The 72,089-nt window shown below is 41.3% G+C and overlaps 4 protein-coding genes across 6 annotated transcripts; 2 read left to right on the top strand and 2 right to left on the bottom strand.

Annotated features, from left to right (window-relative positions):
* Positions 1-36,954: 36,954 nt before the first annotated feature.
* LOC122045826 (60S ribosomal protein L26-1-like) lies at positions 36,955-37,691 on the bottom strand. The gene has a single exon (XM_042606200.1). The coding sequence runs from the start codon at positions 37,625-37,627 to the stop codon at positions 37,172-37,174; it is 456 nt and encodes a 151-aa protein (XP_042462134.1). The 5' UTR covers positions 37,628-37,691; the 3' UTR covers positions 36,955-37,171.
* Positions 37,692-37,969: 278 nt separating this feature from the next.
* LOC122045825 (protein SUPPRESSOR OF K(+) TRANSPORT GROWTH DEFECT 1-like) lies at positions 37,970-43,709 on the top strand. Of its 3 annotated transcripts, XM_042606197.1 has the most exons (8): positions 37,980-38,744; positions 40,188-40,293; positions 41,765-41,963; positions 42,622-42,690; positions 42,788-42,862; positions 42,954-43,052; positions 43,128-43,283; positions 43,372-43,709. In XM_042606197.1, exons 1-8 carry the CDS (start codon positions 38,273-38,275, stop codon positions 43,495-43,497), a joined length of 1,302 nt encoding a protein of 433 aa, XP_042462131.1. In that variant the 5' UTR covers positions 37,980-38,272; the 3' UTR covers positions 43,498-43,709. The 3 variants fall into 3 exon arrangements, with proteins under 3 accessions (XP_042462132.1, XP_042462133.1, XP_042462131.1); XM_042606198.1 differs by lacking the exons at positions 42,622-42,690; positions 42,788-42,862; positions 42,954-43,052; positions 43,128-43,283; positions 43,372-43,709 and adding an exon at positions 41,292-41,353 and having other exon boundaries at positions 37,970-38,744; positions 41,765-41,842; XM_042606199.1 differs by lacking the exons at positions 41,765-41,963; positions 42,622-42,690; positions 42,788-42,862; ... (1 more) ...; positions 43,128-43,283; positions 43,372-43,709 and adding an exon at positions 40,612-41,258 and having other exon boundaries at positions 37,971-38,744.
* A 14,158-nt stretch (positions 43,710-57,867) lies between these two features.
* On the top strand, positions 57,868-58,608 carry LOC122045824. Its single transcript, XM_042606196.1, has 2 exons — positions 57,868-58,056; positions 58,128-58,608. Exons 1-2 carry the CDS (start codon positions 57,955-57,957, stop codon positions 58,218-58,220), a joined length of 195 nt encoding a protein of 64 aa, XP_042462130.1. The 5' UTR covers positions 57,868-57,954; the 3' UTR covers positions 58,221-58,608.
* A 4,605-nt stretch (positions 58,609-63,213) lies between these two features.
* LOC122045823 (DELLA protein RHT-1-like) lies at positions 63,214-65,275 on the bottom strand. The gene has a single exon (XM_042606194.1). The coding sequence runs from the start codon at positions 65,269-65,271 to the stop codon at positions 63,385-63,387; it is 1,887 nt and encodes a 628-aa protein (XP_042462128.1). The 5' UTR covers positions 65,272-65,275; the 3' UTR covers positions 63,214-63,384.
* Between the last annotated feature and the right edge of the window lie 6,814 nt (positions 65,276-72,089).

Below are 72,089 nucleotides of genomic sequence, written 5' to 3'. Positions count from 1 at the left end.
CCCTTGACCTTGAACGGTCTCTTGGTCATTTTACCTTCTAAGCAAGATTCATAAGTTGGAAAAATTTTCAACTCTAATGAACTCAAAAGTCCAAGCCTCTGAATCCTACTTAAGTTAATATGACCAAGCCTTAGATGCCAAAGATATGTTTGGTTCATTTCCGAAGCTTCTTTTCTCTTATTAGAGTTAGAAGATGAGTTATAAATTTCCATGTTTTACTTTGTGGAAGAAATTGGTTTTAAAGTATACAGATTGCCAACTAATGCACCAGAACAGATAATCACTTTATTTCTTTTAATAACTACATCGTTACTGAAAGAAACTGAATATCCATCTAAAAACAGTTTAGAAACTGAAATTAAATTCTTTCTAAAACTGGGTACATAAAGACAATTTCTTAAAACCAAATTCCTATTTCTACTAAAAGATAAGTAGACGTCTCCCACTGCAACAGTTGCCACCTTAGTAGCATTGCCCATGTAGACGGTAATTTCTCCTTCAGATAGTCGTCGGGTTTCCTGAACCCCTGCAAGGAATTGCAGACATGATCATGGCTCCGTATCTACACACCGGTCTTGGTAGATAACACCGCTAAACATGTTTCAACAACTAGAGCATGAGATATACCTTTGTTTTGGTTCCTACGAGGACAATCCGCCTTCCATGCCCGCTTGCAGATGAAGCACTTGCCCTTCGACTTCTTCACTCCGACTTTAAATCCAGTACTCGAGACTTATTCACTTTCTTTGAACTAGCTTGTTTCTTCTTCTTCTTTCCTCTCGGTTTAGAAGTAGAACCATTTTCAGATAGTGAATTTGAGCATTGTGACGAAATAATCCTTCTCCTGCTTGAGTAGTTCCGCTAATGAATATACCCTTTTGTTCATATTGTAATTCATGAATTGCTCAAAACTTCTAGGTAGTGTTTGGAGGATCATATCGATCTGGGTTTCCCCATCAATTTCTCCTCCAAGGATCTGTATCTCGTTCAGATAAGCCATCATCTTTAGGATATGATCCCTTACAGGAGTACCCTCTTGCATGGTGGCTGTCATTATATTTCTCATGGCTTCTTGCCTAGAAACCCTATCCTGATGACCAAAGAGTTCTTTGAGATTGTTCATAATATCATAGGCTGTTGGTAAATCTTGATGCTGATGTTGTAATACATTTGACATTGAAGCCAAAATGTAACACCGCGCCATCTCATCTGCTTTTACCCATTTCCTATGATATTCAATCTCCTCTTGGGTAGATTCACCAGTAGGTGCTTCGGGGCACTGCTCAGTCAGTACAAATTTATAGCTTTCAGCAGTAAGAACAATGTCTAGGTTTCTTTTCCAATCTATGTAATTAGGTCCAGTAAGTCTATTTTGTTGAAGTATGATGGACAGTGGGTTGAAAGTCATCCTAAGAATCACAAATAACTTTTGGTCAGAACTTCTAAATTTAGAATAATATTGATTCCTCAAACAATACTATTTTAAATTAACCAACACCTCAAAACACCGTGAATTTTGTATGCCACGTTAGTGTGGACGTATACAAATTCAACATTTGTAAAAGGAGGGTTTTATCCCATTAATTTTATTATCTTGTCAACCTAACTTTTTGACAAATAAAATTAATAGTTGGTGTCTTTTGGTCACACCAATAATAGCAGTGACTCCGATGGGGAGGATATTATTAGATGTGTCTAAGTGTATACCATTACTTGACACTAAGTCCATTAATAAGATTATGCCCCTTCCGTTGGGGAAGATCACACGCTCTTAATTAACTTTCTATAGTCATCCAAAAATGGAAGTCTGTTCTAGTGATCCACAAACAAGCTCATCCGTTATGGAGGAAGGCACTCAGAGCCAACGCGCAAGCTTGTTTGCATCACTTACAAACCAGTAATGGAGACCATGGGATTTATTTAAAAATCCCTCTCCCACTTAGTTATTTATAAATGAGGAATTTTAACTATGCTAGCCTACTAAGCATGTAAACTAACACATACACACAGCACAATATAAAAGCAATAAATAGAAAATCTAATTTTCAACTATTATGGCTTTTATCTCTAGTTGTCCTCCGTGTGTTGTCATCCCAAGCTGCTGCCATATTTGGCTACCGCCACCGGGTCTGGCTGTCGCATCCATCTTGCTCCTAGTTCCGCTGCGCCTCTGGTCCTTAGAAGGTTCCACGCTTTGCAAGATTCGATCCGCGACATAAATAAAATTTTACATTTTGATCCTATATTCCATAAAAGGAATGTACATATATCTAGATCAAAAATAAAATCCTAATAAAACTAAATACAGCTCCTGCTGTATTTTAATACAATCATGCACACACATATAAATGCACTTGACATGTCCAAGGGTCCAATCACACACATAATAATTAAAAGCCATAATAGTTGAATCCTGCATCCACAAAGTTAGCACATCCTACTATTAACCTGCCTAAATTATGTATGACATGTGCATAATTAAACTAATACCAAATACACAGAGGCAAAACCCTAGCTCTGATACCAATTGTTGGTTGCTACTCGGAAAACCTAGAGGTTCCACTGTACAAAAATTTTGTACAAAGGTCTGAACCTTTTCCTAGCTACCATGTGTTCTTTTAAATTAAATTTTGGATCGCCTGCGGAACTTAACACGTTTGATCCAAAACTTAATCTATTCGTTCTTTTAGGTTTTGACTTGGGTCTCCTGCGGAACCTAACACGTTCGACCCAAATCACCTTAAGTTATTAATTCCATTAAATGTTAATTTTCATAATCGGTTCCAGATCGACGTGGTGAGGCACATGGCCTTCTTGGATATGGGAGCAACCACCACCGACTAGACAAAACCTTTTATAGAAAGCTAATATTTAATTTCCTAAAATAACTTTAGGTTAACCGAAAAGAACAATCAAATCACAAGGAAAAGAAAAAACAAAAGAACACAATATCGAAAAACATATTCGAAATTCTAGAATCGTAAGCCTCTTGTATTTGGTATTATTTCCAAAAATAACTAGTATGATGCGGAAAGAAAAATTACTAGTTATACCTTTTAGAAAGACCTCTTGATCTTCTACCGTATTCCTCTTCTAACCTCGGACGTTGTGTGGGCAACGATCTTCCGAGATGAGAAACCACCAACCACCTTCTTCTCCTCCTAGCTAGGTTCGGCCACAAAGAAAGAAGCTTCACCAAGGAAGAAAATCAAAACACTAACCAAGCTCCAAGAGATGCTCGCTTCCTCTCCTTCTTCTTCTTCTTCTCCAAGTAGTATCCAGCCACCACAAGAGCTCCAAGGAAAAAGAGGGGTTCGGCCACCACAAGAAGAAGAGAGGGAAAGGATGGCCCGCCACACCAAGGAACAAAAGAGGGAGAGAAAATAATAGAGGTTGTGTCTCATGAAGGCACCCTCACCCCTTCTTTTATATTCCTTGGCCTAGGCAAATTAGGAAATTGAATTACAATAAAATTTCCTCAATTTCCTTGACATGATTTAATTGAGAAAAATAAAATAAAATTTCCCCAATTGAAATCTTATGGCCGGCCACATCAATGAAATCAAATTGGACAAGTTTTAATCAACAATTAAAACTTCCTAATTTGTTTCAGGAAATTTTAAAAAATAAAATTTCTCTACAAAATCTCTTCATGGTTGATAAAAGGAAATTTCTATAATTTTAATTTTTTAACATGTGAATAATTTTTAAAGAGAAAATAAAATATCTCACCAATCTACAAATAAGGAAAGAGATCTAATCTCTTTCTTTAATCTTTTGTAGATCTTTTACAAGAGAGATATTTTAATTTTAATTCTCTTTAATAAATTATATCTCCCACATAATAAAAATTAAAATTAAAATCCCTTTTAATTTGCTTGGGTTCAAGCTAGGGTCGGTCACCCATTAACCTAGGCTTGGCCACCCTAGCTTGGTTCCCAAGCTAGCTTGGCCGGCCCCCTATTGGTGGGTATAGAAGGTGGGTATAGGTGGGTATAGTACTCTATAAATAAGAGGCTACGATAGGGACCGAGAGGAGGAATTGGTTTTGGTCTCCCGATAAAACTAAGCATCCCGTGTTCATCCCGAACACACAACTTAATTTTATCAATAATAATTCATTCCACTAGAGAACTATTATTGAACTACCGCACCAATCCCAAATTACATTTTTGGGCTCCTTCTTATTATGAGTGTGTTAGTCTCCCTGTGTTTAAGATATCGAATGTCTACTAATTAAGTGAGTTACTGACAACTCATTTAATTAATATCTTAGTCCAAGAGTAATACCACTCAACCTTATCGTCATTGTTGGTGCAACATCCCTCAGGTCAAGGTTGACCTGGTTGACCAAGCTGAGTCTTGGTTTGAGTTTAGATGTTTGACAATAAGATGTTAATTGAAGAAGAGTCAAGTAGGTCAAGGTTGACCGAATACTTGACTGGGAAGTCCTAACTGGGATGTTAGGCAGAAGGAAAATCCTGGTGAGTGAAGCCAGGTGAAAGACCTAGTGAGTGAAGCTAGGCAGATGGAAAACCCTAGTGAGTGAAGCTAGGTGAAAGTCCTGGTGAGTGAAGCCAGGCAAGGGAAAATCCAGATGGATCAAGGATGATCGGACATCTGGTGTTGGGAAGTCCAAGTAGGTCAAAGGATTGACTGGATACTTGGCACGAGGAAATACAGATAGGTCAAAGGGATTTACCAGACATCTGAATAGAAAAGTCCAAGTAGGTCAAGGGAGTGACCAGATACTTGGCATGACGAGAAAAGTCCAAATGGGTCAAAGGAATTGACCGGACACTTGGTGGGAAGTCCTGGCAGGTCAAGGGAGTGACCAGATGCTAGGCATGATGTACCAACAGGTCAAGGATGACCGGATGTTGGTGTGGGAGTCTTGGAACTTGGTTTTGGGCAAAAACCAAGTGCTGGATCGATCGATTCAGGATCGATCGCTGATCGATCCGTGCTTTCAATCAGAAGCTCGGATCGATCCGTGGATCGATCCGAATGTCCTCGATCGATCGATCGACGGATCGATTGGAATGGCCGGATCGATCCATGGATCGATCCAGCGTTTTCGCCGCGATAAGCGCCGGATCGATCCGTGGATCGATCCAAAGCCTCCCGATCGATTGGGAACATTTGAATCGATCGGGTTCCAACCGCTGGCGTCGATTAGGCGTGCGATGGCTGCGGTAATCTCTTCACCGATTCACTCCAGATCTCTCGCCAACTCCTCCACAGCGCTCTCAAAGATCAGATCGCCAGTTCTTGAAGGATCTTGGAAGCTTTCCAAGTCAAGAGGCGGATCAAAGGCAAGAAGAGAAGCTAGGGTTAGGGTTTTCTGTACTCATTGTAAGCTTTGCGCTTGTATTTTGTTTCCCTTTCCTTTCTTCTTGTACTGAGAGTCTTGTAGGGCTTCTCCGCCCTCGGTAGTTACCGAAAAGGAGTGTTTTCATAGTGGAGGGTGCGTGCGTGGTGTGGATCCTTGGACTAGTCACCTCTTGTGAGGTGGATACCAAGTAAACCAACCTTGTTAGCGTTGTGTGATTTGTTTCTTTGTATTTTCCGCTGCACATCTTAGAAGAAACAAGCAACGCCGAGCAACGCCGAGCAACGAGCACGCGACGAGCTATTCACCCCCCCCCCTCTAGCTACTTTTGGTCCTAACAGTCATGTCGGACTAAGTCCACCTGCAGGGTTTAACATGACAATCCTTATGAGCTCCTCCTGAGGACATTATCAACCTAGTATCTCTAGGACACAGTTTCCTTCTATAATCAACAACACACACTATAAGTGATACCATTTCCCAACTTATCAGGCTTATTGATTCATCGAACTAAATCTCATCCATTGATAAATTAAAGAAATAAATATCAAATATATGTGCTTGTTATTATATTAGGATTAAGAGCACACACTTCCATAATAACCGAGGTCTTTGTTTCTTTATAAAGTCAGTATAAAAGAAACGACCTCAAATGGTCCTACTCAATACACTCTGAGTGTATTAGTGTAATTATACAGTCAAGATAAACTGATACCTAATTACACTACGACCTTCTAATGGTTTGTTCCTTTCCATTTTGATCGCGAGCTACTGTTTATAATTTATAAGGTACTGATAACATTATCTTCTGCATGTGACACCACATACTATGTTATTTACAATATAAATTAATTGAACAACTACAACTAAATGTAGACAATTTAACCAAATGTGATTCTTTATTCATAATGAATGTTTACAAAGCTTAGGCTTTCAGTATACACTCCAACAAGTCAACACTTGAAGACAACCGTACAAATATTGCAAGATCAAAAGTTGTTTGCAAAATTCAGCAAATGCGAGTTCTGGCTAGAGAAAGTGGCATTCTTAGGCCATATTATCTCTAGAGGCAGAGTAGAAGTTGATCCTGCTAAAGTCAAGACAGTCAAAGAATGGTCAGTGCCTAAAACTGCAACTGAGATATGCAGTTTCTTAGGCTTAGCTGGTTACTATCGTAAATTCATCAAGAGTTTCTACCATTACGGTACCCTTGACAGCTCTAGTGAAGAAGAATGCCAAATTTATTTGGGGATCAGATTGTCAAGACAGTTTCGAGAAATTGAAGCAAGCTCTCACTACAACACTAGTTTTAGATACGCCATAAGGGCAAGAAGAGTATGTTGTACATAGATACATAGAAGTTATGTTTGGGCGTAGTTCTTATGCAGCAAGATCAAGTTACCACATATGCATCTAGACAACCAAAGGTGCATGAGAAGAATTATCCGACTCATGACCTTGAGCTAGTTGCAGTCGTTTTTGCTCTAAAAATTTGAAGACATTACTTGTATGGTGAGAAATGCAAAATTTTCACCGACTGCAAAAATCTCAAATACTTCTTCACTCAAAAAGAGCTGAATATAAGGCAAAGAAGATGGCTAGAACTTGTAAAAGATTATGACTGTGATATTAGCTACCATCCCGAGAAAGCTATTGTAGTTGCCGATGTGTTGAGTAGAAAAATAGCAGTCATAGCCCAACTGTCAATGTAGAAAGCTCTTCAGATAGAAATTCAGAGGTTCAATCTTGGGATGTATGCAAGAGGTGAGACTCCTAATCTATCCACTCTAACAATGCAGTCTACTTTGAGAGACATAATTCAAACCGGACAAGCTACTGATGTGTAGTTATAGAAATGGAAATAGAGAGATAAAACTAAGGGTTGGATGTTATATACAATCGAGGACGACATTGTTAAATATCGAGGTTGACTTTGGATTCCTAGTGTGGATTCTCTTAGAGTTGAAATCATGACAGAAACCCATAATACTCCTTATTGTATTCATCCGGGGAGTACAAAGATGTACAATGAATTGCAATTACTTTATTGGTGACCATGTATGAAATGAGGCATCCTACGTTTTGTATCTGAATATATAATTTGTCAGTAAGTCAAAGCAGAACACCAGAGGCCAACAAGGATGCTTAGGCCACTTCCTATTCCTGAGTGGAAATGGAAAAAATTGCAATGGATTTTGTTGTAGGCTTATTGAAGACAGTAAAGGGCTTCAATACAATTTGGGTGATAGTAGATTATTTTTCTAAGTCAACATATTTTCTACTAGTGAAGACAACTTTCTCCATAACTCAGTATGCAGAGCTGCATATTCGAGAAATAGTCAGATTGCATGAGATTCTATTTTCTATTGTGTCTGACAAAGACACAAGATTTACATCGTCATTCTGGAAGAGTCTACATTCTACTATGGGGACTAAACTAATTTTTAGCATGACATTTCATCCCTAGACAGATGGGCAGTCAGAGAGGGTGATACAGATTTTGGAAGATTTACTCCGAACATGTGTGATCGACTTTCAAGGAAGTTGGGAGCCGAAGCTACCTCTAGTGGAGTTTACCTATTGTTGGACCTTTGTGTCGGGCTAGAGGGGGAGGGGGGTGAATAAATTTTCTTGATTTTTACCTACAAATTGTTAGTGGAAGTAAGAAACATAGAAATGAAATAATGAGATATGAGAAAGCAATGTTAACTCCTCAATTTACTTGGTCTCCACCTCCTTGAGGTGACTAATCCAAGGCACACACGCACACAATCAAGCTTCACTATTATCTTCTCCTTCTTGAATCAAGAACGAAGGTGGAGAAACCTTTACACGATGATCTCTTCTTCTTATAAGATGGAAGATGAGGTTAGGAAGAGATTGAGAGTTTTTGGAAGTTTGAAGATCACTTGGAGAGCTTAACAGTATTTTTGCATCAGATGATTATTTCTCTCAAAGCCTTAGGCCTTTTATATTCCAAGCCGAAAACCCCGATTACCAGTCGACTGATGAAAGTATCAGTCAACTAGTGGCAAGTAATGACTACTGTGCTGCTCAAAATCTATGGGGATTCTGTGCATCATCAGCCCAACGGCTGTATACCAATCAACTGATACTTGTGTGAATCAACTGGTAGCGGGCCACAACATTTTGTTTATTTTGATATCGGGTATTAGTCGACCGATAGAAGTATCAGTCGACTGGTACCTCTTAATATGTCAATACAGCCCTTTAAACATGATCTCTCATACTTGAACCAAATCCTTAGCCTGGACTTATACCTTTAAGCATCTTCTATCAGCCTCGCGCCCTTAGGATGCTTCTGAGCCCACGGCTCCTCATCCTTACGCTTGCCTTCAAGTGCTTCCTTTGGCTTTGTCATGCTACATATCCTTATCAATAGAGGATTTCCTAGGGTAAGTACTAGTAGGCTCATCGAATTTAACATTAGATGATTTCTCAATCGTTTGAGTCCTTTTGTTGTATACTATATAATTTCTACTAGTAGCTGAGTATCCAACTAGGATTCGCTCATCCGACTTAGACTTAATTTTTCCTAAGTCATCTTTGGTATTTAAAATATAGACCTTACAACCAAAGACTTTGACATAGTGAATTGTAGGAATTGTGTCATTCCATAATTTAAAAGATATTTTCCTAAAAACTTATGAATCAAAATACGATTTTGAATATAGCAAGCAGTATTAACTAGGGATGGCAATGGGTCGGGTTCAAACCCGACCCCACATTAAACCTGTCCCGTTTGGGCCAGGACTAAACCCGATCAAACGAGTTACGGAGCAGGTTAGGACCCGATCAACGGGTCTAGGGACGGGTCCTGGGATTGATCAAAGCCGCCCCGGACCCACCCCATATATTAATAATTATTATTTATATTTTATATTATGTAAAATATATAATAATTATAATATCTTAAATGTCCTAATTTTTCACTTGTTTCAGCCTTTCCCATTCCCACAGTCTCCTCACCTCTCGGTCTTGGAGTCTCTTGGTCATTTCCTACTCCTCTCACACACACAAATATACATCTTTGCCAAGGAAATAAGGGACTCGACATACTAAAGTCGAGTGTTTGCAGCTGGTAGGGGAAGATCTTGCGATGAAACTAGAGTTGGAACTTTGAGGGGCAATTTTAGGGATCTATTTTGGAAATTTTCGGGGCAAAACACAGAAGTAAGTGTTTCACTTTCTTGTTTCTGGTGTTTTAATATATTGTTTTTCAAGAACAAGAGACAAATTTAATTAAAGGGTTGAGTTTTTTAAATGTTTCTCGTGTACTTACTTTTTTTCATTCTTTAATCATCTGTTTAGGGAGTTTTTTTATAATTCTTTGTTTATTTGTTTGTAGATGGAGTATGGTGAAGCATCTATAAATCTTCAAGAAAATAATAATGTATTAGAAATCACTTCTGAGAATGATGATGGTGGTGATGATTTGAGAGTTGATGGTACTTCTAAATGTAGTGGCAAAAGGAAGTATACTTCAGAGGCTTGGAACCACTTTGAGAGAGTGATGGTTGAAAATATTCAATTCGCAGAGCGTATCTATTGCAAAGCCCATCTCAAAGCTCCAGCAAGCCATGGAACTACACATTTGTTAAAACATTATGAGAAGACTTGTAAAAAACGTCCCAGAAAAATAGATATCCGGTAAAGTCTCATGGCAAGTAAGAAAACTTGTGGAAGTCAGGACTTGACTACCCATATTTTCAGCCAAGAGGATTCAAGGTATAAGTTTGCTGTGATGGTCATTTTGCATGATTATGCACTTGGTATTGTTGATCATGAGGGGTTTCGAGATTTTATTGCTAGCCTCCAACCTTGTTTTAAGAAGATCTCAAGAAATACCCTGAAAAGTGATATTTTAAAGATTTACAATGAAGAGAAGTCTAAGTGCTACAAATTGTTGGGCAAGATTAAGTGTCGAATTGCAATCACAACTGACATGTGGACATCAAACAATACTCAAAAAGGTTTCATGGTTCTTTATTGATGATTCATAAACACTACAAAGTGTTATCTTGAGGTAATTATATTTAAGAATATATATGTGTGTGTGTGTGTTTATATATATATGAAACAAGAAAATAATTTATGGTATTTAATTTTTATGCAGGTTTATATATATTCCGGCGTCACATACAGCTGAGATTCTAGCTGATAAACTTGTTGAGTGTTTTTTGGATTGGAATATTGATCGCAAAGTGTCAATAATCACAGTTGATAATTGCACGACCAATGATGCCATGCTTCTTCTTCTCTCAGAGAAGCTCCAAAGGAAAGATTTGACACTAAATGGAAAGGTACTTCATATGCGTTGTTGTGCTCATATCTTGAACTTGATTGTCAAAGATGGATTGGAAATTATAAGTGATGAAATTGAGAAAATACACGATAGTATCATATTTTGGACTGCTTCACCTTCAAGAGTAAAAAAGTTTAAAGAAATTGTGCGTTAATTGCAAATTGATTGTATTAAAAAATTATCTCTCGATTTCAAAACTCGATGGAATTCTACTTTTTTGATGTTAGAAACTGTAGTAATTTATCGAGATGTGTTTCCACGACTTTAATGTCGAGAGAGATAGTACAAGAATGTTTCAACTGATGAAGATTGGGAGCATGCAATTGAAATTTGTGATAAGTTGAAAATATTTTATGAGGTGACTAAGATGTTCTCTAGTACACTTTACCTCACGTCTAATTTTCATTTTCCAAATATACGTGATATCAAATTACAATTAGATGAGTGGGTGAATAGTCCAAAGATCATGATCCAATGTATGACAGAAAAGATGTTAGGACAGTATGAAAAATATTGGGATTCTTGCCATATTATGATGGGGGTTGCTGTTGTTCTAGATCCTAGGTACAAAATGAAACTGGTTGAATTTTACTTTTCACATATCTATGGTGAAAGATCACAATTTAAGGTAGATGAGATTCGTCAAAATTATTATGATTTATTATTGGATTACCAATCAAGGACTGAAACTAGGGAAAATAGCCTGAGTGCAAGAAGTTCAGTGGTTGTGGGAAATATATCATCATCTTGTGTTTCTGGTCGTGTGAGTGGCACTTTACATAAGTATGACCAATTTGTGGCTACTTCAGATCCTATTACTTTGATTTCCAAAACTTCAGAGTTGGATACATATTTAAGAGAAAGTGTTTTACCAAGCGCTGAAAATTTTGACATCCTAAGTTGGTAGAAGACAAATGGAGTTAAATATCCTAACTTACGAAAAATGGCAAGAGATATTTTAGCCATCCCAGTTTCAATAGTTGCATCTGAGTCTGCTTTTAGTGATAGTGGAAGATTGGTCAGTCCTCATCGTCGTAGGCTTCATCCAGATACTTTGGAGGCATTGATGTGTGCTCGTCGTTGGTTGTGGAATGATATGAAAAGTACTGTTTTTTATTATATTTTATAATATTATGTATAACAAAATTTATACAATTTTTTATTTATTCTTATAGGTACTTCAACTGCTAGTAATTTTATCAAATTGTCCAACAATGCTTGACGAGGAAGAAGAAGAAGACCATGAGGAACATATTGCTGACCATTAAGACATTGTCCAATAGATTTTTATTGTTTTCGGTTGCAACTTTAGGATTGTAATGAATATTTTTGTTTGTTTGTTTTGGTTTCTAACTTATTTTTAATTGTTCTTCCTTTAAATCTGTATTATTATTTTTTTGTGTGATGTATGATGGGTTGGCGGGTCCAACGGGTTAGACCTGCCAGGTTTTGGGGGTGGGTCGGGGTGGGGTGGGTTTAAAAATTAGGCGGGGCTGATCAATGTTGTAGCTACTCACCCCCTCCCCCCCCTCTAGCTACATTTTGGTCCTAACAAGTGGTATCAGAGCGAGACCGCTCTTCACCGGAATCATCGCCGGAAGGGGCAAAGAGCTAGAGGGTGAAGAAGTTGGAGCAAAATTCTTCAAGTCAAAGATTTCTTCGAGCTCAACTTCAACATGGAATTCCAAGACGGACTTGGATTCGACACAAGGGTGTCTCCACCATATGTATCTACAAGCTTCGATTCTTGGAGATCAAGAATCGAAAATTTCTTGATGATGGAGATAGAGCAATGGTTTGCTCTAATGGAAGGCTTCGAGGCTCCAAGAAATTCAAAGGACAAAATCCTCAAGAAGAGCAAATGGAGTCAAGAACAAATTCAAAGGTGTGAAGCGAATAACAAGGTAACCAAATTATTGGTTAATTTATTGCCAAGCATCATTCTTTGCAAAATTGGAGAATTTGAAGATGCAAAGGAATTGTGGAGCAAGTTGGCCAAACTTCATGAAAAACCCTCTATTGTACCAAATCAAGATAAATCCAAAGAGGGTGACTCATTGGAGCAAGACCAAGAGAAGGAGGACTCCGAAGTTGAGAGATGCTCAACTTCCGAAGAAGAAGAAGTCCAAGAAGCCTCATCGTCAAAGGAGTACAATGAAAAGGGCAAAGAGGGAGCATACTCTTTGTTCCATGTACAAGATGAAGATGATGAAGCTTCCACCTCTAGGATTGAGGGGGAGCGATCTTCTTTGACACTGGATCAAGAACAAGGAGAAGCTTCCACATCTGGGTCAAGAGAAGAAGAGGATGAAGAAGCTTCCACCTCCACAAGTCAAGTCAAATCTATTGGAGGAGCACCATTATCGGAACAAGAGGAAGCTTCTACCTCTAGATCAAAAGGAGAAGATGTCATTCCTACACATGAAGGTATAAATGTTTCAATTAAAAATAAAAACCATATTATATGTTTTGAGTGTAGGGAACATGGGCACTACAAGAGCAAGTGCCCTAAATTGGCCAAGAAGAAGGGCCAAGTGGCACCAAAGGGCAAGGAAAAGCCCAAGGAGACTGCTCCCGGAATAAAGAAGAGCAAGAAGCACATTGTGTGCTTCTTTTACAACCAAAAGGGACATTATAGAAGTCAATGTCCCAAAGGGAAGAAAGCGGTCAAGGCTCAAGGAGGAAGCACAACTTAAAGGGGAGTCTCCAAGGTAAAACGGAAGGTATTATTTATTGTGCCTACCCTTTTAAGTAATGGTAAAAAGCATGCTAATCCTAATTTTTATCATTTTAATGCTATTTACCATAAAAATAGGGAGCATGATAGCCTTAAAGAAAAGCATATGGCTCTCCATGCTAAGACTACCGCACCTAGGGTTAGGAAGTTAGGTAAAAGTTTAGACAATAACACTAAAGACCATAGTTATAAGCCTAGAAATAAAAATGCTCAAGGATTTAAGGAAAAACCAAAAACTAAGGACTTAATGGTTGAAAATCAAGTCTTGAGGTCAAGACTTGATAAATTAGAAAAGACCCTAAAAAGGATGAAAAATATCCTTAAAGGTCAAAATGAGCATAACCTAGGTTTAGGACAACAAAAGCCATCCAATGGCTATAGAGGTTTGGGATACAAACCAAAGGCTAAGAAGGATGTAATTTCTTACCATAGGGTTCCATATAGCTATGGAACCGAGTCTAGGTCTAAGAGTCAAGTCAAAAGTACAAAGGAAGTTATCCCTAGGAGTATTTTTGCAACTAAGGTGACTAAGACTTCTAAGAAGTCTAACAAAGTCACTAAAAAGGTCACAAGGGAAGAAATCCCTAGGGTTAACCTAGAAAAGGTGACAAAGGCTTCTAAGAAGCCAAACAAAGTCACTAGGAAGGTATCTAGGGAGGTTATCCCTAGCGAATACCTAGAGCATCCAAGGAGCACCAATAGGTTTTGGGTTCCTAGGAGCATTTTCTCTACCCCATAGATGGGTTAGAGAGTGTCAACTCAAATTGAAAGGGTAGTTAACCCAATCATGATAAAGTTGGCACTCTAAGAGCATTTTCAAGATTATTGTTAACCTTTGAAAATGATAAGGATTAATGGCTTACTCTTGGAAAGAGTAAGATGTGCCAAAAATTTGAGTTTTTGGATATAATTTTAATTGACACAAGAAATCAAGTCTAAAGAAATGCCAAGTTGGGATGTTGGCATTCTATTGGGAAATTAAAGGCAAATCTAAGCCTTATTTCGAATTGTTACTCTTTAAAAGAGTAATTTGTGCCAAAAAATTTGAGGTTTTTGCTTGATTTAAATTGGCACAAATTAGGAAAAGCAAAAGAAATGTCAAAATTAGGTTTTGGCATTTCTTGGGATATTTTGGGCAATCTAGGGTTAAATTTTAATTTAGCTAAGGGTTAAGGATACTTAGAGAGATAATTTAGGTATTTCTTTTATGCTAATTTGTCATGTTTTATTTGCCCATCATATGCCATGACATCATATTTACTTTTGCATTCATGTCTTATTATGAAAAACACAAAAATATCATGTCATGTCATACATACATCATATAGTTATAGGAAATTTTCTTTTAAAAATTATTTCTTTTTTATGTATGTCATAACATATCATGCATTAGTTTATTCTTTACAATTAAGGACTAATGCCATTTATTAACAAACATCCTTGGTGGATGTTCATAACCTCAAAATGCCTAGGTAGATATGCATGATCCCTAGATTAGGGCAAAACCAAGACTTACATCTCACAAAGAACTATAAGGTGACTTTTATGTGTTTTTGTACACATTAGATGCAAGTGAGATGTTAGGATGATGAACAAAACTCAAGATGTAATTTAGTATATTTTTTTTGAGTTTTAGGTTCATCAAAACACATAGTTATGTGTTTTCCAATCATTGGGAAAGCTAATGTACAAGTCATGTGCATTGAGCCCAAGTAACATGGTTGGATATTGGTTTTGAAAATCATTTTAAAATGTTTTTGGAAAACCTTGGTGAAGGCTATCTTTTGATAGTAATCATCATTGAATAGTTGAGCACAAACTTGAAGAAAAACACTAAAGTGTTTACAAGTTTTCAAGTTTATGTCAATCTTTGAAAATATAAAGTATTTTATTAGAAAACTATTTTTCCATGATACTATATGCCCTAAATAATGTCTACAACGATTTTTATGATTTTTAGAATTTTGTAAATTTTTCTAGGGGTTTCTGAAATTGACTGAAATGGAATTTCAGCCTTTTCAGAGCTTCAATTGATCACCCGATCGATTGAAGGGTCTCAATCGATCGGGCGATCAATTGAAAGCAAGCTTCTTGCGAACAGAAGCTTCTTGGATCGATCCACCGATCGATCCAGACCTCCTGAATCGATCAGTGGATCAATTCAAGCAGGTTCAATCGATTGGGACCCAACTCCAATCGATTGGGAGTGCTGATTTTGGCTGGTAAAGCCTGATTTCAGCATTTTGGACCATCTTTAGTCTAGGTAACCACTCCTAACCCCTCGAAACACATTTGTATATATTTAGGGGGAGTTTTCATGATAAAAACAAGGATGGATTGGTTAAGGAAGATTAAGTAGAGGTTTAGGTTAAAGTTTGGTTTCATTATTGAATTTATGAACCTCAAAACTTCTATTTTGGGTTTCCTAAAGGTTTAGGGATTCCAAGTCACTGTTGGTGCAATGACAGAAGTTACGTGCATGTCTTTAGGGGAAATTACTCTTTAAGGACATAAAAAATTATTTTCATACACCTTGGAAAGTGGTTTTACCTTCTTTAGTGAAAATGCTCAAGGTTGGGCATTGGAATACAATGGAGAGTGGATATCTTCATTGTTTAGTGGTATATGCTCAAGGATGAGCATTTGATGAAAATAAAGGGTATGAGACCTTTATTTGAATCGTGTTATGAACAACGGTGAGTAACTCTTCAGGGGGAGAATTTCTTTTTGATGTGTGCCAATAGGGGGAGAATGTAGGGTTAAGTTAGACCTTCATTCCCTGAAATAGGGGGAGAATGTGTGCATCACCCTATGGGAAAAGGGAAGGATGAAGGAAACCATCATTCTCATATTGGCATGAAGGAAGTTGAGGCTATGGGATTAACCTAACTTAAAAGTGATATTATTAAGTGGTATTGTCAAATATCAAAAAGGGGGAGATTGTTGGTGCAATATTTTCTAGGTCAAGGTTGACCTGGTTGACTGAGCTTGAATTGGTTCAAGCTCGAATCTTGATGTTTGGGTTTCAATGTTTGATAATACATGGAGACAAGACATGGAGATTGTAGGTGCAATTGTTCATGTGGTGAGATTGTGAAGGAGAGTCAAGTAGGTCAAGGTTGACTGGATACTTGATTGGAAAATCCTGGTGAGTGAAACCAGGTGAAAGTTCTAACTGGGAGGTTAGGCAGACTGAAAGTCCTGGTGAGTGAAGTCAGGCAGAAGGAAAATCCTGGTGAGTGAAGCCAGGTGAAAGTCCCGGTGAGTGAAGCCGGGCAGCTGGAAAATCCTGGTGAGTGAAGCCAGGTGAAAGACCTAGTGAGTGAAGCTAGGCAAATGGAAAGTCCTAGTGAGTGAAGTCAGGCAAATGAGAAGTCCTAGTGAGTGAAGCTAGGCAGAAGGAAAATCCTAGTCAGTGAAGCTAGGTGAAAGTCCAGGTGAGTGAAGCCAGGCACAGGAAATCCAGATGGATCAAGTTTGATCAGACATCTGGTGTTGGGAAGTCTAAGTAGGTCAAAGGGATTGACGAGATACTTGGCACGGGAAATCCAGGTGGATCAAGGTTGATCGGACACCTGGTGGAGATAAGTCCAAGTAGGTCAAAGGGATTGACCGGACACTTGGCACAAGGAGAAAAGTCTAAGTGGGTCAAAAGGATTGACCGAACACTTGGTGAGGGAGTTCTAGCAGGTCAAGGGTGATCGGATGCTAGGCATGATGGACCAACAAGTCATGGATGGCCGAATGTTAGTCTAGGGGGCTTTGGACTTGATTTTAGGCGAAATCATGAGCCGGATCGATCAGCCGATTGATTGCCTCATGCCCAATCGATCAGCTGATCGATTGGGCGAGTCTTTGCGACAAGCCCCCTCCCAATCGATCAGTGGATCGATTCGGAGAAGTGTCGCGCGAACAGAAAGCCTCCCAATCGATCAGATCGATTGGGAGCCTCCGATCGATCAGCTGATCGATTAGGAGGTGTGATTTCGCGCGATAAGGGTTGGATCGATCAGCCGATCGATCCAGGCAATTCCCAGGAGCACAGAGGCGCTCTGGATCGATCGGTCGATCGATCCAAAGCCTCCCCGATCGATTGGGAGCAATCCAATCGATCAGGATCCGACCGTTGGCATCGATTAAAGCCGTTGTCGAGCTCTTTCTTCGCTAACGCTCGCACTGTTCACTCCCGATCTACACAGCGATCTTCGAGGGTTCTTCTCCAGAGCTCACCACCAGTTCTTGAAGCTTCTTGGAGCAGCGTTTCCAAGGTCAAGAGGCATCCCAAGCAAGAGGAAGAAGCTAGCTAGGGTTTATTGTACACAATCTTGTAAGATTTACTTGTATTTGCTTCTTCTTCTCTTCTTGGTTGTTGTGTGAGTTTGTGAAGGCTTCTCCGCCTTTGGTAGTTATCGTAAAAGAGTGTTTTCATAGTAGAGAGTGCTCGTGTGTGTGGATCCTTGGATTAGTCACCTCATCTTGAGGTCGATACCAAGTAAATCCTTTGTGTTAGCGTTGTATGTTTTGTTTCTTGTATTTCCGCTGCATATCATTGAAGAAACAAGCAACGAAGAGCACGAGGAGCGCGACGAGCTATTCACCCCCCCTCTAGCTACATTTTGGTCCTAACATTATCAAGGTGACCTTAATTTATAGGTATGTCTCTATTCACAGCAACATAAGTTGTCCCATAAGTAACAGTCTTACCTCTATTTATACTCAACAAATAGAGATGATTATCCATGTAAGTGGACCAATCTCAACCTGTCAACATGCACATCGAGACTTTTATTTGAATGTAACAAAGACATATACACTGAATATATCATGATATTTTATAATGTGTTACATTTTACGAAGTCACAAAGACTTCCCATTCTTTGAAATAACTCTTTAGTCAATGGCTTAGTATAAGAATCTGCAAGCATAGTACATGTAGGGATATACTCAAGGATTATCATTTTCTTATCCACAATATTCTTTACAAAATTATACTTAATTCTATATGCTTACCTTTGCTGTGATATTTGGGATCTTCAGCTTGGCTGTTACAGTACACTGTAACAGGACTCCCACTGTCCTCAACAATCTTTAAATGCTTTAGGAACCTTTTTCAACTAGACAGATTGTTGCACAACTGATGCACAAGCCACACAACTTTCAATGTCGATAAGGCTACATAAGCCTACTTCTTGCCATTCCATGAGATGACGCCACCATTTAGCGAGAAGGTATAGCCTGATGTGGATTTTCTGTCATCAAGGTCTTCTGCCCAATCTTCATTTGTGAAACCACTCAGGCTCATCTTAGATCCTTAAAATAAACATATACATAATCTGTTATCCTTTTGAGATATTTAAATATCCTCTTTACCGCTTTCCAGTGTCTCGATCTTGGGTTTAACTGGAAATGACTAACTAAGCTAACATTATAGCTTATATCAGGGCGAGTACACAACATAGTGTACATTAAACTACCAATAGCACTGGTATATGATTTTTTCTTCATTTCGGCTATTTCCTCAGGAGTCTTGGGATACATACTTTTGCTCAAAATAGTACCTCTCGCTATAAGCGTATGTTCAATGTTGTAATCTGACATATTGAAGTGTTGTAGCATCTTAGTGATATAAGTTTCTTGAGACAAACCCAAGAGCCTTTTTGATCGGTCTCTAATGATCTTTACTCCTAAGATGTACTCTACTTCTCCCATATCTATTATGTCAAATTGTGATGAAAGCCTATTTTTGACTTCTATTACACACTTTATGTCGCTTCCAGCTATTAGCATATCATCAACATATAATGATAAAATGACAAACTTTTATTTTTCCGTTGTTAGGTAAACACAATGATTCTCATTGATCATTTCCAAACCATAAGACAAAATGACTTCATTAAATCTTATGTTCCATTGTCTTGACGCTTACTTTAGCCCATATATAGACTTCCTAAGTCTACATACTCTTTTCTCTTGGCCTTAGGCAACATAACCTTCTAGTTGTACCATATAGATTTATTCGTCAATATTACCATTAAGGAAAGTCGTTTTTACATCCATCTGATGTAATTTCATGTCGTATTGTGCTACTATAGCTAGAATGACACGTATTGACACAAACTTCACAACTGGGGAGAATGTCTCTTCAAAGTCAATATCCTCCATTTGAATATATCCTTTTACAACTAATCGAGCTTTGTATCAATTAATTGCTCAATTTGCTTTCCTCTTTACTTTGAGAATCCACTTATTCCCAATAGTCCTTCGGCCCGGAGGAAGATCGACTAAATCCCAAACTTGATTCTTTCTCATTGACTCCATTTCCTCATCCATTGCAATTTTTCATTTTTCTCTTACTGAGCTTCTCAAAGATTTCTCAACTGTTCGAGGTTCCTTATCATCAACTAGGAGAATCATCAATGCCTCATTCTCAATATCAAACATTCTCTGAGGAATAATCTGACAACTACTTTTTCGAAGGTTAGACTGTTGAAAAACTGACTCATTCAGTGGCAATTACTCCCATTAGGCTGACTAGATTCAGGCATCTCCTGATTTGTTGATAAAGGAACATTACCCTCCTCATCTATCTCATATAGAGGAATTGTCTTAACAACTTCACCTCATGTTGGAAACTCAGTTTCAAGAAAAGTAGCATCTCTTGACTCTATTTCAGAGATGATTCCATCTTGTCACTCACCAATAAAAACATAACCCTTAGAAGTCTCAGAATACCTTATAAAGATACATTTCTTACCTCTGGGTCCTAATTTTCCATGTTCGTGAGTCTTATCATGAACATAGGCAGCTGACTCCCAAGGTCTCAGATTACTTAAATCCGGCTTTCTGCCTGTCAAACATTCATGTGGGGTAGATGGAACTGACTTTTAAGGCACTTTGTTAAGTATATAGGTCGCAACTAATAATGCATCTCCCCAATAGAAGATTGACAAATTAGCCTGCGCCATCATAGACCTAACTATTTCAAGAAGAGTCTTATTTCTTCTTTCAGCAACCCCATTTTACTGTGGAATTCTAGGGATAGTTAGATGTCTAATAATCTCTTTCTCATTACATATTGTCTTGAACTGATCAGATAAATATTCACCTCCACTGTCAGTGCGCAAGGTTTTAACCTTACATTCCAATTGATTCTCAACTCGTTCAAGTAACGAATAAAGCAATCTAATGCTTCAGATTTGTGAGAAATCAAATACACATGACCAAAACGTTTGAAGTCATCAATAAATGTAATGAAATAAGAACTCTATTTCTATCATTCATATTAATTGGATCACAAATATCTGAATGAATTAATTGCAATGGTGACTCAGCCCTAATAATCTTACCAAATGGTTTTCTAGTCGTCTTTCCAGCAAGACAATACTCACATATAGACAAGTTAATCTTAACATGAGTGCCCAAAAGGCCCTCCTTAGCTAATCTATTCATTCGTTCTTGTCCTATATGTCTTAGCCTAGCATGCCAAATTTCATCATTAACATCAGCATTACTAGTAAAAGCAATGTTTGAAAACAACCATTATTATTATTTGGTTCTACATCAGGAACCATAAAACCATTTGTTACATAACCATACTCGATTAACACAAAGTTAATTCGAAGTTCCACACAACAGCTATAAAGATTTACATCATAACCTAAATCAAGAAGACAAATGACGGAAACCAGATTCCGTTGAATCTCAGGAGCATACAGGACATCATGTAGAAACAGGGTACGCCCACCACGTAGGTTGAGCTTGCAAGTGGCAATCCCTTTGACTTCAATTCTTGCATTGTTTTCTACATATATCCATTTATTGCCAGCTGGTACCCAACGGTACTCCACATATGTAGCTCGATCACATGCTATGTGGTTTGTTGCTCTTAAATCTACAATCCACAAAGGATATGAATCAGATAACAACATTGTACTTGCAATATATTGCTCGTGGAAAGAAGATAAAAATGGATCTACCTTTTTAGGCTCAGTACAATCCCGAGCAAAATGACCCTTCTTGCCACAGCACTAGCCTCCTTTCCTTTTCACTTTCCTTTATTAAACCATCTTTTCTTATTCTTGGAATTAGAACCTTCAGCTACAAAAGCTTGACCAAAAACCCTTGCGGATTCAATCCTCTCCGCCTCAAGTTCAACATGGCGTGAAACATCGGTGAAAGTCTTGATACTCTCACTATGGGTTAGATTCTGTTTCATCGTTTCCCAAGAATCAGGAAGGGAACGGATAACTGCTTGAACCTGTTGTTCATCGGAACGGATGACCAGTTTCATCATTGGGCCATGGTAACATTCGATCATTTTTTATAGCTATCAAACTTAATTGTTAGTTGACGGAGCTTACTGAGACTAACTCTACTGTACTTCTCTTTAAGGGCTACCTAGACAGCATGAACCGATGGTAATGACTCATACTCAAATATCAGGTCATCCACCATTGAACTAATCAATATACCCTTAGCAATGAAGTCTTTCCTTTTCCATGCCTTAGAGGCATCAAGGTCACGTCCGTGCTGTGCTGTAGAACCATCAGCTGGTTCTTCCATAAATTGATTTACAGCCTCTAGAACTTCTTGTTCCTCAGGAACATATTGTATCTTGAGGTACCAGATTTTGTAGTTATCCCTATATAATTTCTCACCCTTATTGAGTTCAACTATGATATTTTTAGTCGCCATGATCTACATAAATAAACTCATTATTTATTATTTCAATGTAATTCATATATGTGCAATTTTTTATTGACTCAGTGTAAATTAGAATTAGTTTACAAAATCAAGTGATAACATTGTTTCCGCTCATCATTTGTATGTTCTAATCTAATCAATATTGATCAATCATATTACACATATCCCATCTAATGAACGAATCATTATTAAAATGAACTAATAATTTTTCATATGAACTAATCATATGGATATATGAACTAATCATATTTACATGAACTAATCATGAACAAGTTAGTTAACATATAACATAACTTTTCATTATATAATTCTGTTAGTATATAACGACAAAAATTATTACATGACTCAAAAAACTAAATGAGCTAACACTGCTCGTACATAACAATAGTAAACAGAACACTAATAAACAAGATAGGCCAGCACTACTCCCACTAGGATAAATACTAGAGCAGTGGGCAATTATATCCCGTTTATTCCGGACTCTATAATGGGTGGATCAACCTCAGACGTATCCATCAGATCCATTTCTGGATCTTCTACACACTCCTGAGGATCCTCCTCTGATTCTTCGGGATCCATCTCTACATCCTCCTCGGGATCCATCTCTGGATCCTCTTCAAAATCTTCAAGATCCATTTCTGGATCCTCCTCAGATTCTGCGGGATTTAGATCCTCCTCAAAATATTGAGGATCAATTTTCGGATCCTTCTCAGATTCTTCGAGGTCCATTTCTTCGGGATCTTGATCCTCTTCAGATTCTTTAGGACCTTATTCCAAATGAAATAACTGTCTGCACATCTCTGAATATGAGATGTGTCCTTCAGAATCATCCCAAAGTTAGAATGCTATCTGCCTAAGATGTTCTGATAATGAATAAACTAGAGTCCATCTTCTTTCTTTGTCCTGGACTGGATACCCTTCTTGCTCTAGATTCCAGAACAGCCAATCAAGCCGACCAATAAGCCTACCGACTCCGTGATCCAGTCATATTCCAGCTTCTTGATCTCCTCCCATAGCTCATGTTGTCGTTCATAGCGATCATTCATCGTGTATATTGTTCTGGAATTAAAAATCATGATGTTAGTACAAAATCGACAGACCAGTAACACAAAACCGATCATCTTCAATTCCCACATATAGAACAAATATATACAGAATACACAAGCAATTAAGAAAAACAAATTTCCTTATTTTGGGGAGTCTCATGTGACTAACACATTGGATCGGTCGATCAGGAATCCGGATCTTAAGCTTAGTCTATTGTCCTCATTAGAACTAATCTAATTGGACAGAGATTTCTGACCTATGTTCTGTTATTGTTTAAGCTCATTTGAGCCAACTTCAGACTTATTGATCAAACTTAGGTATGTTTGATTCGCCCAATTGCTCATTGGATTAAGTCTGGCCTATTAGAACAAATCTAATCTTTATGATTAAATCTAACACAACAGAATTAATATGGTCATATTTGATCAGCCCAACTTCTGTAATCAAGATCACCCCAATTAATTCAATAATAAACCGAACTGGTTAAACCAACAAATAATTTGAACCAACTTTAATTATCATTGAATCAAACTGGTCTGCTTAAATCAACTAATAATTTAAACTAGACCTGAGTTTAATTGGACAAGTTGGTCTGGTTCAATTTTCAGTAAATTGAACTATAAATTAATTAAAATTTTCTTATGTATTTAATTAATTAATAAATATATTTAATTAAAGTTTTACACATGTACTGGTTTAATTAAAGTCTTATGTATTGAAAAGAACGAATTAAACTGTGCACTGTGCTTCTTATTTTTTTTTTTCTTTTTCAATCGATTCATGAATCGATTAAGCATTGTGCTTCATTAAAACTGAAGCACTGTTCGCTTCGATTTTGAATCGAATTGATTCATTAATTGACTCAATTGACGGATGAACAGTAGGCTTCTTCTTGACAGAAAGAAAAAACGCGAGCTTTCTCGCAATAAACACTAGGCGTTCCGTAGCCGACTTCCACCGATATTTTAACGTGATCGTCGGCGCTCCTCTGCCGTCATATGTCCGGGAGGAAATCGCGACTTCGACAAGATTGACAATTATTGCGAAATCGCAATGTCGCCATTTCACAGTTAATTTCATGCTTTCAGAACCATAATTTTGGCTCTGATACCATTGTTTATCCATATAGCATGAAACGAAAACAAAAACTAACTGTAAATGGCTTACATTAATCTCCCGAAGAACTCGCTGAAGATGTCGCCAAGAAGACTGCTTTTGTCGCCGAGAAGATCACCACTTGGAACCTCCTTGAAATCTTTCACGAACCAAATCCTAGATGTTCTGCTTTGCTTCTTTGTTCACCTCCAGAGCTTCTGCTCTTATGCCCTCTTTGATCACCTTCCCTTTTCCTTCTCATTTCCTCTTTGATTACTTGGATGTCTTTTATAAGACGAAAGAGGAAGACGAAGGGGAAATGGCGCCCCTTTGTCTCCTTGACGTTTGCACAAAGGGGAGATGAAGGGGAAGCAACGCCCCTTCGTCTCCTCTCAACGTCCAACATTTATGATATATGATGTTGGTAAAAACTATACGATGATATAATGTCGATTCTATGATATATGAAAATGATAAATGATGATCTGGATTTTTTAATGATTTATGATAAATACATATGTTCATGAGTTTACGCTAAATGTATTTTAGTAAGAGTATTTTTAATGATGCATGTGCTTGTATACATATTGTAACGACCCGCCTTCTACTGACTAGGCTGTGAGACCGATCGCTACATTATGCTGTGCTAAATTACTATAGCGGAAATCTGGATTGATTAAAATTTTACTAAACTGATTACTGTAAAATCTGAACTTAATATTCTAGGTATACCTAGGAGTTGTACACATGCTAGGGAAGATAATCTATGCCTCTCGGATGTCCTGCTAGCGGTAATCAGGCATTTCAATCGATCCATGAATCGATTGGGATGTCGGATCGATCCAGCTTGATACTGGCACGGAGAAAAACCCTGGATCGGTCGGCTGACCGACCCATAAACTATATTGCTTCTGTATGCGGCTGGATCGGTCTACCGACCGATCCAGTGGCTCACTGATCGGTCGGCTGACCGATCAGTGAGCTTCTGTACTCCCTGTTCGCATCTGGATCGGCCGGCTGACCGATCCATAACAGACGCTAACTCTCTGTTCGTGACTGGATCGGTCAGCTGACCGATCCAGTGGCACAACCCAATTCTGATCGATCTGTAGATCGATCTGGGTTTCTGATTTCAAATCAGAACCCCTGATTTCAGCACTATTTCGTGCCCAACTCATACACATCAAGTCTATAACAGCTAGAAACATTTTTAACATGTATTAGCTAACATTTTAAACATGATATCACGCATGATTCACTAATTCATGGCATGCAAATGTACTATGTGTAGAATAATAAGGTTCTAACAGTTAACTAATTTTGCTAAAAGTCTTAATGCATAAATAAAGCTTGTTAGATCCCTAAGATCTTTTATTCCAAGTTCCTGCCCACACACATCCTCGTAGCATTGTCCTCCATCCTCCGCTAGTCCATCTTTCCTTTACCTTTATCTGCAGTATAAGGAAAAGAAAGTATCTATAAGCTTTCGCTTAGTAAGAAACCATCTACCTCACTAAAACATGCATTCGATGCAATATGCTTTTAAAACATGCTGTTTGAAAGTGCACTGATTAGACTGAAATATGACATGTTATCATACATAGAAATCAAAGCTAGTCATGACATACTATCATCTAAACATGTGTAATAAAAGCTGAACATGAACACCAAAGCATGGCATACAAAGTTAACCATAACTATCATGTGTAACAACAAGGAAAACTGAGCCTAACATGAATTAAACTAGTCTGGAACTGAATTCAAACTCAACTAACATAACTGATCTTTGTGAGTTTTGAAAAACTATAATATAATAGATTAAAATACATAATCATACTGCTAATGGGCCCGGCAACTGTACATGCTATGCGCGCATCCTCAACTAAACCCGGGGTTGCAAATCCCGAATTTAGCAAGGTTTACTAGGTTATCTAAACCTAGGGACCGACTATGGGAGCCCAGCCCAATGAATATCTAATCCTGTACATGCCACTACTGAAAATAAAATACTGAATCATAGCTAATTAATTTACCTTACTTCTACTAGGTTATCTGAACCTAGAGGCGACTGTGGGTGCCCACCCATTGGACCGTAGTCCCATATATGCTGTGGCAAGGCTAACTAAACTATTTAAATGCTTCTATTGAATTTACTGAGCTATTAAAATGCCTAAGTTGCATTTTTCTGTGCTAAATAATTTAATAGAACACTTAGTATGCACTAATTCGCATCCTTGTGCCGAAAGTCTACATATTACTAAACTAAAACATGGAATTCTCACGGAAGCTACTTATACTGCAGGTGAGGGGTTTCTTACCTCCTATTCGTAATTTCTTACGATTCTAATCGCGAGATTTTCCCGGAGGAAACGATCCTTTCGACGATCTTCTCGCGTCTAAGCGTTCCTCTCGCGAAGGGGAACGTCCTCGTGTCGGAGATGTCGTCGGAAGGTGTCCTTGAAGCCCTAGGAAAGGAACCCTAGGTTTCTTCTTGTGGTTGGCGCCGAGAGAAGGAGAGGGGGCGGCGGTGAGGTGAGGAGAAGGAAAAGTCACGTTAAAAATAACTCTTCACCTAATTAATTCCTATTTATATTAAGTGGTTAATTTGCCCAACTCTAATATAAATTTAATTGCCTCCCTTTCCTTTCAGCACGGCCCTGCTGGGTTCAACTGGTTACTAACATTATCCGTAAACCGTAGGTCTCGGGTTCAATTCCCGCTTAGGCCGTTTTCGTTTTCTATTTGTTTTTGCTACTTCTGTTACTCTAAAAATTCTGTAAAAATATCCTAAAATTCTAGAAAAATCATAGAATATTTCTAAAATAGTTTTGAGAATTTTCGGGCGTTACAATCCCCCATACCTTATAAAAAGTTCGTCCTCGAACTTCTGTCTCATGCTGGCTTCTGTCTCCCATGTTGCCTCTTCTGCTGTGTGACTGTGCCAAATGACTTTGACTAATGGTACTTCCTTGTTCCGCAATTTCTTAACTGCTCGGTCTATTATCTGAATAGGTCGACTGTCATAGCTGAGGTCTTCGCGGATCTGTACCGACTGGGGCTCAATCACCTTGGTGGCATCTGGGATATGCTTCTTCAGCATAGAGACATGAAATATATTGTGGACAGCTGACATTTCCTGGGGTAGCTATAGCTCATATGCTACCTTGCCCACTCTTCTGCTGATAAGGTATGGTCCCACATATCGGGGACTTAGCTTGCCCTTCTTCCCAAAACGCATTACTCCCTTCATGGGAGCTACTCTAAGGAACATCAAATCCCATTGAAAACTCCAAAGGTCTCAGTCTTCAATATGCATAGCTTTTTATCAATCCTGGATCTGTCAGATTCTTTTCTAATGACTCGCACTAGAGCTGTCTGAAGTTCTAGCTCTTTCTGCTCACCACTCTCATACCAGCAGATTGAGATCTACACCTCCGCCCATAGAGAGCCTCATAAGGTGCCATACCGATAGTGGCACGATAGCTGTTGTTGTATGCAAATTTTGCTAAACTCGGATATTTGCACCAACTTCCTTGAAATCTAGGGCACATGCTGGAGCATATCCTCGAGTACTGATTTACTCGCTCCGTCATCCATCTGCGGATGGAAGGTCAAAACTTTAACCGTGCCCAAAGTCACACACTCCCGAAGTGTGACGTGAACTCTTGTCTCAAATAATGGTTCGTGGGACTCCATGTAATCTAACGATCTCCTTGAGATACAACTGAGCTAGCTGTTCCATGGAGTAGGATATCCTGATAGCTAAGAAGTCGGCTGATTTAGTCAATCTGTCGACTATTACCCAGATGGTATCAAAACCATTCGTGGTTCTGGGTAATCCCACTATAAAATCCATAGAAATGTCTTCCCACTTCCATTCCGGAATCTGAATAGGCTGCAAAACTCCTCCTGGTCTCTGATGTTCTGCTTTAACCCTCTGACAGGTTAGGCAGGTGCTGACATATCGAGCGATGTCTCTCTTCATCCCAGACCACCAAAAACGTTTCTTCAAGTCCTGGTACATTTTGGTGGAGCCAGGATGCATCGCGTAAGGAGTCTTGTGAGCCTCGTCTAGGATTTTCTTCTGTAGTTCCTCCTGATCTGGAACACATAGCCTGTCACCGAAATACAGTACCCCGCTATCTGATATTCTGAACTCTCCACTTTCTGATTATGCTAAACCTTGCTTGATTCTCTGAATTTCAGGATTCTGCTCCTGAGCTGTCTGGATGTCATCAAGTAGGGTGGATGCTAGTGTCATAGTAGAGAGCTGTCCAACTATGAGTTCGAGACCAAAATCTGCGATCTCCTTCTGTAGGGGTGGTGACCTAGCTGCTAGGGACAGTAAGGTGGCGCTGGATTTTCTGCTGGGTGCGTCTGCCACCTTATTGGTTTTTCCTGGGTGGTAGAGGATGTCTATGTCGTAGTCCTTGACCAGCTCTAACCATCTGCGCTGTCGCATATTCAAATCCTTCTGAGTGAAGAAGTACTTCAGACTCTGGTGATCTGTATACACTCTGCACTGAGCTCCATACAAGTAATGTCTCCAAATTTTTAGAGCGAACACCACTGCCGCAAGCTCAAGGTCATGAGTAGGGTAATTCTTCTCATAGTCCTTGAGTTGTCTGGAGGCATAGGCTATCACCTTGCCATTTTGCATCAGTATTGCGCCTAGTCCCAATTTGGAGGCATCACTGTAAATGTCGAAGCTGTCTGTATTTTCTAGTAAAGCTAGAATAGGAGCACTGGTCAATCTCCTTTTGAGCTCGCTGAAGCTGTTCTCACAGTCCTCTGTCCACTGAAACTTCCTGTTCTTTCTGGTAAGAGCTGTCAGTGGGGAGGCTATCCTGGAGAAATCCTCTATGAATTTTCTGTAGTAACCTGCTAATCCCAGAAAGCTTCTGACCTCGTTGGCGTTCTTGGGTCTTTTCCAGTTACTCACTGCTTCTATTTTACTGGGATCTACCATGATACCATCCTTTGAGATGATGTGACCCAGGAAGGCTACCTGATCAAGCCAGAATTCACATTTCGTGAACTTAGCGTATAGCTGATTCTGCTGAAGGGTTTGCAACACTATTTCCAGGTGCTCTGCATGTTCTTCCCGAGTTCCTGAGTAGATAAGGATGTCATCGATGAATACGATAACAAACTTATCTAAGTATTCTCTGAATACTCTGTTCATGAGATCCATGAACGTAGCTGGAGCATTTGTCACACCAAATGGCATGACTACGAACTCGTAATGTCCATATCTAGTCCTGAATGCTGTCTTGGGTATATCCCCTTCTTTAACTTTCACCTGATGATAACCTGATCTGAGGTCTATTTTAGAGAACACTGCTGCTCCCTTTAGCTGATCAAACAGGTCATCTATTCTGGGAAGAGGATACCTGTTCTTGATTATGACCTGGTTCAGTGCCCGGTAATCTATACACAGGCGCATGCTCCCGTCTTTCTTCTTCACGAACAATATAGGTGCTCCCCATGGTGAGTGACTAGGACGGATGAAGCCCTTGTCAAGCAGCTCCTGTAGTTGCTCATGAAGTTCCTTCAGTTCTGCTGGAGCCATGCGGTAAGGTGCTTTGGAGATAGGATTTGTACCGGGAATGAGCTCTATCTCAAATTCGATCTCCCTGTCTGGTGCTAGGCTTGGTAACTCTTCAGGGAAGACTGCTGGGTAGTCACATACGACTCGGACCTCTGCTAGCTATTGGTCCTTGTCCTGACTGGTACTGACTACGTGTGCTAAGAACCCCATACATCCTGAATCCATCAACCTCTGTGCCTTCATAGTTGAGAGAAACTTCTTGGCTTTTCTCCTGGGTTCTCCGACGAATTCGAACTGTGCTTCTGCTTCAGGTTGGAATATGACTTTCTGTTTACGGCACTCGATGGAGGCACCGTATTTGATCAAGAAGTCCATCCCGAAGATGACATCGTAGTCGGTCATATTAAGCACTATCAGATCGCAAAAGAGCTCTCTGTCTGCTATAGTGACCGGCACTGCTCTGAGCCAGTGTGTGGACGCCATGATTTCTCCGGAGGGTAACGTCGTAAGAAACTGGCTACTGAGTACCTCTGGAGGTACTGCTAACTTCTCAGCAAATGCCCTGGATATATATGAATGAGTTGCCCCAGTATCGAATAAGACAGTTGTACTTTGCTGTAAAATACTAATCGGACCTGTAACAACTGTCGAGGCATTTGCTACGTCCTCTCTGGTGAGTGAGTAGATCCTCGCATTGGTCATAGCTGGAGGGGCTTCTAATCTGCCCTGGCTGATATGTGGACCATCTAAAGCGGCCTGCATCTGATGTAACTGAGCTGGCTGGCCTCCATACTGAATCGGCTGTGGCTGAGGAAGACTGGTCTTGTTTGGACACTGCTTGGCCATATGCCCTTCCTGTCCGCACTCAAAGCATCCTCGTGTGCCCTTATGACAAACTCCAGGATGGAATTTCCCACAAGTAGCACACTTTGGATAACTGGGCTGCTTGCTGGCTGGCCCTCCTTTTGGGTAACTCCCTGGTTTGCGCTTGTTGCTGGAGTTCCCTTTCCAGTTAGAGTCATGGGAGCTGTGGCCCTGCTGTTTCTGAGTGCCTGAGCCTCCTTAGCCTTTAGCTTCTGAGAGGACTTGCTTCTGCTGCTTGATGCTATTCTGGTAATGCTCAGTGATTAGAGCACTGCTCACTAGCTCTTCGGTGGTTTGTGGCCTATGAACGCCACTAGCCACGTTCATCGCTATTTCCGGCCTCAGCATCTTAAGCATCAACCGGACTCGTTCCCTTTCTGTGCTGACTAGTTCAGGGCATAGACGAGCCAATCTATTGAATTTCTTCACGGCTTCCTCAACTGATAGGTTGCCCTGGCGAAACTCGGTGAACTCGTCGTAGTGGCGGTTTGTGACCCGCGTGTGAAAGAACTCCTCAAAGAATTCTTTCTCGAAGTCTGCCCATGTCATATGATTTACTGGGCGCTTCGCTCTGATTCTCTCCCACCACATACGTGCATCTCCTGTCAAGCAGAAGGAGGCGCACTTCACCTTCTCGTGTTCTGGCCAGTCCAGAAGCTCCATCGTACTTTCCAGTGTTTTGAACCATGCCTGAGCATCCCATGGTTCACTGCTGCCTGAGAAATTCTCTGGCTTGACTCTCTGCCACTGGATCAGATAGGCTTCTCTCTGCGTTCCTGCTGCTGGGGCTACTGGTGCCGTAGGCTGGACTGGTGGAACCTCTAAGACCACTGGTGTTGCTAAGTTAGGCTCCGGGGTGACAGTGGGAGTGTTCTGCTGACTAGCCTTTAAAGTGGCTATTTCCTGCTGTTGTTCAGCTAACTGCTGCTGTAACTGAGCCACTAATGCTGTCAGGTCTGGGGGAGGCACTGAACTGCCTGCCTCATGCTGGGGCTCAGTAGCTGGTGCCCTTCTAGCTGGGCGTCCTCGTGCCATCTCTAGAGACATGGAGGACATACATGACTAACACAATCATAAGGGAGTAACTATTGTTATCATGTCAACAACTATCATAAACAAGCATGCTTTAGTTATCTATAACAGAAAAGCAATAAACATACAAAGTGAGAGGTATTCTTACTTGGAAGCTGCAGGTACAATGCTGATGTGTGTAGGAAGTATGGAAACTTCTCTGATACCACTTTGTAACGACCCGCCTTCTAGTGACTAGGTTGTGAGACCGATCGCTACATTATGCTGTGCTAAATTACTATTGCGGAAATCTGGATTGATTAAAATTTTACTAAACTGATTACTGTAAAATCTGAACTTAATATTCTAGGTGTACCTAGGAGTTGTACACATGCTAGGGAAGATAATCTATGCCTCTCGGATGTCCTGCAAGCTGTAATCAGGCATTTCAATCGATCCATGAATCGATTGGGCTGTCGGATCGATCCAGCTTGATACTTGCACGGAGAAAACTCGGATCGGCTGACCGATCCATAAACTATATTGCTTCAGTATGCGGCTGGATCGGTCTACCGACCGGAGTACATCGATCGGTCGGTAGACCGATCGGTGAGCCTCCGTGCTTCGGCCGCGGTGAGCTTCTGTTCGCATCTGGATCGGCCGGCTGACCGATCCATAACAGACGCTAACTCTCGTTCGGATTGGATCGGTCACCGACCGATCCAGGGCATAACCCACTTCGATCTATCTCAGATCGATCCGGTTCGATTTCAAATCGAACCCCGATTTCAAAGACTATTTCGTGCCCAACTCATACACATCAAGTCTATAACAGCTAGAAACATTTTTAACATGTATTAGCTAACATTTTAAACATAATATCACGCATGATTCACTAATTCATGGCATGCAAATGTACTATGTGTAGAATAATAAGGTTTTAACAGTTAACTAATTTTGCTGAAAGTCCTAATGCATAAATAAAGCTTGTTAGATCCCTAAGATCTTTTATTCCAAGTTCCTGCCCACACACATCCTCATAGCATTGTCCTCCAGCCTCCGCTAGTCCATCTTTCCTTTACCTTTATCTGCAGTATAAGGAAAAGAAAGTATCTATAAGCTTTCGCTTAGTAAGAAACCATCTACCTCACTAAAACATGCATTCGATGCAATATGCTTTTAAAACATGCTGTTTGAAAGTGCACTGATTAGACTGAAACATGACATGTTATCATACATAGAAATCAAAGCTAGTCATGGCATACTATCATCTAAACATGTGTAATAAAAGCTGAACATGAACACCAAAGCATGGCATACAAAGCTAACCATAACTATCATGTGTAACAACAAGGAAAACTGAGCCTAACATGAATTAAACTAGTCTGGAACTGAATTCAAACTCAACTAACATAACTGATCTTTGTGAGTTTTGAAAAACTATAATATAATAGATTAAAATACATAATCATACTGCTAATGGGCCCGACAACTGTACATGCTATGCGCGCATCCTCAACTAAACCCGGGGTTGCAAATCCCGAATTTAGCAAGGTTTACTAGGTTATCTAAACCTAGGGACCGACTATGGGAGCCCAGCCCAATGGATATCTAATCTTGTACAGTGCCACTACTGAAAATAAAATACTGAATCATAGCTAATTAATTTACCTTGCTTCTACTAGGTTATCTGAACCTAGAGGCGACTGTGGGTGCCCACCCATTGGACCGTAGTCCCATATATGCTGTGGCAAGGCTAACTAAACTATTTAAATGCTTCTATTGCATTTACTGAGCTATTAAAATGCCTAAGTTGCATTTTTCTGTGCTAAATAATTTAATCGAACACTTAGTATGCACTAATTCGCATCCTTGTGCCGAAAGTCTACATATTACTAAACTAAAACATGGAATTCTCACGGAAGCTACTTATACTGCAGGTGAGGGGTTTCTTACCTCCTATTCGTAATTTCTTACGATTCTAATCGCGAGATTTTCCCGGAGGAAACGATCCTTTCGACGATCTTCTCGCGTCTAAGCGTTCCTCTCGCGAAGGGGAACGTCCTCGTGTCGGAGATGTCGTCGGAAGGTGTCCTTGAAGCCCTAGGAAAGGAACCCTAGGTTTCTTCTTGTGGTTGGCGCCGAGAGAAGGAGAGGGAAGGGGGCGGCGTGGCTAGGGTGAGGAGAAGGAAAAGTCACGTTAAAAAAAATAACTCTTCACCTATTAAATTCCCTATTTATATTAAGTGGGTAATTTCAGCTCAACTCTAATATAAATTTAATTGTCTCCCTTTCCTTTCAGCACGGCCCTGCTAGGTTCAACTGGTTACTAACATTATCCGTAAACCGTAGGTCTCGGATTCAATTTCCACTTAGGCCGTTTTCATTTTCTATTTGTTTTTGCTACTTCCGTTACTCTAAAAATTCTGTAAAAATATCCTAAAATTCCAGAAAAATCATAGAATATTTCTAAAATAGTTTTGAGAATTTTCAGGCGTTACACATATTATTTGTCATTACTCGTTAGGACGTGCTTAGCCATTACATTCACTCGATTTGTATGGTTGCAAGTGATAATAGTTATGAGGTTAAAGGATTTGATGCTTGACTGGCCGAGGACCATGCTGCTTACCGCATTATGATAAAACATAAAAGTCCTCAAAAAAGAAATATATAAGAAAAAAAATCAAAAGCTCTAGAATAAGAAATTCTAGATGATAAAGAGAAATCAATGAATCAAATGTTTCATAAAGAATCACAATTACATGAAAACAATGAGATTTCAATAATTATTTGATATCTCATAAAATATGGGATTGAACCAATACAACCATGTATGATATTTTCGCTCTCAATGCGACTCTTGACATCATGCAAGGTAATAAAGATCTCAAATCACAATCCGTCAAAAATTATAAAGAAATAAATGATTGGCCAAAATGGAAGACATAGACTTAACTAAAATCTCTAGAGAAATGTAAAGTTTTTAGATCTATAGTTTGAACACCTAAAGATGTAATTCTAATAGGATATAAATGAATGTTTATAGAAAAATTAAAAAAGATAAAATTATGAGTTACAAAGCTAGACTTGTAACTCAAGGTTTTTCACAAAGACCTAGAATCGATTATGAGAAAACATAAACATATTTACTTATGATGAATGTCCTACTTTCTGATTTTTGATTAGTTTAATTATATTAAAAAAATTAGACATGCGACTTATAAATAGGATAGTAATAAATACATGAAAGTTCTTGAAAAATTTAAATCATCAAAAGTAAATGATGTAACCTCTAAGATCATATTTTCAATAAAATTATAAAAATTATTATATGAATTAAAACAAATAGACACATGTGGTACAATCGTTAAAGTAATATTTATTAAAAAAAAGTTATATAAACAATCTTATTTGTCCTTGCATTTTACAAAAATTAAAAAATTAAAAAATATTTTACAATTGTGATTGTATATATCGATGATCTAAATCTTTTAGAGACTATCAAAAAAACTCAATAAGTCGGTCAATTATTTAAAAGTGAATTTGAGTTGAATGACTTAGAAAAAATAAAATTTTGTCTTAAATTATAAATTAAACATGTACCAAAAGTAATATTTTTTTCATCAGTCCTCGATCACACAAAAAAACTAAAGTGCTTTTATATGGATAATGCGCATCATTGTCTTCACCAATGATTATTCCAATCACTTGACATTAAAAAAAAAGATATTTTTTCATCTAATCAAAGATGGAGAAAATATTATTAGTCTGGAAATATCATATTTTAGTGTAATTGATACATTAGTATATCTTACCAATTACACTTGCCCAGATATTACATTTTCTATTAACCTTCTAGCATGTTGTAGCCCTTCTCCAACACAAAGATATTGAAATGGTGTAAAGTTGGATAAGATATTGAAATGGTGTAAAACACATATTTCATTACCTTTGTGATACAAAAGACATGAAATTATTTTATTCGATAGGATCAAATTTATATTTATTAAAACATGCATATGCATATTATCTTTTAAATCCCCGTAAAGTTAGATCTCAAACAAGTTGTGTTTACGTAAAGAGTCATTGCAATATCATGGAAGTCTGCAAACAAACTTTAACCAAGAAACCATCAAATTACTCTGAAATCATTGCAATGCTCTACATTGCCATAAAATGGTTTTATCAACAAAACCATGTATACAATTTTTTTTTAAAAAAAAGAAAATATCGACCACTAAGTAAATTGAAAAACCCTCACAAAGGTCATCCAATCAACCCACATAGTCCCATTGTCAAAACAATCTGTATAATAAGTCACAGCTAAAGTTCAAACCTTAGATACAAAATTAACTGTTTGAAAGACATAACTGTGCAGTATGCCCGGGGCTATCAAAAATCCTTTAGCCTTTTAGGAGGTCAATTCAGTGATAAGCCAATTGAACTGAACAGACTAAACTCAGCAGGGCTATTGAATCAATCGAGCTCAAGTTACAGAAGGTCAAACCGATCGTATAAGTGCAGACTAGGCAAAGCAAATAATCCAACCAAATCGAACAATTCAGCACAAGTAGCTCACCTATACCAAATATGTCTTCATTGTACATAACAAGAAACATCTACTGCTAAAATGTTCAAATCACCAGAATGAAGAAGGAAAAAAAACCAAAATTATCGATCCATCCATATCACAATCCTCCTAGAACCAGAACATTCGATCAAGATTCGCTAGCAGCTAGATCAAATAGGCCTTCATTGAGCACAAGGGACCAGCAAAGAAGAACTCACCATATCATTGCCAACCTCACAAAAACAAACCATCAACTAATAGTGCACGAACACACAAGTCGAGCTACAATCTCAAAGCAAGTTATTATGTACAATGTTATTATGACTAGTTTACTATTAATTCAAGTTTGATATCTCAAAGGATTAGGTTTTTTTAAGGCAACTACGAAGATATTCCACTATAAAAGGGGTTGAATCTCTATTCAGGCAAGGGAGTCAATTGCTACGACAGTAAAATCAAATTCTGTACTTGATTAGGTGATTAGATGACAAATTAGTAGGGCAGATATGAGCATAAAAGGATGAATCTTTACAATTTAATAGCTAGTTCTATAATCAGGCCAAACCATTTGAGCAATAGAACAAAAACCTATAATGAACAATCAGATTGCAGAAACCTACATGGTCAAGATGATTCAGATCAGAATTTATGGGTTTGAAGCATGACTATGATAACTAATTGATTTCAAACAAGATCCAGTTGCAAACCATAAACATGAAATCAAGATTTCTGAGTTTATAAGATAAGGGAGATTAGATGTTTGAAGAAATCACAAGACACACGCAATGGATTTAAGCAAAGCCCCAAAGTTCAGAACTATTTAGCATCTCAGATGCATAGAACACCCTAAATATCACAATATCGAATGCCATTGCATCAGTTCGGAAGAAGAATTTTGATAAGAGAGGAAGGACCGACCGAGATCGATGAGATCAGTCAATCTCCTGGAGAGAAGGAGCTCCGCCAGCGGCGACTTCGTCCACCGTGAACTTGCCCTTGGACTTGTCGGCGGCGCGGCCGCTGGCCTTGCGATCGAGGAGGGCCTTGCGATCCTTGTCGAGCTTGAGCTTCGTGATGACCACCTTGGAGGGGTTGATGCCGACGTTAACGGTGGAGCCGTTGACCTTCTCGCGGGTGATGCGCTCGACGTGGATCACCCACTTCCGGCGGTAGACCTGCACGACCTTGCCCTCGCGGCCCTTGTAACTGCCACGGACCACCTGGACCTCATCGTCCTTGCGCACCGGGACGGACCTCACGTTGTACTTGTTCCTTAGATCGGTCGAGAGAGGCGCGCTCATGAGAATCCGCCGGACGCTGGAGGGGGCCGAGAAGTGCGCCTTCCGGCACTTCCGGCGGGAGCTCGACACTCTCGGGTTGTACTTCATGGTGGTACGCCGGCGGGTGGAGGATGCGGCAGCTGCAGATCACATGAATAAGCTGGAAAGGACGGCACACAGAGAATATATAGTTCAAGCCAAATGGAGTTAGGGTTTCGGTGATCAAATAACTATTATGCCCTTGAAGATGGTCTCGGCCCAACTGAAGTTGGGCTGGACTTGACCCAGCCCGATGGAAAAAATCATTTATTTTAAAATAAAAATAAAGAATTAATTAATTAATTAATTTCCAGCAATTTTTTATTTTTAAAATTTGTAAAGAAAAAAAAAAAGGAAAAAGATCTCTTTTAGATACGACAAAAGATACCACTTGAATTTGGTGCGACGTAAGTCGTGCCTGTAAAAGCTCGAATTTTCTGCCGCGACTCCCCCCACTACGCGATTCTTTCCCTCTTTTTCTCGGGCTGCTTCTCGCGAAGGATTCGAGTTTGACGATCGAACAAACTTGTAGTCTAATTGAATCCTCGACCCATGCTCGCTGATCTAAATTCCTTTCCAAATTCCTGTATCGATTTGTTTCATTTTTGTTGGCGATCTGTTGTTGTTTTTTTTTTTTGAGGATTGAATTCCAAGTCTAGGGTTCTTCAGATTCCTTCGCCTTCCTTTTTGTTTCCAATCGGGATTGTCGTTCCGATGTATAGCAATTTCAAGGAGCAGGCGATCGAATACGTGAAGCAGGCGGTGCAGGAGGATAATGCTGGGAACTACGTCAAGGCCTTCCCCCTCTACATGAACGCCCTCGAGTACTTTCGCACCCACCTCAAGTACGAGAAGAACCCAAAGATCAAAGAGGCCATCACCCAGAAGTTCACTGAGTACCTCCGCCGCGCGGAGGAGATCCGCTCTGTGCTCGATGATGGCGGCGGCTCGGCTCCCGCCGCCGACGGGGACGCCGCCGTTGCTGCGAGGCCGAAGACCAAGCCCAAGGATGGTGAGCGTGGCGGCGATGACACCGATCAGGCGAAGCTCAGGGCGGGGCTCACATCCGCGATCATAACGGAGAAGCCCAACGTGAAGTGGAACGATGTGGCAGGGCTTGAGAGCGCCAAGCAGGCCTTGCAGGAGGCAGTGATCTTGCCCGTGAAGTTCCCTCAGTTCTTCACTGGTGTGTTTTTTTCTGTAAATTTGTAGACGCCCTTTGTTACTTGAATCTTTTCTTGCTAATTTTTTGTTAACGTACCGTCATCACTAGTCTTGATATGAAAATTTATGGATTTTTATTCAGAGAGAACATTGAAATCATTGAAACATCTGCACGCCCTAAATGTGAGAATCAAGAGTGAAAAGGACTTGGATGTAGCTTCTACTGTTTGTCTTCATCCTCACATGGAAGTGACAATAGGAAGAGCTTTAGCTTCTAATGCTTCTCTTCACCCTTACATGGAAGTGACAGTAGGAAGAGCTTTAGCCTCTAATATTACTCTTCATCCTAACATGGAAGTGACAATAGGAAGAGCTAACCCCCACAGGCTAGCGCAGATGATTCAGTGGTGTATCTGTGGGGTTGATTCCCAATGGGTGCGGAAGCCCAGCAGGTACCTCACCCTTGCATGCACTACAACTAGGTGGGCGAAGCCCCTCATGATTCACCTGCTTGTATCTAATCGGAGGCTGACAATACTGGCCGCCTAGGGTGAGTGCTATTATCCTTTGCCACAAACAATAGGAAGGACTAGTTCTTAATGGTTTGATTGAAAGAATTTAAGAGTAGAAACAATGATGAATGTAGAATAAATTCTATGAAAGAGACTGGAGATGGGAAAAGTGAGCTCCTCACCTGGTTTTAGGATTTAAGAAGATACAAGAGAGATGAAAGAGTTTTAAGCACTTAATTTATTTCTGAAACTAGATGTTCCGTGTTTAAAAAGTTTCACATCATTGTTTTATGCTCGTGTGAGACAATGCAAGTTAGTAAGGATTATTCATGTTATGAAAGGTATGGTGATATTTAAGAGAACTTCACCTGAAACACACAAAAAAACATGGGTAGCTTTTGTTTTAGTTAAGGATTTCTGCCTTATATAAAATTCAGTGGCGTGGAAAGGTCCTGATGCTTGATCCAGTATCACATTTGCCAACTTTAAACTTAGCATGTATGAAATGATTTTTTTTTTAAGAAAATACATTTTTTATACTACTTTGGCAGCATAATTGTGCCAAATACCTCACTGTTCTTTAGTTAAACCAGCAAAGCTAGAATTCAGGAGCTTTTCTTGATGGCAGTTGTGAATATTGAACAAGCTACATCAGTGAATTTAGGATAAGAACTGTTCTTTTTTAGTGGATAGTTCAACTGTTGCCATTTTTCAACATGGTAAATATACCAAATTGACCATAGGTGCTAGAATATTTTGTTTTTCCATGGTGCGTAGTTTGCAAATTCTTCTTTTGATGTTTTTAGTTTTATATTTTTTATAAGGGCATATGTCTAAGTTGGTTTGACTTGTCTTTTAAATTGTTAATCAGTTCTAGGTGATTAACCATTCTTTGGCTTTTTTGATTGTGCATCTTCTCAATAAGTAATTTACCTTACTTTTGGAAAGTCTAGGCAAGCGAAGACCCTGGAGGGCATTTCTTTTATATGGTCCACCTGGAACTGGAAAGTCATATTTGGCAAAGGCTGTGGCTACAGAAGCAGAATCAACTTTCTTTAGGTTAATTTCTATCCACAAAATCTGTTAATTAAACTATTAAAAGAGAGGGAGTAACATTACATTGTAGCTGTTAGCACTTGATATATTCCTGTGATCTAGTTTTTGTTTTTCATTTTTTTTCTTCTTTTCCATGTAAAGCTTTGTTGTAATTGGTTGCTCATTATTTAGAGGTTTTTTTTTGGGGTCATCCCTCATTGCAAATATGTTCTGAACTGTTTGGATTAACAAACTTATATTTTACATGCCTGGTAGGATTTATTTTCTATACCGAGTATGTGTTTATTGGGACTTATTTATATATAATTCGACTTATTTCAGTTTTAATCACTTGGCTATGGTTGATGTTGCTTAATAGTCAGCTTGCTGTCAGCATTTTGCTAGTGAAGGCTTTCAGCCTTTCACTGCTGGAGAGAGTGAGTTTTTTTTTCTTTTCCATTGTCTACAATTTGATGGATGGCTGGTTTGTTGGTATTTTTTTTTTTCTACCGAGCATGGTAGGTCACTGTTGTAGATCTCCCCAAAACAAGTAAACTCTATATGCTAATGAAAGCCATTGTCTGTTTCCATCTTGAGATAAATTGAAGTATGGTAATTTCTCCCTATCCAAGGCAGGCATATTATGAAACCCAAGGACAATATCTGAAATTCAACTTTGGTGTTCTGATGTAAGCCTAACCTGAGCAAAACCCTCCTTTCCATCCATGATCCATGTGCTTGCTCAGCAATGTAAAGTGAGTCAAGTGACTAATAGATCTAGTTTTGATGTCAACTATACTGACTTGCCTTTGATCATCTTATTGACCTATGTTTAAATCATAGCTGTTGTGAAACCCACAATATCTCCATTTGCTTCATCAATTTTTGTGTTTTTATCTTCTCTAGTTATCAACTGATTTCTTGAACTTTGGCAGTATGATTATTCTTGAATTTCATAATAACTAAATATGGGAAGTTCCACTTGGGCTGTAGATAATGAGTTCAGTTTGTCTCCTGGATAGGATCCCCATGGCTATGTTGGATGCCTCTTTCAAGTTCTGCAGATCAGGAAACATATTGCTAGGTAGTTTCATTTAGTTAACCTCTTACATATATCACTCTTAGTATGGTTTAGTAGGTTGATGCTCTTGATATTTTTCTTGTTCTCTTTGATTATTGGTTTTGAGGATAGTAGAAGTTGATTGTCTTACTAATAACTGGCAGAATAATTCTCAAACATCTACGATTGCATTAATAGAGTGTTAGGCAAAGATGCTTAAATCACAATTTCTTAGAGCAACATATGAGGCTTTGAAATATTTTTAACTTCTTGGTTGACGGAACCCTTGTTTAACTTTTCTATCATGGTCCTGTTTGTATAAAATAACAATTGGAATTGCTAGTTTATGTACCTATACATGTTTTCTATTTTTTGTAAATAAACGATTAAAAAACAATTATCTGAAGAGTACCTCATGTTTTGAAACTGTTGCAGTATATCTTCATCAGACCTAGTATCAAAGTGGATGGGGGAAAGTGAAAAGTTAGTTGCCAATCTTTTCCAAATGGCTCGAGAAAATGCACCTTCCATAATCTTTGTCGATGAAATTGATTCTTTGTGCGGCCAACGTGGAGAGGGAAATGAAAGTGAAGCTTCAAGGAGAATCAAGACTGAACTTCTTGTGCAGATGCAGGTAAATTTACATAGCCTGTGGTTTTTATAATTTATTTTAGTTTTCTTACACGAAATTTGATTAAGGTGACCCACCCTTGTTTCATTTGTATGCTTGAAGTGAAGTCTTTTCACTATTGTTGTACTGGTACGTTTTAACCTAAACCGATCAGGATTACAACCTTGATTGCTAACATCATGAATGGAATTTGTACTCCATGTATGTGTTTGAAGTTATCAAATCTGTGCTTAATTGTTGTTGTTGCCTGGTAGTTCTGGCGGTTTATGATATTTATTCTTATAGTTCTCTTACACTCAATTGATTTGAATAATTCGATATGATTTTCGTCATGCAGGATATAATTAGTTGTATGCCGTTAACATTCAACATCCAAAGCATTATAGGTGTCATTCTTTTTTTTCTTCTTTTTTCTTTTGATTCAAGGGAGAAATAAGCAGTTGAAACTATTATATGAACTATACTAGATTGAGGCACTGGTCCTTTAGGGGAGGGTTTGTGCGGGTATTCTTGGTCGGTATCATTCTTTTGGTTAGTATTCTACTGTAGTTCCATAAAGTTGGACTTTTGACAGTAGAATACCGATTGTAGCTGGCAACGGTAGCTTCATGTTTTTCTGACCTTTGTGTGTTTTTTCCATTGGATTTTATGAATTTTGCAGGGTGTAGGAAACAACGATCAGAAGGTTCTTGTTCTTGCTGCCACTAACACACCCTATGCTCTGGATCAGGTTATTGGTTTAGAGATCCTTAATTTGTTGGTGGTGCTAGTCACCTTCTGATGGTTCTAACCGCTTTTCATTTTTTGTTGTTTAATTGCAAGCACAGGCAATCCGGCGACGCTTTGATAAGCGAATTTATATTCCACTTCCTGATGTTAAAGCCAGGCAACACATGTTTAAGGTAATCGCTAGCACCAGAACATTGCTGTAACGATTCCACACCTGATTCTGCTATATAGTCGATCTCAGTATCAGTTCCCACTGTATCATAGGTACACCTGGGAGATACCCCTCACAATTTGAGGGAAAGCGACTTCGAGTACTTAGCCCATCACACCGAAGGCTTTTCTGGTTCAGATATTGCTGTTTGTGTGAGTGAACTACTAATTTCCAACATCTAGGAAAATGAATCCATGAGTCGTTAGTGGTTAGTGATGACTTAACAGGTTAAGGATGTGCTGTTCGAACCAGTACGAAAGGCGCAGGACGCTATGCATTTCTACAAGACCAGCAATGGCATGTGGTTGCCATGTGAACCGAGACATCCGGGCGCCATCCAGACCACACTGCAGGATCTTGCCGCTGAGGGTCTTGCTGATAAGGTAGGTGCACACAAAGCTCTGTTGCTCTGCCATGTTCCATTTTCTTCTATCATGCAGTTCATGGTAATTAAACTGAGTGCACAAACAGATCCTCCCACCGCCTATCGCACGAGCAGACTTCGATAAGGTACTGGCAAGGCAGAGGCCGACTGTCAGCAAAGCCGACCTAGAAGTACACGAGAGATTCACAAAGGAGTTTGGCGAAGAAGGCTAATTTGGCTTCAGTGAAATGCCCAGCTTGGAACGTTACAAATTTAAAATCACATTGATTTATGTTGTATTTTTTTTTCTTTTTCTTTTGTTATTTTCTGTAGTATATATACTTTTGCCCGTATAGTGGGACAACAGATTGTTAAATAACTTTTGGATGTTCCTCTGCCTCCTTAGCAACTAAACAATCCAGATTTGAGTTTGTTCTTTTGTGTCTATGCAAATCACCATGTTCAACTGGCTTATCGTCGTTTAGATTTGTGATATACTAGTTAAATTCATTGGTATAACTAAAAGGACGCTCGTTCCTTTTTATTTATTATTAAAAGATTCTAAGGTTATTATAGCAACTATCAGATTATAGCCGGATCTGATAGTCGCTACGTAATTATAATAATAGTTATAATTCCATAGTTGTATAATTATAGTACTTGTGTTTTCATAGTGGCTGATGCAGTGATAAAGGAGATCTATTAAGTCCATATTAAAGGATGGAGATAGCAGTTGGCATGAAGGTCAAAGTCAAGATGATCAATATCAGAATGTCAAAGGGCTCAATATGATGGCCGAGTGAAGGTCGACTACAATGACCAATTGGTGCGGGCAGTGTTCGATCGAGAAAAGGCTTGTCCGACCCGATCCCCGTCCAGCTCGAAACAATAGGGCAAGATCGCCAGACGCTCACTGTAGATCGGCAGAATGCTAAGGTCACCGAAGCGCTTGTCCGAGCGGAAGGAGATAAGCTACTATACCCAGTCACCATAAGGAAGAACAGCAGAGACCGACTGAACGGAGGAGTCCCAGCCGAGCGGCTACCTCATTTAGCAGAACAGCGGGATCACTGTCGTATCTCTCAATATCCTTCTAGGAGATAGTACGACGGAAGCTACTACCGTCTTGTCAGAGATATGCATATCCTGTTGAGGTATGGTGTCAAAGGCACTTTTCTGACATGTCGTTTCATAGAACAAATCGGAGAACGTGCCCATGACCAGTTGGAGAGCGTGCCCACGTCTTGAAAGAAGTGTGCATGTCGCACACCAGGCACTATATAAAGGGAGTCCATACACTGACGGCAGTACGCGTTATTCACTATTCACGCCTATATATATTGCTCCATCTTTTTCCTCTTTCCGGTGATTGACTTGAGTATCGGAGGGTAAACGTCGGGACCCCTTCCTTAACTTGGCACTAATGTTTCTTGTATTGTAGAGCGGTGCGAAGTCTACATTCAGTCAACGCGATAGCCACATCTCCAACTTACCATTTCTATGATTTTCGGACAAGATCAATTACTATAAAATGATTTTTAATCTATGTTGATTAATTTTTCTTTTAAGTTGGCATCAACGTATTCAGCTTACGTCGACTAATCCTAGGTGATAGACTCGATCTTACAGAAATTTTTCATTGGCCTTTAGGATAAATCGAGAAGCACTGGGTGGTCCATCAGCTCAGTGTTCAATAGCTCGTTAAAGGAAAATTCATCTGTTAATTCGTTGAAGTTAGGACTCAATCCTTATATCTCTGGGAGAATGAGAAGGTATCCGTCACTACACCATTGTATTAGGGATATATGTTCATTAATATTTCTATAAAAAGATTATACTCTAACCACCCGAGCACCCCACATAGTTGCCCCCACAATTATATGTAGAAAGATAAATTATAAAACCGATTAGGCCACCACATAGGAGACTATTTCTACTGAATTTTTTGGAAATCAACCATTACCTATTTCTACCAATTTATCATGTGGTGATCAATTAGACTAGGCCTCAAGAGCAATATGTTAATTATATTGATCAAAGATGAAATTATATATTATAAAAACATCCACATTAATTATCCTAAATTAAATATTTACTCTAAAGTTTATGATCCTGTCCGAAAGCTGAATCAGCGGATGCTGGGCACGTGGCGCTCTCCGAGTCGTTGATGTAGATCTCCGTCGGGTTGCACGAATCTCCGGGAACCTGCACAGAAGTCGGGCCGGGAAGGGATTCCCGGCGGCGACCCTCCGACGCTCAAGTCAGACAAAGCTCAACAAGAAAGTGGCTCCCGGAATCGTAGCATGCGTACCTTCGGCGAAGTATAAGGCTCTTTATATAGAGCAGTGAAAGAGCTCACGCACACATACCGAGGCAAACACGTGTTCTTAGCCCATACCTCGGGATGTGTTTGTCAGAGAGCTTACCGGACACCATACTGCTACAGTCCATGCACGCTCTCGATGGGACAGCAGAACACCTCGTCGCCAGATTAGGAGTATGGCCTAGTCATAGGACTTGACAGCTGTCATAAGATATAAATAGTCCTTCTTTTCCTACCCCATGACGAGGTGTCCGTCCGACCGGCTGGACGGGGCATCCGGCCGGCACTCATCTTACACCCGGACGGACGGCACTCACATCCCGTCCGGCTCTTCGCATGCCTCGGTAAGGTGCTGTGGGAACTGCTAGCAGTATGTCACCTTGTCTTCGGCCTTTCGCTCGGCCCTTCGCTACTGTTCAATCGAGCGCCGGAACCCCGACTTCTGTCGGGGCGTCTTTTGCCATCGGTTATTCACTGGTCGGCCGGCTGGGAGGTCGGCCCATCCTTCTCCGATCGGCCACCTGGCCCTTTGACTTCCACGTGGCATTGACCCCTCAGAGTGGGGGTCCCCTGTTCTAACCGCCAGATCACTTGCCTCCCCCTCAAGTCTAGTTGAAGGAGGCGAAGTCCGACTGACTGGACTGCTGCTCTGACTGAGTAACGGCCGGTACATTAGTCCGCTCAGCCAGGCTTAGAGATGCTCATCCGTTCGGCGGTATCTTGCCCGTGCCTTGTATTCCCTTGGAATCCATGCCAAATCCTCTTCTCTACTGCCCACCACGTGCGCTGCGTGCGGTAAGGGGCGCTCATTAAATGTAACCCGTATCCTGCTGACACATGGCGATCTCTCTTTTGTCAGGGTATGGCGGTGGCGTCACCTCCGATGGGACAGCCGCCGTTTGAAATGAACGGCTAGATGATGACCTCGTTCTTCACGACCTGAATCGGACGGCTAAGGCCGTACGGGGCTAACGTTATAAATCTCGCGGCCTCCTCTCTCCGCCGCTTTCTTCTTCATCGACCTTCGACCTTCCGCTGTTCTTTCTGCTCTGGCAACCTCGTGTTTCAGCTTCCCGACGAACCCGAGGCCCCTTTCGGTCATCCCCTTTGCTCGTAAGCCTTCCTTTTCCTCGCTCCCTCCTTCTTTTTTCTGTTAGTTGTCCCCTTCAAGTCTACCACCTTTTCTTTCTTGCTCGAACCCTTCTTTTTGCCTCAAATTTCTTACTGCGTTTCGCCCATGACTAGCACTTCCCAATCGACCACCGGCGCTCCTGGTCTTTGGTACACGACCATGGAGAGCCGGTTTGACGAGGAGGACGCGCTGCGCCTCTCTCGGACTTATGACATCCCTTCCGACCACCACATAGTAATAGCCACCCCAGCCGATCGGCCTCATGAACCGCCGCCCGACACCGTTCTTTTCTTCCGAGACCAATTTTTGGCCGGGCTACGCTTTCCACCCCATGAGTTTTTCTTGCAAGTTTGCAACTACTTTCGCATCCCGCTCGACCAGCTAGTTCCGAATTCCATCAGGCTGCTGAGCGGGGTGGTAGTTTTGTTTAAACTAAATAACATCCCGTTGGATCCCAAGGTGTTCCACTACTTCTACTACCCTAAGCAGGCCGAGTGGGGTACTTTTGTTTTCCAATCTAGGATAGGCTTCGTCCTTTTTGATAATATGTCGAGCTCCAACAAACACTGGAAGGAGCATTTTTTCTATATGCGCTTTCCCGAGCCACCGGCCTTCCGAATCAAGTGGAAGACGGCGATGCCAGCGCAACCAGAGCTCGGCAAGTTTAGGGGCGATCCGGCCTACCTTCATGCAGCCGATCGGCTGGTCGGCCAGCGATATCACATCAACAAGCTGCTCCTTCCGGGAGTATTGTATATATTCGACTTGTCCTCTATCTCAGTCGATCTACCTTGCAGCATGAGTAAGTTCTCTTATCTTCCCGTTTCTTTTGTTCTAACTGATTTATTCTTTGTTTCTACAGCCGAAGTCATGTGGCGCGCCAAGGCTACCGAGCGGCTGAAACTGCGAGCCGCTGAGATCGAGGCGGCCAAGAAAAAAGAGATCGCCGAGCGGAGCTTGGACACAGCTGGTCCGACCAGCGAAGAGGGTGAGGGGACTCAGACTGTCCCCGAAGCCTTAGACGCTCCTGCCTCTCTCGGCGAGGATACGGGCGATCTCGAGCCTCCTACTCAAGTCGAGGTAGAGGGTCGTTCGAACGACAACGTTCCCCTGGCAACTCGGAAGCGCAGACGGCCAGAGCCAGCTTCTCAACCAACTGCATCTGATGAACCGCAGTCCGAGCGGGGCGATGAAGCTCCAGTGCTATCCGGGACAATCTCTATAGAGAGTACCCCCACGCCGCGCGGCTCTCCCAGGGCTATCTCTGATGTGCCGCCCTCCAGTCCTCCCCAAACCCTACGGCGTCTTAAGCGGTTGGGCGACCGTCCTTCTTCCTCCACCGGTGAGCCGTCCGGTAAGGCCGCTGCGCTCGCAGGTGATCCGAGCGGCCCGAGATTGATAAAAACTATCTTGCGCCTCCCGTCCGAGGAATATATGGTGGCTGCTGATCGGCCAGTAGTCCCCGAGCAACAGATCACCCTCACGGGTCCTCTCGCCAAAGCCTGGGAGGACGCTCGGCTCCGAATTGCAATGATGACTCCCGGCCAGCTGGGCGACAGCAATCTACAACAGGCGACCGGGGTATGTTCTTTGCCATGTTTGTTATTTGGATTTAGTTTCTAACTTGCTCCTATCCGTTTGTAGAATTGGGTGGAGCAGATTGCAATCAGCAATCGCCTAGCCGAACTGGAGGACGAGCTGAAGAAGCTCAAAGCCGCAGGAGATAGCAGACAGTCAACAGCCGCTCTGGAGAAGGCCAAAAAGCTACTGGAAGCCGAACGGGGTAAGTCCTCCGGCTTGTCGAGCGAAGTGGCTCGACTCGAAGCTTTGGTCAAGCAGCGGGACAAGGAGATAAAGACCGCTACCACCCGGAAGCTTAAAGCCATTGACGACATGGATATGATGAAGGTAGAGAACCGGGGGTTAGAGCAGCGGGTTAAAGAATTGGAAACCTCATTATCCGCCGAACAGGAGGGTCGTTCGGCCGACCAGGCTAGAGCGGAAGGGGCTCTGAAAGATCTTCAAGCTGCCTTCGATGCTTCTAAAGCTACTTTTAAAGAATATCAGGACGAGGAACATGGCCGGTTGGCGGAGGTGCGTAAAGCATTCGTCCGTTCGGATGAATTTGGCGAAAGGTTTAGCGATAAACTATCCTTAACTTTTGAGGAGGCGATCAAAGTCGCAGTGGAATATCTGAAGACCAAAGGCCACATACCCGCCAAGCTGTCCGTCCCCCCCGAAGATCTGGCGGCTATGATGGGCTCCATCCCCGACTCCCTCTTTAATTTCGATGATAGTGAATGAGGAGCTTATGCAATTTCTCTCAAGTGTACAATCTTTTGTATGCCTGCCGTTAGGGGCGAATATAAGTTTTGTCTGTCCGCCGCTCGGCGTAAACGGATAATCTCCTTTTGTTATTTGTTTGTTCGAACCGCGTCCAATCTTTAACTTTCGTCTCGGTCTCAGTTTTCTCGCGTCCAAGTACATTTTATAAAGGAGCCGCTCGGCCGCACGATGTCTTCCTTCTCGACCCCAAGGCAGGCCCGATCATGGGCAGGCCGTTACAACCGAGTAAGACCTTGCAGAAAGCTATCCGTCCGGAGGATTTAGACGGTCTTCCGCTCGGAGGGTTTATAGACGCCGGCTCGTCTCTCTATTTTTAACGTCGGAGCTCGACGGTCTTCCGCTCGGCGAGTTTATAGACGCCGGCTCGTCTCTCGATTTTTAACATCAGAGCTCGACGGTCTTCCGCTCGGCAGGTTTATAGACGCCGGCTCGTCTCTCGATTTTTAACGTCGGAGCTCGATGGTCTTCCGCTCGGCGGGTTTATAGACGCCGGCTCGTCTCTCGATTTTTAACGTCGGAGCTCGACGGTCTTCCGCTCGGCGGGTTTATAGACGCCGGCTCGTCTCTCGATTTTTAATGTCGGAGCTCGACGCGCCGGCTCGTCTCTCGATTTTTAACGTCGGAGCTCGACGGTCTTCCGCTCGGCGGGTTTATAGACGCCGGCTCGTCTCTCGATTTTTAATGTCGGAGCTCGACGGTCTTCCGTTCGGCGGGTTTATAGACGCCGGCTCGTCTCTCGATTTTTAATGTCGGAGCTCGACGGTCTTCCGCTCGGCGGGTTTATAGACGCCGGCTCGTCTCTCGATTTTTAACGTCGGAGCTCGACGGTCTTCCGCTCGGCGAACACATTAGCCTTCCTTTGAATCATTTTTGCTTCCTGCATTACAAGGACATGGGCGACCAAAATATACACAAAAATGAGTTACATCCGTGCACCTTTCACCCAGCTCGATAAGGCTGGAGATGATTTGCGCTCCATGGCCTATCCAATTGCCGCCCGTCTTCATCCTCCAAATAATAAGCGCCCGAGCGGAGCTTTTCGATGATTTTGAAGGGGCCAGCCCAAGGAATTTCTAGCTTGCCGACGTCGCCGACCGGCTTCACTTTCTTCCATACAAGGTTGCCGACCTGGAATGATCTGGGGATGACGCGTCGGTTGTAATTTTGCTTCATCCGTTGCCGGTACGCCATCAGCCGGACGGACGCCTTGGCTCGCTCCTCGTCAACCAAATCCAGCTCCATGTTCCTCCGCTCAGCATTGTCGTCATCATAATTCTGGATCCGAGCGGACTCGACGCCAACTTCGACAGGAATAACCGCTTCGCCGCCATACACCAGATGGAAGGACGTGACTCCAGTTCCTTCCTTCGGTGTCGTTCAGATGGCCCACAAGACGCCTGACACTTCATCCACCCAACTTCCTCCCAGATGGTCGAGCCGAGCGCGCAAAATGCGAAGAATTTCCCGATTGGCTACTTCGGCTTGACCATTGCTTTGGGGGTACGCCACGGAGGTGAAGTGCTGTTCAATGCCGAAGCTTTCGCACCAATCTTCGAGTAATTTTCCTGTGAACTGTCGCCCGTTGTCAGAAATAAGTCGACGAGGGATGTCGAACCGACAGATGATGTTCTGCCAGATAAACTTCTTGACCATATGCTCGGTAATCTTGGCTAGCGACTCGGCCTCCACCCATTTGGAAAAATAATCGACTGCCACTAGTAAATATTTCCGCTGCCCGGTCGCCATAGGGAATGGATCCACAATAATATCCATTCCCCATTGGTCGAAGGGACAGGACACAGTGGCTGCTTTCATTTCTTCTGCCGGTCGGTGTGAGAAATTATGATACTTCTGACAAGAGAGGCACGTCGAGACGGTACGAGCGGCGTCTGTTTGCAGGGTTGGCCAGAAGTATCCGGCCAGCAGTATCTTTTTAGCCAGCGATCGCCCGCCCGGATGTCCTCCGCATGATCCTTGGTGCACTTCTTGGAGGATGTACGCCGCGTCTTCCGAGCTCACGCATTTCAACAACGGGCGGGAAAAAGCCTTCTTGTAGAGTTGATCTCCAATAAGTGTGAACCGACCGGCCCTTCTCCTGAGACGTTGGGCTTCATGGTGCTCGGATGGCGTAGCTCCCGAGCGGAGAAACTCCATGATGGATGTCCTCCAATCACTTGGGAATGTGAGAGCTTCCATCCGGTCGACGTGCGCCACCAAAGATACTTGTTTGATTGGCGACTGGGTGCCGAACGGCGTTATGGCACTTGCAAGTTTGGCTAATTCATCGGCCGCTTGATTTTCCGCTTGGGGTATCTTTTGGATGATGACCTCTCTGAAATTGGCTTTGAGCTTCTCAAAGGCTTCAGCATAGAGTTTGAGCCGAGCGTTGTTAATCTCAAAAGTACCAGAGAGCTGCTGAGCGGCCAACTGAGAATCTGAATGTATTGTCACCCGTCCGGCTCCCACATGCCGAGCTGCCTGCAAGCCAGCTATGAGGGCTTCATACTCAGCTTCATTGTTTGTAGCTCTATAATCCAGCCGGATGGATAAGTGCATCTTCTCTTCTTGTGGAGACAGCAATAACACACCCACTCCACTCCCGAGTCGAGTGGATGATCCGTCAACAAATATCTTCCACATGGATTCGGGCTCTGGCCTTTGTACTTCGGTGACAAAATCCGCCAAGGATTGCGCTTTTATCGCCGACCGGGGCTGGTATTGAATGTCGAACTCGCTCAACTCCGTTGTCCATTTGATGAGCCGTCCGGACGCTTCTGGATTCAGCAATATTCGTCCGAGCGGGCTATTAGTTTTGACAATGATGGTATGCGCCAGGAAGTATGGGCGAAGGCGCCGAGCGGCGAGGACCAGAGCGAAGGCCAACTTCTCGAGCCTTGTGTAGCGAGATTCAACGTCTCTTAAAATATGGCTCAGAAAATATACAGGCTCTTCTCCGCTCACCCTTACTAATGCCGAGCCGATTGCTTGCTCATTTGAAGATAAATAGATACACAGAGGCTCACCTACGGCTGGCTTGGCTAGTACCGAGAGGGAGTTCAAATATGTCTTCAAATCTTCGAACGCCCGATCGCATTCTTCGTCCCAGTGAAACTTGGTGGCTTTGCGTAAGATTTTGAAAAATGGGAGACTCCGATCGGCGGTCTTCGAGATAAATCTGGACAATGCTGTTATCCGACCGGTCAAGCGCTGCACTTCCTCAGATTTCTTGGAGGCGACATATCTTGTAAGGCTTTCACCTTGTTGGGATTTGCTTCGATTCCCCGCTCGGTTACTATGTAACCCAGAAAACGCCCTCCTTTTGCTCCGAACAGACACTTATGTGGATTTAGTTTAACGCCGTACCTCCTGAGCGTTCGGAAAAGTCTCCTCCATGTCTTCGAATAGATCGGCCGCTCGGACGGACTTGATGAGAATGTCGTCCACGTATACTTCCAAATTTCGCCCGATCTGCTCCTTGAACACTTTGTTCATCAGACGCTGATATGTGGCTCCCGCGTTCTTCAGTCCGAACGGCATCACATTATAACAATATGTGCCATCGGCGGTGACGAAGCTAACCTTTTCTTGGTCTTCGCGGGCGAGCGGTACTTGATGATAGCCTTGGTAAGCGTCGAGCATACATATCAGCTCGCAACCAGCTGTGGAGTCCACCAATTGATCGATTCGAGGCAGAGGATAAAAGTCTTTCGGGCAAGCTTTGTTGAGATCCCGAAAATCTATGCACACTCTCCACTTGTTGCCCGGCTTGGATACTAATACTACGTTCGCCAGCCAGCTCGGGAACTGTACCTCGCGTATATGGCCGGCCTCCAGCAGCCTCTCAACCTCCGCCCGGATGATGGCATTCTGCTAGGCGCTGAAATCCCTTTTTCTCTGTTTCACCGGCCGAGCGTCCAGTCGGACATGTAGCTCGTGCTGCACTATACTCGGTGAAATTCCAGGCAGCTCGTGCGTCGACCAGACGAAGACATCACAGTTTCTCTGGAGGCATTTGATCACTTCCTATTTACGACTCTCCTCCAGATCGGCCGCAACGAACGTTGTGGCCTCCGATCGGGTCGGGTGAATCTGAACTTCCTCTTTTTCTTCATAAACTAAAGAGGGAGGCTTTTCTGTTATAGCGTTCACCTCGATCCGTGGCACCTTCCGAGCGGAATTGGCTTCTGCTCGGACCATCTCGATGTAGCATCGCCGAGCTGCCAGTTGATCCCCTCGTACTTCTCCCACTTTGTCCTCGACGGGGAACTTGATCTTCTGGTGGAAGGTGGAAACGGCCGCTCCGAATTCGCTGAGAGCTGGTCACCCCAATATGACGTTGTATGCCGACGGAGAGTCCACAACGACGAAGTTAGCAGTACGCGTCCTTCTGAGCAGCTCCTCTCCCAGCGATATGGCCAGACGGATCTGTCTGACCGGCTGAACTTCATTGCCCGTAAACCCGTAAAGGGGGGTTGTCATGTGCAGCAGCTCGGCTCGATCAATTTGCAGTTGATCGAATGCCTTCTTGAATATGATATTGACCGAGCTTCCTGTGTCAATAAAAACGCGGTGAATAGTGTAATGGGCTATTACCGCTTTGATGAGAAGGGCGTCGTCGTGGGGGACTTCAACTCCTTCTAAGTCCCGGGCCCCGAAACTGATTTCGGGTCCACTTGCCCGTTCCTGGCTGCAGCCGACCGCATGGATCTGGAGCTGTCGGATGCTCGCCTTCCTGGCTCGGTTAGAGTCACCTCCGGTCGGCCCGCCAGCAATAATGTTGATCTCGCCTCGGGAAGTATTACTTCTATTTTCTTCTTCCCGAGCGGACGGTCAGGGCCGTTCTCTAGACATTCGGTGATTCTCCTGCCTCGGAGAGCGATGCCGGTCGGGAGTCTGTTGTTTTCGCCTGTCAGCTTGCGTCCGATCGGCTTCATGAGTTCTCTGTCGCCTATCGGATGAGGGCGATCGTCGACCACCATTCCGGGGAACGGGATGAGCAATCAAGGGAAGACTTCGACAATCCCTTGTGTTGTGCGTATCCGTCCGGTGGAAGAAGCAGAACATCGGGGTCCATTTCTTCTTTGGCTTGGGCCGGGCGGCAGCTACCTCTTGCACGTGGGACCTAGCATGGGGGGAGCGGATTGCTTCGGCCCTCGGTCCTCTTGGTGGGTGAGCAGCGTGCGGCTTCCGCTCGGCAAGAGGAGCCCGCTCGGTTGGAGTTTCTTTTTTCCGGGCCGCTTGGGTTTCCTCCACGTTGATGTATTCGTTGGCCCGGTGTAGCATGTGATCATAGTCTCGGGGCGGCTTTCGAATGAGTGATCGGAAGAAATCTCCATCCACTAGGCCTTGTGTGAAGGCATTCATCATGGTCTCCGAGGTGGCCGTTGGAATATCCATGGCCACTCTGTTGAACCACTGGATGTAGGCTCGGAGCGATTCGCGGGCTTCCTATTTGATGGCAAACAGACTAACACTGGTTTTCTGATAGCGCCGACTGCTTGCGAAGTGGTGTAGGAAAGCCGTTCGGAAGTCTTTGAAGCTTGAGATAGATTCGTCCGGCAATCTTCGAAACCACCGTTGAGCCGATCCAGAGAGGGTGGTGAAAAAAACCCGACACTTCACCCCAACTGTGTATTGATGCAGGGTTGCCGTGTTATCGAACTTACCCAAATGATCATCCGGATCGGTGGTTCCATTGTATTCGCCGATCGTCGGAGGCACATAATGCTTGGGCAGGGGGTCTCGTAGAATAGCCTATGAAATTTGGCGATTAATCCGCTCGGGCTATGCATCCGCTTGGGGGGCTTTCCTTTTTTTGTCGTCTCGTCTTGGCCTTTCATCCGAAGAAGATCCCCGATCTCGATTAGTTGCTTCGGCTTCAGGAGTGCGGAATAGGGCCCGATGGAATGCAACGGTGGCCTGAGGTGCTTCCGCTCGGCCTCCTGATGCTGATGTTGCTTGCTGCTCTGCCCGCTCGGCTAGTACCTTCTGTTTTTGTTCCACAAGCTTAGTGGCCCTCGACTCGATTAGAGCATCGAGTTCTTCCGTGGAAAGCGTCACCGTGTGCTGTCGTCCAGCTTCGTCCATTGCTTCCGATCGGATGCAGGAGCGTTCCCACAGACGGCGCCAAATTGATCCTGTCCGAAAGATGAATCAGCGGACGCTGGGCACGTGGCGCTCTCCGAGTCGTTGATGTAGATCTCCATCGGGTTGCACGAATCTCCGGTGAACCTGCACAGAAGTCGGGCCAGGAAGGGGTTCCCGGCGGCGACCCTCCGACGCTCAAGTCAGGCAAAGCTCAACAAGAAAGTGGCTACCGGAATCGTAGCATGCGTACCTTCGGCGAAGTATAAGGCTCTTTATATAGAGTAGTGAAAGAGCTCACGCACACATACCGAGGCAAACACGTGTTCTTAGCCCATATCTCGGGATGTGTTTGTCAGAGATCTTACCGAACACCATACTGCTACAGTCCAAGCACGCTCTCGATGGGACAGCAGAACACCTCGTCGCCAGATTAGGAGTATGACCTAGTCATAGGACTTGACAGCTGTCATAAGATATAAATAGTCCTTCTTTTCCTACCCCATGACGAGGTGTCCGTCCGGCCGGCTGGACGGGGCGTCCGGCCGACACTCATCTTACACCCCGGACGGACGACACTCACATCCCGTCCGGCTCTTCGCATGCCTCGGTATGCTGGGGAGATCCTCGGTAAGGTGATGTGGGAACTGCTAGCAGTATGTCACCTTGTCTTCGGCCTTCCGCTCGGCCCTTCGCTACTGTTCAATCGAGCGCCGGAACCCCGACTTCTGTTGGGGCGCCTTTTGCCATCGGTTATTCACTGGTCGGCCGGCCGGGAGGTCGGCCCATCCTTCTCCGGCCGGCCACCTGACCCTTTGACTTCCACGTGACATTGACCCCCTCAGAGTGGGGGTCCCCTGTTCCAACCGCCGGATCAGTTTACATTTTGTATAAAAAAAATATACATCCTATTCATTTTTTAAATACATATTTTATGAATAGTAATACTCTAAATTTAAAGGATGAATTTGATTCCTTAAAAATTAAAATAATACTTCTCTTTCCTTCATGGAATAGTAATAATAAAAGATTTCACTTTCCTTCATTAAATAATAAAAAAATATTAAAAAAAGAAAAAATAATTAAAAAAATAATAAATATATGATAAATTATAAGTAGCGTATGGAGTGAAAAAAAAATATCTAAACTTAATAAAATAATTTTTTATTTTAAATTTTAGATTTTGGACGAGGATTTGAATGTGAATGCTCTCATAATTATTAATTATAGTTACTACAACACTTATTAAACACTTACGAGTATCAGAGTTTAACGAGGTGTGGATTGAGAAATGAAAGGATTTATTATGGAATCAGACATTGTTCAAGTTGTAAGTATGATCTCAAGGTTCATGAATGAGCTAAGGAAATTTCATTTTGTAGCTGCTAAAAGAGTTCTGAGATACTTGAAAGGAACAAAGAATATGGGCATCAAGTATGCGAAAGAAGATCAGTGCAAGCTAACTGGTTATATCGACAGTGATTGGGCTGGTTCGTTGGATGATAGAAAAAGCACTTCGGGTTATTTGTTTTGTCTTGGAAGTAATGTTGTTTCATGGAGTTCCAAGAAGCAAAGAACCATAGCATTATCATCGCTAGAAGTAGAATATGTTGCTGTTACAGATGCAGCTTGTGAAGCAATTTGGTTAAGAAGGTTACTTGAAGATTTTCAACAAGTTCAAGAACAACCCACTGTGATTCATTGTGACAATATGTCTGCAATTGCTATGACAAAAAATCTAGTGTTTCACTCAAGAACGAAACACATCGAATTGCGACATCATTTCATTCGAGATGTTGTGAGCAAAGGAAAAATCAGCCTGGAGTTTGTTAGAACAGATGTGCAATATGCAGATTTTCTTACTAAAATAGTGCACGTAGAGAAATTTCAGAAAGCTAGAGATATGCTCAAGATTGCAAATTAAGAGGGGATGTTGGAAATGTAATTTTGCAATTATTTAATGCTGGTTCATATATAGGCTAGATACATGTTAAGTCTTATCTATAAATATTTATGTAACTTAAGTATTTGATAACGAGATACATACAAGAAAAGTATTCAGAAGTGTAGTAGCACTATATTTTTTATATTCTTTTTTTAACTCTTTCTTGTTATTGCTATCATTTCCCAAGAGATGATTCATAGGTGAGATTTCATGGATCACCTATAAATAAGTTGGTTCATCCTTGAACCACACTTTGTAGTCTAGAGGATTTGTGCTCGTGTTCGTGTTGGAGAGGCTTTTCGCCCAATTCGGACGGATGAAAAAACAAAATAAAAAAAACAATTGATGAATTCAAAAACTAAAAATAATTTTGAAAAGTAAAATAATCACGGCTAAAATGATGAGACAGAGCGTACTTTTGATAATAAATAAAAAATGGCTGTCTAATAAAAACAGGATGCCTTTTGACTTTTGACCTAAAATGTAAAATCATCAATGTGAATCTTAAGTTGGATGAATAAAGATTTTGAAGAGTGATTAGTGTAGTTAGCGAGTGTATAAAAATATTCATTATAAAGTGACGTAAGGTGGTTTAAGGCGTCGTTGCCCCATGCTCGAGTTGGCTTGACCTTGTTGGATTAAACTAATAAAATATTTAAAGAAAACAAAATTGAAAATATTAATTTATTAACTAAATCTAAAAAGATTAAAATTAAATCAATAAGATTGTAAAATTTTAAAATTGTTTATAAATGGGCCATAAAGGCCTAATAACGTGCTTGATACCTTTCACTTGCAACGACCGTGACCACGAAGCGGCAGCGAAGGCGGCGCCGGAGAAACCGACTGGAACGGGGGCGATGGCGTCATACTTGTGGGCGAACATTCGGATAACGACAGGCGTCATTCTCGGTGGTGCCCTCGGCTTCTATGTCATGCACCGCGTTGAGACCAGCTACAAGGTGCTGCAAGTTCGTCCCTCCTCTTCTTAGTGGTCGATTGGATTTGTGTTCGGAATTGCTGTTGCTTGCAGGAGAGGATGAAGGAGAGGCTTAGGCAGTACGAGCAGGAGCTGAAGCTAAAGGAGCAACAGCGGAATCAAGACGAGCTCTTATCAGATCCTTGATTCTCGAACCGATGTCTTCTTCCCCCCCTTTAATTTCGACTTAAATCAGAATCCGAAATTGGGGAATCTTAAGTCTCGAATAAAGGTTTCACTTCCGAATTTTCAATTTGCCATTTGTTCTTCCTGGCTGAATCAACCCTAGTTTTTCGTCTCCTCTCGTATTGCAAGGTTTGTTCTATATCAAACCCTATATTCACGAACTGCGTCTTTGAGAGGCGTTGTGGAAGACGTTTATGGAACTAATTCCTAAGTGTGCTTTAGGAAGAAGACAATACCATGTATTGGGAATTTGATTTTGTTGAGCATGTTATATTACTAATTAACAGACCTACTTTTGCTAGGAAAACATACGCTTTGCTTTTGATTATTGCAGTTTGGTTGCTGGAATAAATGCTATCTATACCTTGAATTTTTTTACTGGAATTTCACTATACAAACGCTTTTGTTGTTGTAATCTTTCATCAGTTTTAGTAAAAATTCTCATCTCAGTGGATGGAAGATGGTGAGCTGGGTGTGTTTGTTGGTAACTGAGGTATTTTGAGGCTTATACTCTGGGTGTGCTTCCCTTTGATTTGCTAGAGTTACCATATTCTTTTCCATGAAATCTTTGAATATATGATCAGCATTTAAGTAATGAACATGCCATTGCAGGCATCCAAGTTGATTACTTAGGAGAGCATCATCATATCAAATATGTGAATTTATTTTGGTTTGGCTTGACCTTATTTATTTGTAAAGATTTTAGTAACACTAATGGTATAGAATGAGGACTGGCTGTTGGCTAACTTCACGACCGGTGTACAGTTTTAACAAGAAAACCTAGCTTATTTTTTTTCTTTTCCTCTTTTTTTTTTTTTTTAATAAAAACTGAGAAGGGCTGCGTTAGGGTAGTGTTAAGTATTACTTATTTAATTGATATTCAAGGCATAGGAATGCCAATTAGCCTTTGATTTCAAGGTCGGTATCGTATTGATGAATTAATGATTTTGTTCCCCATTCAGACCCACAACAAAATATGTCTTTTAATTAATCCTTACATGTGCTAATGCTAACAAATAAATTTCTGCATGAAGCATCAACATCAGATTGTGGATTTGGCTCTGTTATTGTTGAAAATCAATCATCATTCTTGTTCCATATTTTTGCATTTAATATATTTGATATAATGGGCCAGGATTCTCACTTAAACTGAAACTGTACTACAATTGAAACATTAAATATGAGTATGGAACACAAAGTAATATTTATGGTACTCTATTTGCATAATTCACAAACGTTCTAAATTCTAATTTTTATTGCAATGTTGCTGTAAGTTCAACTCTAGTAAGCAAACTAGACTTTATTCAACTCCCATGACAATTAATTCTAAGGCTTCTATCAAATTTAATGGTTATTGGAATGTTTATTTTAGGACTTTTGTTGGTTTGTGGCTGAAAACTTCTTGTTGAGAATAAAAGCCTAGTCATCTGATTGTAGTGATAGTCGACTAGGAGATCAACCACACTTGATTCCTTACAAATTTCAGCATTGTGCATTTAATGTTTATGGTACCATTTTATGACTTTAGGGTCAAGAATAAGCACGAGGGGTTTCATGATTTGTGTAATAACTAAATATACAATCAAATGATGTAAAAAACATCTATACTCATTTGGACTTCATTTGTATCTACTTAATGGGATGCGAGACATATCTGATTATAAAAAATTCTAGTTCTATACTTTTGTACTGTCCTTTATAGATCAATATATCATTATTTGATATCATGCTCCTTGATGTCTCATATCATCTGTACTTTTCAGTGATTATCAAGCATCAAAACAGTTTCTCTACTGGAACTGCTATTTCATCATGGTAAACTTGAACTTACTCAGTTTAAATATTACGTTGTACATTTTGATATTACTGTTTTATCAAAATACTACGATATCATTACCCTCCAAGGTACTTAAAACTTGGGTCAAAAAATATTATATCGACTGCGAAGTTCACAACACTAAACATTCATCTTCATATCCTTTAGGATCAGAATTGATAGGTTTCAGATTTGTTACTTAGTTGAAGAGAAACACATAGCTGCACATTAAAAAATGAGCTATCTTAACACTTGTTTTTAATGAGTATATATAGTTGCAACTTTCTTTGAAAATTGCTATGTTCCTTTCTATAAACAATCAAATAGAATGCGTTGGGTACTAAATCAGTTATCAGTGCCAAATTATGTCAAGCTGCAAAGTTGCTCTAACATTTATCATGCGTCCTATCTCTTCCCTGTATGCTGACCATACTAAAATCATTTTGACATCCATATGATCTAAGAATGTAAAATATTCTCCCTTTCTCTATGCTACATGTGTTTTGAGACTCCATTACATTTATTCACTCTACATTTTCCTTGCTCAAAATGGAGAAAAGAAGGGAAGAAGAGAGAAAATGTCTTAACTTACACCTTGTTTCTGTCTATAAGAGTTGCAGGGTTAACCGTGACTACATCCACTTTTGGATGGAGCCAAATCTGGTGGAAAGAGTGCAGAACCACTCCCATCTTCCTCCTTGTTTATTCTTCTACCACAAAGTAGACAAGGGATCATTCTTCCTTTCCACTTCTTTGCCTCTACTTGAACTTCATTCATGTCGAGTAGGCACACCCTAAATTAAGAATTTTATTGCCAAACTATGTCAAGCTGCAAAATTGTCTCCTAATTTGATCTTTTTTTTTGCATGTATTTTTTGTGATTATTATCGGCACTGGTATACTGGACACATATGGCTATCTGCACTAATGTTGTTTCAACACATTCATTTCAATCTAACATCTGCCACTCTCTTAATGCTTGCAATCTTGTATTTCAGAGTATTGGTTCACAAATTATGTCTTTATAAGGGCGTGCTTGGTTGGATGGTATGAGAGTGGGAAATGGGAAAGGAATAGAAGAAAATAAGTGTTTGGTTTGGGGAATTGGTGGTGGGTTTTACAGATTCAATCCCCCAAATATGGAAAATGGGTCATTACTTGGCAAAATAAGAGGAATGAGAATCCCTCCATTCCTAATTCCCACTTCTATCATTCCTATTCTCATTTTCTTCTGGGAACTAAGCATCCCAGTTCTTTAAATGTATCAAACAACTGAATTTGTTTCTTCTGGTCCTAAACATACATCTGAAGCTTGAAAGATGATGACTTCATACTGTTTATATATTTCACCAATTTTTTCTAATTAATTATTAAGCAATAATGATATACGCTATTCTTTTAATTTGGTTTAGTATGATGTTTTTGTTAGACCTTTTCTTCCATAATTAAAGTGATAATGATAAACACTAAAAAAATTGTTTGATTTAGATTGAACTGCATCAACCTAGCAAACTTAGGGTATTTAATAGGGATGATAATAAATCGGATTTGAATAGGGTATTTGGTTGAGATGATAATTAGTCAGATTTGAATTGGATTTCATATTCTTTGTTCTTATCGCACTCATTATATTCTTCTCCATTTATTATATTTATCACATCCCCATTGACTATTTATTTTCATCATTTTCATCCCGTCAAAGGATCAGATATCCATCCTCATTTTATCTTCTATACTAATAATTTTTTTTATTCTATCCCATTAGCATCATTCAAAAAAATATATTATAAAAGATTAATATTTCTATTTCAAAATAATTAAAATTAATTTATAATTTATATTACCTGTTTCTCATTGGAGTGAGGGCCAACTAGCACTATTTTGGTAGTGCGTACATTTTAAAATCAATACACAAATATTTTAGAAAATGAACATCACAATTATGCTAATTTTCAAATATCAGTAATACAGTAGTCTTGGATTATATATAATCAGAATCGGATATGAATATGATTTTAACAGTTCTGTCTTCGTATTCAAGTTAAAAAGTTTTCATATCTGATTATTTAATTAGATTAAAAAAATCACTTCATATTCTTTCCATTTGGGTAAATATTGCAAACATTATTGTCACTTCAAATTATATTCCCTGGCTGATAGAAGACTTTTTAAGACGGGCCGAGTGACTTTAGACGGCAATAATGCAAGATTGACATATTATATATCTGGGTTTAGGTATTCTTGCACGATATAAAAAAATAAAAGAGTTCAAACAAATTGCAATTAAAAAAGGGACTATTAATGCTGGTCCACTTGCATGAGCACATTGATATGATATGTGGATTGACAAAGAGATAACTCTTCTGCTGTGATGCCTCCTCTATTATTGTTTTTCTTTTCAGAACCCTGTGGTTTCTCTATTTTGTAGCCGGAATATTGCTCCATTCTTAGCTAAAACTAGAAGTATTATATATCTTATTTAAAAATAATTTTATTTTCAATGTTGTTGCAGTAGTTGCACTGTTTGTTACAACTAGAATATAACATTTTATTTTAATTAAAATTATTTTACGTATAGTACTATTACATGACATCTACTAAATAGTTAGTATATGTTATATTTTATTATGGTGCAGGGGCTATATTGAGTAGTTGTTATATGTTGAAATAGGAATTAGTTGTAATTGTTATAATACTATTGAAAATAAAAATATTTTTGAGATAAAATATAGGATAGAATGCGTATTTGATAATTTTTATAAAAAGGTTTGTTTTTTTTAATAATGATTCGTTAAATGTGAAATATCTTTATTTTAATTTATTTTTGCGGTTGCATTCTTTTATCCATATTCACACAAATGAGTGCGTGTGATCTGTCTCGCCCCCTTTGTGGGCTTCTTCCAGGCTGCAGCATCTCCCGCTCCGACTGGAAGTGGAAGCGTGGGCCCACCGTGTGCCCTCGCGATGGCCCACCGACTTTTTTCTGACACCGACAGGGTATCCAGATTGGCCTTCTACGACAACCACCAGGTTGATTCCCACTTTGTAATCATCTTCCCTTTTTCCGGCTCTGTGGCGATTAATTATGAACTAATCTTGTAATTATCGTTAGCTTCCTTGATTAGCAGATATAATTTATTTGGCTAATCGGAGATTATTATAATTGCGCTACGTAGAAAGGAGGGAGTTAAAGAAAGATTTGACATGAGAGGAGAAGAAAGAAAGGGGGCCCAGCGGGCTTGAGGTTGCGGACCCCGCGATGAGACTGGTGGGGTCGAGCGAGGCAAATCGGACGGTTGGGAGCGAGCGTCATGGTCCGCCGGCGATCCGCCAGGCGGAGGCGGCGATTAAGGGCCGGGTGTGCCAACCGAGGGTGAGGCAGCCTTCCCTTTCTTCCACTCTGTAGCCGTCCCCGCCGGCGAAGAGGGCGAGCAGCATACTCGCCTGCTTGAAGGCGTTGGAGCCGATGGGGGCGGACTCGAAGCCGGCGCTGGTCATCCTTCCCCGCCACTGGGCCAGCGTCTCGTGTCGCTCCGTCCGGTCCGCTCCCTCGTGGGCCACCACGTTGCAGATCTGCCGCCCGAGGTACACCTCTGACATCGTCAGGTCCCGCCCGCCGGCGCTGTCCGCAGTCGCCGCCGCTGCGGCGCCGCCCTCCAGTGAGTCGAACATGGTCGAGTAGTAGTGCAGCGCCTCCGTGAAACGTTCCTGGAACGTCCCGGCGTTGTGGTTCGCTTCCTGCTCCACCACCGTCACGATGCGCGGGCGCACCGCGCGGACCGTTCTCAGCACCTTCTCCAGTGATCCGGGCCGCGCGAGCAGCTGATGCAGCTCGAGCACCGAGTTCACGGCGACTGCCTCTGGCTCATCGATGTCGTCCGCTCCGACGCGGTCGTCTGTGTCTTGGCCGAGCAACATGTAGGGCTCCAGATCCGCTAGGCTAGTGGCCACGAAACCGCGGTAGTTGAAGTCCACGCGGATGGTTTCGGCGAGCTGCGCCAGCTTCCATCCCACCTCCTGAAGGGCGTCCGAGTTGTCCGGCTGAGGCGGACCGATGCCGGTGAGACGGAACGAAGGTGGGCCGCCAGGACGGAGGGCAAGGGCTTGAAGAAGGGCCGGCCACTGAAGCCCCTGCCTCATCCCAAAGTCAATAACGTGAACACGCCGGCAGCCGGCGAAGGCCTCCAGGATTGCTTGGTTGGCGGTGAAGTGCGCGAACTTAAGATAGGGGCCGCTCTCGTAGAAATGCATATGCAGCATGTCGTCGAAGGCGACGGAATCGAAGGAGGAGCCCACGCCAACCCGAGGAAGACGACGGTATATGCGGCGTGCGAGGGCCTCAGCGAAATAACCGGCGACCTTGCGCATGGCGCCGCCCTGGGAGGCAGCCAGCACCGAGATCTGCTTGACGAGCGTGTCCGACGCCTTGAGGTTTTCCTGCTGCACCGCCTCCGCGCAGGCTAACAGCGCGTGGACGAGGCGGATCCCGGCCTCCTGCGTGTCGACTACTACCACCGGCAGAGGGGACGCAGCCGAGGTCGCCGCATCCGTCGTCGAGGACGACGATGAGGGAGGTGAGCTGCAGAACTTGATCCTTTTCGAATCCCTCGGCGACGGCGCGACATCCAATTGGGAATCAGAGCCAAAGGCGAATCGCCCTGTTGCACGCCCGGCGGGGGGAGCAGGGACTGGCATCGGCTCATAAACTTCCGCCGATGCGCGCCGCGTGACAAGGGGAAGCTCGAGGAAGCGATTCTGCCGGTCGAGGGAAGAGGAATCGTCGAAACGCGGCGGCGGCGAGAGTGGGGGAGGAGGTGCGTTAAGCTCGGAGAGGAGGTTGTCCACCCAAGTCGAGATATCCGAAGGGTTGTAGTGAACGGTGTCAGCTGCAAGGTGGGAAAGCAGAGCGTCGTCGCTGGCCGCGATGCCGGTTCCCATGGCCATCTCCGCCTGCTCCAGCTTTTGCGCGACGTCCGCCATGTCCGATGACCGGACCTTGTATCCCAGCGCCGCCAGCAGCTCGTCCACATCTTCATCCTCCGCCCCGCCTCCCATCATCCCCTTCCCCTTCTCCTGCTCTCCTCCTTCAACCGCCCCGCCGTACCAATCCCCTTGGTGCTCCCGCTTCATACTGCCAGATTGCAGGCGCCGCCACGACGAACTACTCCCAGAACCTGGAAGAAATCTCGAAATCATTCACCAACAGCAAAATTCCGAAGCTAAAAGTAGAAATTAAAAGGATCCGTACCAGCTCCGCAAAACTTTCTGCTGCTATTTTTTTATACGGAAGTTCGTCACAGTCTGGTCCGCTGAGAACACTGCGAAAACCGCAAGAACACTTCTCCCATCTGTCCATCTCCATGTATAGCGAGCTGGAATCTTCTCGATTAAATTAATTCCATCATAAAAATCTAATCTTTATCTATTATATTTACTTTTGTGATTTAGTTGGAACAGGATCAGGCACAGGGAGGAGGCGATGGATCATGGAGTTTGGATCAGAGCGAGGAGGTTCCGGCATGGGCGAGAGGAGGGACCCGGGCTCTGCACTCGCGCACGAGGGCGAGGCCCGGCTGTCGCCGTCGCGGAGTCGCTCGTCTGGGCCCCGTCCGCCTCCGCCTCCGCCTCCGCCTCCACCTCCGGGGCCCGCGTCCTGCTCCGACGCCGTTAAATTCCCCTCGGCGCGATTCGCCGTTACGGCGGGTGATGTGATTCGCTGAGGCCGGGCCTCCTGGACCACCCTCCCCCCAGCCCCGACCTTTTCCCCATGTCGCCGTCCCATTCATCTCCTCGCTCGCATCTCTATCGTCGAATTCTTTATTTCATTATCCGTTGTATGTTATTATTCTCCTGAAATTTTTTCAGTGTTTCTTCGAGATGCTCATCTTTTTTCCTCGATTGCTACTCCGGTGGGCCACTACTCGGTAGCGATCGATCAATCACCAGGAAGGAAGTAAGAGACGATGAGGCCGACGAAATCATCCCGATAAACTCCATCCGGTAAGTAGTTGCATTTGACTCATTCCTCTTCTGCGAATGCTCTCTTTTTTGTTTGATCCGATCACGACCATGAATGAACACCACTACTAATTTTCCTTTATCTTATGGTTGTTTTTTGCTCGCCATCGATGTCGCTCCGTAGTTGCTTGATGAAATGCAGAGCTGAAGATTGAACCAGTAATTCCACTCTCCTAATTCAACTATTGTATACGATCAAATATTTATCAGTAAATTTAATATTCAATTGATGAAAGTTAGATATATATATATATATAGGGGTAAAAGGGTGAATATATTCGTCTTACGGGCGACTATTAATTTTTAGACTAGTGACTAACACATAATTCATCGTGCCAAGACCTCATGCGCTGGCCACCAGTTCAAATCCTCTGTCCCCGTGTCCCCTGTCGATCGGATGGACCAGATCATATTTTAAGGCATCATGACATCTTTAAGATGTGTGCAATATCCTCGTGATGTGCAAGGTATGCTTGAGATGTAATCTGATCCGCCCGATCAACAAGGAGACACGGGGACAGAAAAATTTAGGGACAGAGGATCCGAATTCGCTGGCCACTAGACTCATCCGCGGGGACTATATATTTTTTACTTATGTTGAGTGACATGGACGATATTCAATGTGAATGATGTAACACGACTAAAATGATTTTTTTTTTAAAATTTCTTTCTCTCATCTACATGTAACTCTTGTATATAAAGTGATATTGATTTTTACAAACTAGCACTAAGGAGGAGCTGATCTTTAAAGATCAACTCCAACATTTTGGTCTTTAAAAACAACATTAACACGTTAGTACTGGTCTTTAAAAATCAGTACCAGTAGTTAGTGCTAGTTAATGCTGGTTACTGGAGCTGGTTTGTATAAATCAGTACCAATATGGTGTTGGTTTGCACCATGTTCGGTATTGATTTGTGCAAACCAACACCACTGTTGGTAATGGTCTTTAAAGACAAACATCAATAGAAGACTAATTGTCCAAACCAGCACCAACTACTGGTATTGGTTTGCACCACGCTGGTGTTAATTCGCTGGTGTTGGTTTATGAAAACCAACATCACTGTTGGTGTTGGTCTTTAAAGATCAGCACCAACAAAAGACCAGTTGTGCAAATCAACACCAACTATTGGTGCTAGTTTGTACCATGTTGGTGCTGGTTCATTGGTGTTGGTTTGCGCAAACCAACACCACTGTTGGTACTAGTTTTTAAATATCAACACCAGCCTCCAGAGCGTAGCACAGATGGTGGGCGCATGATATCTTTGGCGTAATGACCAGGGGTCGATTCTCAGGAACTGACGACTTGGGGTTTACCTCATCATGCGCCTGACGCCTGTGTACCTGCATGTACCTCTCTCCATATCCGTAGGGCCGATACTAGAGGGGTCGTTAATGTAGCGGATCTACATTTTTTTTTCTTTAAATATCAACACAAACAAAAGACTAGTTATGCAAACTAGCACCAACTACTGGTGCAGGTTTGCATCACGTTGGTGTTGGTCTTTAAAGACCAACACCAACAGAAGACCAATTGTGCAAATAAATACCAACGTGGCATTGTTTTGTGCAAACCAGCATCATGTTAGTGCTAGTTTGCACAATCTAGTACCGATAGAAGACCGGTTGTGTTAGTTAGAGCCCTAGAGCTAATCATTTGATGATTGTTGTATGGACTCGTTGTATCATATTCTTATGTATATAAAGACATTTGTTTATGGTTATTTTGCTTACTTGTATTGGTGCCAAATAACTAAGTATAATAGCGTCCTTGAGTAGAAGGTTCTTACCTATATCAATCGATTAGTTGAATCGATAGTGAGATGATATAGAGAACACTACTCTTAATCATTCCTAATCAAGTATTAACATTTAGGGACAATGTTAATGCGACGAGACTAGCATGTAGGTCAACTCGATGACTTGATCTCACAAGTCATGGATATAGAGATATCAAGTTGATACATGGGTATGCATTGGAGAATGTATACTGAATGACCCGCCATGAGAAAGTATCATTGATCGTTATATGAGTGTCATATAATTTCTCATGTGGTTATTAGTATGACTATTAGTCCTTGGACCTGAAGTCACCATGGTTCCCTACATAATGAGTTGCATACTTTGGCTTCGTCAAACGTCACCCGTAACTGGGTGGACTATAAAGGCGATTACTGGGTATGTAACAAATTATGCGAAGGGATGTGAATGATGTAGATGAGATCTATCCCTCCTATATGACGGGAGTGACATCATTATTTTTGATAGAGTGAGACCACTAAGTGCATGACCATGCCCAAATGAGTCAATATGAGATGTTGAGCTCATTTGATTGAGTGAGTCTACTTGAGATTCAAGATTTAGATTGATTAGATGATGACACGGTTTATGCCTCATATTGATCAATCTAGATGTCAAGGATAGAAGGACACTTGTCACATATTGTGAAGAGTCACAATTAGTAGTCACAAGGTGATGTTGGATCTCAACATTCTTGTAACTTGGGTAATAATGATGTGTTGCTAGATACCGCTCATTACTTATGCTTCTAAAAGGGTTTAGGATCATTGCCAACGTTACAAGAACCTATAGGGTGCGTTTGGTTCGGGGTTATTCTAGATAACCTTGGTTATCCATCCAAGGTTATCAACAAAAACCTTGTTTGGTTTAGGTATTCGATGATTCCCGAGTAATGTTCCATGCCTGACACGTCAGCAAAAGGTTCATGCAACCCGGAATCGGAAAACCTCAGAAAACTAAGGTTTTTCTTGATTCCGGGGTTAACGAATTTTTTATACCAAAAATACCCTCCGATAAGAAAAAACATGGAAAAATGTAAAAAAAAAAAAGTGTTTAAATTTTTTTTTTTTAAAAAAATATAAATTTTAAAAATTAAAATTTTAAATTTTTAAAAATAAAAATTTAAATTTTTTAAAAAAAATAATTTTTTTTTTAAATTAATTTTTTTTAAAAATAATTAAAATTTTTTTAAAAAAAATAAATTTTTTTTAAAGAAATTAATTTTTTTTTAAAAAAATTAAAATTTTTTAAAAAAAAATTAAAAAAATTTAAAAATTTTTAAAAATAAAAAATTTATAAAAATTTAAAAATAAAAATTAAAATTTTAAAAATGTAAAAAAATAAAAAAAATATAAATATGAATAATATAAAAAATATAAAAACATTAAAAAAATAAAAAAAACACATAAAAAAGTAAAAAAAAATATACAAGAAAAAGAAAAGTAAAAAAAACATAATAAATAAATAATAATATTATGTATAGTTGATTTTGTAACTGAGGGTAATACGGTAAAATATTAAACTAAAGTATTCATTAAAACCTTCAAACAAATAAGTTTTTGTTGCATTACCTAGGTTGAACCAAATAACATTTTGTTATGTTTTATTTCCCATAACCTTGGTTATGTGATTACCTAGTAATCACCTAACCAAGGTTATACATGATAACTTGAACCAAACGCACCCATAGGGTTACACACAAAGGACAATTAGATGGAGATTAGGTTCATTTGATGAACCAAGAGGATTAGGTTCATGTGATGAACTAAATTGGATTAAGAGTAATTCAAAGTAAACTAATTGAGTTGGACTCAATTTGGTTCATGTGTTAAATGAGTCTAATTTGGACTTAGACTCATTGAGCCAATTTAATTAAATGAATAGAGATTCATTAAATTAAAATTGACTTGAACCAATGGTTAGATTTGATCAACCATGGGAGAGAAGTGGTCAAGTTTGACTTGACTTGAGAGGAAGATGAAATGTCAAGTTTGACTTGATCATTGCCATCTCATTTGTGAGTTGGCATTAAGTGGGCCAATGATGATGTTCCACATCATTAAGATTAGCACATATATGTGCCACATCATGAGGGAGATCAAGAGTTGTGACTCTTGATATCCCATGGGGTTTAAAATCCCATTCTTGAAGTGACCGACCACTTTAACACAAGTGAGAGTTTCATTTTGCTTTGTGTAACCTCCTTCTTCTTCTTCTCTACCTTTCTTCTCTCCCTCTCCTCCACCATTGTTGATCCTCTAAGGTTGCTAGCACATCTTTAGAGGTTCTCTCCATCGATTTGTTCGTGTGGATACGCATAGAGGATTGTACACTTGACAACCTTGAGATCCGGCGAACCTTGGACGAGCGGGTTACGCGAAGAGCTTCGCTACAAAGGTATAAGTCTCTTTCTTGTTGATCTAGTGTAGATCTAGGATAGAAAACATGTACACGAAGTTTTTACGAAATTTTATAACTTCGCACGAATCCGGTGGCATGAGATTCGGGGTTTCCGCAATGCAAAAAGCGATTTTTGCGGTCCGAAAAACCCAACAGTGGTATCAGAGACACGTGCGAAGCGTGTACGTGTTTTATTTGTATTTTTATGAAAAATATCAGTTCTGTAACTTTATGTAAATTTATGTTTTTTTTTATGTATTTTATGGGTATTTTTCTCGTAGAAGCGAAACAACAAGTGTTAGAACACTTGTAGGCTTCGACTACCGAGAAACACCTTTAGAATCGGCAAGATCTCGCCCAAAATATTTTGGGAAAGTGGGCTAAGGTGCTGTAGGATCGCTTAGGAACACTCGCTATGGTTATATCGCGAGTAGGAGTGCTGCCCCTAACCCCGCAAGGGGCTTCGTTCCGCGATTGCACCCGAAAATCGCTAATCGGGACCGCCGGGAAGTTGCGACTCATAAAATCATAAAAATATTTAAAAAAAATTATAGAAATTTATGAAAATCACATAATTTAGAATTATGTATCATTTTGTGATGGTCATGGCCCAAAGAACCCAATTTGATTGGAAATATGTGTTGTAATTCATAATATGGTCTGCGCGCCATTTTGTGTGTTTGTGCGTGTTGTACTTAATTCGCGACCTGCGCGTCGTGCCCTTCTATTTATATTCCTGTTGTAAAATAATTTTTAGACTCGAATGTAACTCGAGTTTCACCTTTTGTAATGTACAAAATTGGAGCGGTGGAAGGTCCACCCGAGACAGAGTTACGAGGAGGGTGCGAACAACACATAACGGTCAAAGGGAGGAGCTTGAGGAAGCTATTGACCCTAGGTTGACCAACCGATCTTCTCATTGGCTTGAGAAGATCGTAGTAGGGCCATGACTAATCACAAAATTTAATTAATTGCTTGTGTGTGTGTATATAATGCATGCTAGATTAGTAATTAATTAGTGCCTTAACGATTAGATTAGATCTAAATCGCGTACATGATGCACCTCCACGATTAGATTAGATCTAAATCGAGTATATGATACACATCGTCGATTAGATTAGATCTCAATCGCGTCAACTCGAAATGTCTACCATGCCATGATACCCATCACTACCTCGATCACATGTTGTTGTTGAATCTGCCAAAGCAGAGCAACACATATTATCTTGGTAGGATGCGGAGGGACAATCTTGGTCCCGCCTATCAACGCATGGGTGAGTACAACTCAATTAGATTGAGTAACTAGTTAACTCAATTGGATCGAGTTTAACTATAGACATTTTCCAATGGTTGGTAGATAGGTCAAAATCACATTTATATTAACTCTTGGGTGATTTAGCCAAAGCTAACTCAAGTTTTAATATACATGCGGATCTTGATCCTATAAACAAGAGTTGCATAGAGATGTAATTGGTAATTAGTTACCTATCGATCATACTAGGTCTTAGGCTATTTAGCCAAAGTTAACTCAAGGCGTAGTATGATGTGGATCTTGTCCCACTTGAATTATAGAATTCAGTAGGAGCATCATTTAATTAAAGGCCTAATTAGATGATTAATTGGAATATGATATTTATTTTTCTGCATTTTTCTGTTGTAGATTACCATGTCGTCAAACATGAACTACTTCTCCCTGCGTTCTGTCCTTGATAAGGACAAGCTCAACGGAGCTAACTTCCTAGACTGGTACAGGAACCTGAAAATTGTTCTCACACAGGAACGAAAATTGTACGTCCTG

Source organism: Zingiber officinale, chromosome 2B, assembly GCF_018446385.1.
Source record: "Zingiber officinale cultivar Zhangliang chromosome 2B, Zo_v1.1, whole genome shotgun sequence".
In the NCBI taxonomy this organism is placed as follows: Eukaryota; Viridiplantae; Streptophyta; class Magnoliopsida; order Zingiberales; family Zingiberaceae; genus Zingiber; species Zingiber officinale.
This window is presented reverse-complemented; position numbering and strand designations above follow the sequence as displayed.

What these genes read in the sequence shown, in the direction of transcription:
- LOC122045826 (XM_042606200.1), bottom strand. Translation starts at nt 37,627, where the DNA reads ATGAAGTACAACCCGAGAGTGTCGAGCTCCCGCCGGAAGTGCCGGAAG.
- LOC122045825 (XM_042606197.1), top strand. Translation starts at nt 38,273, where the DNA reads ATGTATAGCAATTTCAAGGAGCAGGCGATCGAATACGTGAAGCAGGCG. An exon ending in AACTTCTTGTGCAGATGCAG is followed by an intron (nt 41,964 to 42,621) that starts GTAAATTTACAT and finishes TGAATTTTGCAG; the next exon opens with GGTGTAGGAAACAACGATCA. An exon ending in CCAGGCAACACATGTTTAAG is followed by an intron (nt 42,863 to 42,953) that starts GTAATCGCTAGC and finishes ACTGTATCATAG; the next exon opens with GTACACCTGGGAGATACCCC.
- LOC122045824 (XM_042606196.1), top strand. Translation starts at nt 57,955, where the DNA reads ATGGCGTCATACTTGTGGGCGAACATTCGGATAACGACAGGCGTCATT. An exon ending in GCGTTGAGACCAGCTACAAG is followed by an intron (nt 58,057 to 58,127) that starts GTGCTGCAAGTT and finishes TGTTGCTTGCAG; the next exon opens with GAGAGGATGAAGGAGAGGCT.
- LOC122045823 (XM_042606194.1), bottom strand. Translation starts at nt 65,271, where the DNA reads ATGATTTCGAGATTTCTTCCAGGTTCTGGGAGTAGTTCGTCGTGGCGG.